The sequence below is a fragment of the Hibiscus syriacus genome, unplaced genomic scaffold, assembly GCF_006381635.1.
Source record: "Hibiscus syriacus cultivar Baekdansim isolate YM2019G1 unplaced genomic scaffold, ASM638163v2 tig00003435_pilon, whole genome shotgun sequence".
Taxonomy (NCBI): domain Eukaryota; kingdom Viridiplantae; phylum Streptophyta; class Magnoliopsida; order Malvales; family Malvaceae; genus Hibiscus; species Hibiscus syriacus.
Window position 1 is genome coordinate 14,293 of NW_024061971.1, and position 72,089 is coordinate 86,381.

Consider the following 72,089-nt stretch of genomic DNA (forward strand, 5'->3'; position numbering starts at 1 on the left):
TTGATGACCGCAAAAGTTTGCGGGGCGATGGGTCGAAATACACTTTGTCAGGCTTTGTTTGGGCCTTTAAGGTAAGAATTTCTATATAATGTTTTCAAAATTATAATTAATTATTTAACAATTACTAATGTTTGTTATTATATTGTTTGTAGATTTGGATATTCGAGGCCTTTCCCGCCATGAAGACATATGCAATAAAAACTTCAAATGATATTCCCAGGGCTATTTTCTGGAAGAGGAAGCGTCTGTTGGATTGGGAAGACTTAATACCATATGCGACAATAAATAATGTAAGTTAACACAAATACTATCATATATAAACAAGTTATTAATAGTAGACGTTTAACTTTGTTTGAGTTTTTATATTTTTAGGAGGCCAACATTCCATTAATGAGACTGACACCCACGGAGGCTGAGCTTGCCACTGATTGGTGGCAAGCTAGTCAGCGTTTTCTTGATGGCACGAATGATGAACAGCCTCCACTTCCTCCACTTCGAGAGCCATCACCTCACCCAGAGCCATCACCTGATCGACCCGACTATACACCTCTACAACGAGAGCCATCACCTATCCCGTCACATCATCGAGCCTCTTCTCAACCATCACCTCATGATAGGCGACCGGCAAAGATGCCACGACTTCTATCTCCCTATTCTCCACCTCCACGGGATGAGTCAAGGGAGTTACGTGATGAGGTCAATGCCTTGCGTGAGGAGATCGGTACTATACTTGATAACGATGGTGCATGGCGTGTGGAGGTGTCTACTTTACGTGGTGAGGTTGCCGCTCTACGTGAGATGGTAGTATCGTTGCAGAATGAGGTTCATACTCTACGCAACGAGGTAAGTTTAAGATTTTCCATATTTAACTTGATGATAAATTTACTCGTAATTTCACTTAAATTAACCATTTCACTTAGATTGCTTAGTAAATTTATTCGGTTGCTGCCAAAAACTGCTAACTTTTTACTTTAACACTGTGAAGTTAGTATTTGTCTTTGTTTTGTCTTTTGGTTAAAAGTTTGAAATATATTTATCTTTGTTTTCACTGTTTAAATATCATGTCTGTTTATTTACTGATATTTGTATTTAATTATTTAGCGGACCGATAAGGTGGATGCTTTACGTCGGGTTTTTCTTGCACGACAGAGTTCACGCATCAGACGGCGTGCACGTGCTATTAAGTCTCCGTATACCCCAATAGTGCGAAGATACCGCAAGAAGAAGCCCGACTCGCCTGTCATCCCTCAAGAGTCAACTCCTATCGTTGAAGAGGCCCCTATCATTCCTCGAGAGTCCCCTCCCACCGTTCAAGAGGCCACTGTCATCGTTGAAGAGGTCCCTCCCACCATTCAAGAGCCCGATTCACATGGCGTCATATGTAGGATTCTTGAGAAACCCTCTGACGTGCCGGACATGATGGATTCAAGTTGGATCTCGTATGAGTTACCGGCCAGTACCATACCGGTATCTGAATAGGAGAGGAAACAACTACCGGACACAATTCTGGATAACACCCTTTGGGCTAAGACCGCAGTTGATTTTTATCTACATGAGCGAAGCCAGGGGTGTTTCACTGACATATGCAAGCTCAATGATGATATCTATTTGTTGCTTGATCGGTCTTGGTGGGGCGTATTATTAGGGGTCGAAGACAATGGCTATTTCGATGGAGGGGTAAGTCTTATATTTTTCTTATATTTTCATTTGATTATTTTTTTGTAAATTTATGTAAGTTACTAATATATGTCTTTTTTTGTAAAACATCATATCGATGCGTGGGTGTCACGTCTTCTAATAATTAGGAAACTTAAGGAAAATAAAAGAAATACACGATATACAATTATGCCGACGTCTTTTAACGCCGTTCACTTGAAGAATCAACGAGATGAATCATTTGCGTTGGGCAATGGACAAGCTAAACTTTATCCTGCATGGTGGGAGGTCGATAAGGTTAGTGTTTATTTTAGATTGAGTTTAAAGGTATTCATAAATAAGTGCGCAAATGAATGAATTATTACTTATGATTGCAGGTGTTTATCCCTGTTTTGGAACGTAACCATTGGCTTCTCGTCGAGCTTCAGATCTCATCCCTTAAGGCAATAGTATATGACAGCATGATAAATTACATATCATTGGCTGATTTAAGAGATATTATTAAGGGATGGAGCTCTTATTTGGCTAAATTCTTGGATGCGATAAATTATTGGACTCGTTATGGAAACAAGAAGCCAAAGAAGCTCAATATTACAGTTAGCAGAGACGAGACCGCACCACAACAAACGAAAGGACCCAGAGGGGATTGTGGTCCTCTCGTATGCTTGGCGTTGGACCGTTTGATCACAGGAAGTATAAAGTATCTACCTCCCACCGATATAGATAGAGCTGTAGTAGGCTTGTGGTTTAGACATTATATGGCTAGATCGATATATACGAGACGCTGCCTACCTGCATCCGCGTTATAAAAATATCCATAAACAATTGGTATGTTTATAGGCTTGTGGTTTGAAAATGTTTGGTTAAGTACCTAGAATTCAATAATTTGATGTTTGCAGGTTTTAGATGTGTAGAAAGTGTTGTTTGAGCAAATGTTTGGTTTATGCAGGTTAATCTCAGAAGTGAGCTGCGTGAAAATAATGTATGGCTGCAAAAGTTGATTCAATAGTAGAAGTGTTATTTTCTCTAATAATTATTGCTTATTTTTTGATTGTTTAATTGATTTGTAAAATGTGATTTGTAAAAGTTGATTTGTTTAATTGATGTTAACATAATTCTTATTTGTGCTTGTTTAATTGATTGAAATGTAATGGTTGATTTTGTTGATTTCAATCTTCATTATGTTGAAGGCAAAAAGTACTATCGCAATGTGAAATGAAAATCACAACGCGAAAATTAAAATCGCAACGCGAAATTAAATTCGCGTTGCGATTTTCATTTCGCATTGCGATTCCCTCGTTGCGATTTTCATTTCGCATTGCGAAATTAGCGTTGCGATTTTCAATTCGCATTGCGAAATTAGCGTTGCGATTTTCATTTCGCATTGCGATTCTCTCGTTGCGATTTTCATTTCGCATTGCGATAGTAATTTCCGCATTCCGATAGACATTAAGATGATTGCCTATTAAGTGATAACAACTGAACAGATCATAGCAATTTTCAAACTCAAGTTACTAATACATGCCTAACTGAAAATGTTAAAAGTTCACACATAAAATCTACATAATACAACGTTTGCATTTAAAAATCACCTAAGTTAACAGTCCCAAAAGGTGAAGCCAGTTGTGATTGGGATTTTAAAGATGATTGTGATTTTGATTGCCTTTTTCTTGACACCATATGAGCTTTGGATTTTGATGATGATCTATATTTTGGTAGAGGAAAAGATGATTGTGATGGCACTGGTGATCCACATGTCAACCTTGTATGACCACTTTCCTTGCACCGACTACATGTCGATCTCTTCTTCTCTTCACCCTTAGACGATATACGATCGTGACTTTTTGGTCGGCCAGGTAGCCTTCTGTCCATGGCTGGTGGCAAAACTGTTTGTAAGTCATCTGGTATGTCCCACTCAGAAGGATGTGAAATAGGGTAGACAATCTCGACATAAGTCTGTCGATATACTTCTGTAGTGTAGCAATCCATAGCGTATGTGCTTGAATCATCTTGGTTTAGATGAAGAGCAACTTTTATAACATGGTCACACGGATAACCAGATGTTTGCCATTTCATACAACTACACGTCCTTGCATTTAGATCGACAAGCCCATTTAAGTTATTATCCAGTACTTCAAACAAAGTGTTTGAACATGGTTCAACTCTCCATGACGTTGACTTCACAACACGTTTCGTTATCTTTTTTTTTCAGTCCATGGTGTAACACGATGTTCCAATGTTCATGTAAATTTAAATAAATAATACTTAGTAAAATATATGATAAGTTACGAATTCAAAGAAATAATACCTGCATGGTTTCTTTTCTTGTAGTACCACTGTTGAATAGAGGCTCAAAAAATCTCCATTAACATAGTAATGGGTAATTTCCGGGAATGACGAGTTAGAGCGTTAATTGATTCTGCACTATTAGACGTCATGAAACCATATCTTGCTCCAAGTTGATGTACTCTTGACCATCTTTCAAACCCGACATCTTCTAGTGTTTGAGAACACTGAGGCAAAACACGTCTTAAACAGTTTATATGCTTATTGAAATCCACTTCCCGATAAGCCTTTACAGCCTTCCAGTATGTCCATTTGTGCTTTTTTATACCAGCATACCTTGATTTTAGATTTCTATACAAATGAACACCACAAAGTCCATGAAAAGCATCTGGGAAACACCTTCTAACAGCGTTGTCAATTGAGTTTGCCCTATCAGATATGATTGTCAGATTGCTAATAGGACCTATGCAATCCCTAAGATGCCCCATAAACCATGTCCATAAATCAGAGGTTTCAGATTTTCCAACCCCGTAAGCTATTGGCAATATCCCATTGTTAGCATCCATGGCTACTGCTAATAAGTTTACTCCAAGGTATCGACCTTTCAAATGTGCTCCGTCAACTATAATAACTGGGCGCATGCAAGTAATAAACGAACGAATCTACAAAATAATATACACAAGATATAATCATTTAAATGTGAAATGCATGTAACTAACAGAAATGAGTCAACAGAATTATATTGATTTACTAACCGCAGCACCAATGGCGATAAACAGCAACTCAAAGCATCCATCTCTATCTGTTTTGATATGAGTTACCGACCCAGGATTTTTCAGCTTTAAATTGTGACAATAAGCCGGCAGTTGGGCAAACGATGCTTCTGGCGACCCCCTCAACAATTCCAAGGCATAACATTTGGCTCTCCAAGCTTGAGAATATGATATACTAATCTTGAACCGAGCATTCATGTCAGTCATAATTTCATGTCCCCGATATACCCTGCCATTCAAAACATTAACTCAGCCAGAAAACCACCCAACACCTTTTTGTTTGCCTGTCTATGGTGAGGAAAAACTTGGGTTCTTGAACATGTATGTTATCAATAAAAGTCCTAACTTGAAACATTGCGCAATCTTTTATACTCTTTGCAATCATACGCCACGTACAGTTTTTGTCAATCGTACACCTTGTTTCGAAACGATCTTTGCTTGATTTGTTAACTTTTAGTTGATAGCCATCTTCCACACATTTCGTATACAAGCTATCTTCAAGTCTTCCTTTGTATCAAAACAATCATCTTTCTTGATACGAATAACTTTTGTGTAACAATCAACTGCTTTCTTTGCCAACTCTTCTTCCGGTAGCTGAAGTAATTCTGGCATATTCCAGTTATACTCCCGTGGCATTTTCTTTTCTTCGGGGACTTTTCTTCTTCTTTTTCTTCTTCAGGATTATATGAATTACAGAATGGATGTTCAACATGTTCATTCACAGTCGTAACTTCCTCCTTATATCATCAACAACATCTTCCTCGGCAACGGGTGTTTCATCATCAAAATTCGGGTATTGACCAATATCAAAATCATTACACGCAGGGTCTGTTTCTTCTTCTGAAACATCATCAAAATCCGTGTATTGACCAATATCAAAGTCCGGGTATTGACCAAGACCAAATTTCGAATACTGACTAGTACTCACAATTTTTCTCTTGGCTCATCATCGTCTAATTGGTCAATACGAAAACCGGAATTTGGTGCTGAAAGTTGATTTGGATTTGGATTAGAGAAAGGCTGTGGGTTTTGAGACCCACTTAGTTGATTACTACCCGCTACTGACCCAACAATACTACTTCTAGGTTCAACATATACAATGTAACATCATCACTTGAAACATTAATGTAAGCAATGAATCGTTCAACATCTTCATTGTCGGTTAACAAATAAACTTTACCATTTCTCTGATAAGATAGCCTAAATCCACTTAGGGGCTCTAAATTCAATTTCTTTGAAACACGTAACATTAGGGTTTCATAAGTTAACTTCTTTAATGATAGTTTTAGTTGAAGATTCATGGGTAAAGGCATATATTGTAAAACACCATGAACATTCTCCCATGACCCTCCAAAATACAAATCTATCCAAACATGATCAACATTAGATGATTTCATGGTTGTAACTAAACAAACGAGATGCAAAACTAAGACCTGTTGCCGGATGGGGAAGGATGTCGTTGGATATAGGAACGGATGTCGCCGGAGAGAGTGATAGATGGAGATGGAATGAGTTGCGATTTAGGGATTTAGGTTATGAGTTGTTGCTGCTGCGTAGATATATACACAAAAAATTTGGCTTGCGAAACTAAAACCTGTTGCGAACTTTGAAACTCGCATTGCGATTCTGTATTATCTCGTTGCGAAAGTCAGAATCGTGTTGCGAAAGGCAATCATTTGACCATCGCAATGCGAAATGCAAATCGCAACGATAGAATCGCAATGCGAAATGAAAAAGGCAACGAGGATTAACATGCATAAACTTTTAACAATTATTTAATTCTAGGTACTTAACCAAACATTTTCAAACCAAAAGGAGTATATATGTTAACAAAACTTGCATTATGTGTATTTTATGTGTGCACTTTTAACATTTTCAGTTAGGCATGTATTAGTAACTTGAGTTTGAACATTGCTATGATCTGTTCAGTTGTTATCACTTATTAGACATTCATTTGACTATCGCAACGCGAAAATGGCTATCGCAACGCGAAAATGGCTATCGCAACGCGAAAATGGCAATGCGAAATGAAAATCGCATTGCGATTTTCTCGTTGCGATTTTCATTTCGCATTGCGATTTTCATTTCGCATTGCGATTTTCTCGTTGCGATAGCCATTTCGCGTTGCGATAGTCTGTTTTGCCTTCAACATAAAGCAGATTGAAAATCAACAAATCAACTATTACATTTCAACACAAATTATGTACACATCAATTAAACAAATCAACATTTACAAATCATCTTTTACAAATCAATTAAACAATCAAAAAATAATAATTCTTATTTCTTCATCAATTATTGAATCAATGAAACCACAACTTTATGACCCCGTACATCCATTTCACGCATCTCACTTAAGGATTAACCTGCAGAAACCAAACATTTGCTCAAACAAGACTTCCTACACATCTAAAACCTACAAACAGCAAATTATTGAATTCTAGGTACTTAACCAAACATTTTCAAACCAAAAGAAGTATATATGTTAACAAAACTTGCATTTGACTTACCAATTAACAATGGACACTTTCATAACGCGGATGCAGGTAGGCAGCGTCTCGAATATTGCTCTAGCCATATAATGCCGAAACCACAAGCCTACTGCAGCTCTATCTCTATCGGTGGGAGGTAAAAACTCTGTGCTTCCCGTCGTCAAACGCGCCAAGCAAAGGCATACGAGAGGACCACAATCCCCTCTGGCTCCCGGCGATTGCTGTGGCGCGGTCTCGTCTCTGACAACTGTGACATTGAACTTCTTTGGCTTCTTGTGTCCAGAATGACTCCAATACTTAATCCCATCCAAGAATTTAGCCAAATGAGAGCTCCATCCCTTGAAAATATCTCTCAAATCAGACAGTGATATGTAATTGATCATGCTGTTATACATTATTATCTTCAGGGATGGGAGCTGAAGTTGGACGAGAAGCCAGTGACGACGTTCCAAAACAGGGATAAACACCTGCGATCATAAGTAATAATTCATTTATTTGCGCACTTATTTATGAACACCTTTAAAAAATTTAAAAAATAAACACTAACCTTATCGACCTCCCACCATGCAGGATAAAGTTTAGCTTGTCCATTGCCCAACAAAAATGATTCATCTCATTGATTCTTCAAGTGAACTGCGTGAAAAGCCGTCGGCATTATTGTATATAGCGATTTTTTTTTATTTTTCCTAAGCTTCCTTATTATTAGTAGACGTGACACCCACGCATCGATATGATGTTTTACAAAAAATACATATATTAGTGAATTACATTAATTTTTAAACAAATTAATCAAAATCATATATAAGACAAATATAAGACTTACCTCCCCATCCAAATAGCCACTGTCTTCAACCCCTAATAGCACACCCCACCAAGACCGATCAAGCAACAAAAACATTTCATCGTTGAGTTTGCTGATGTCAGTGTAACACCCTTGGCTCCGCTCATGTAGATAAAAATCAACTGCGGTCTTAGCCCAAAGGGTATTATCCACAATTGTTTCCGATAGTTGTCTCCTCTCCACTTCAGATACCGGAAGGGTACTAGCCGGTAACTCATACGAGAGCCAACTCTCATCCATCATGTCCGGAACCGGTGGGGGTTTCTCAATACTTCGATATATTACCCCATGTGAATCGGGCTCTGGAATGGTGGGAGGGACCTCTTCAACGATGACAGTGGCCTCTTGAACGGTGGGGGGGAATCTTGAGGGAGAATAGATGCCTCTTGAACGATTGGAGGGGACTCTTGAGGGATGACCGGTGAGTCGGGTTTCTTCTTGCGGAGTCTTCGCACCATTGGGGTGAACGGAGACGTAATAGCACGTCCACGCCGTCTGATGCGTGAACTCCGTCGTGCAAGGAAAACCCGATGTAAAGCATCCACCTTATCGGGCCGCTAAAAAAAATTAATACATAAATCAGTAAATAAATAGACATGATATTAAACAAAGACAAATATGTTTCAAACTAGCATTGTATTCACCCAAGTCATTATTCTATCATAGTTCACAAAATGCTCAGATAACATTCCAGAAGTAAGCACTTATATAACATTTAAAAGGACAACATATATAAACATTCCAGAAGAAGAATAGTTTACTTTCGCAACACGAAACTTAAAATCACAACGCGAAAATGACTATCGCAACGTGGAAATGGCTATCGCAATACGAAATGAAAATCGCAACGACAAAATCGCAACGCGAAATGAAATCGCAACGACAAAATCGCAACGCGAAACACAAATCGCATTGTGATTTTCATTTCGCGTTGCGATTTTGTCGTTACGATTTCATTTCGCATTGCGATTTTGTCGTTGCGATTTTCATTTCGCATTGCGATAGCCATTTCCGCGTTGCGATAGTCATTTTCGTGTTGCGAAAGTAAACTATTCCTCTTCTGCAAATTGAAACTTGAATGGATTGCATTACTTCAACCAAAAGACAAAAACAAAACCAAAAACAAATACTAACAAAAACAGTTTAGCAGTATTGGCAGCAACCGAATGAATTACGAGTATGAAAAATCTTAAACTTACCTCGTTGTGTAGATTATGAACCTCATTCTGCAACGATGCTACCATCTCACGTAGAGCGGCTACCTCACCGCGTAATGTAGACACCTCAACACGCCATGCACCATCGTCTTTGCGTAAAGTATCGACCTCCTCACGCAAGGCATTGACCTCATCACGTAACTCCCCTAACTCATCCCGTTGAGGTGGAGAACAGGGAGATAAACGTCGTGGCATCTTTGCCGGTCGCCTATCTTGCGGTGATGGTGGAGAAGAGGCTCGATGATATGACAGAATAGGTGATGGCTGTCGTTGTGGAGGTGTATAGCCGGGTCGATCAGATGATGGCTCTGGGTGAGGTGATAGCTCTGGGCGAGGTGATGGCTCCCGAAGTGGAGGTTGCTCATCAACCGTTCCATAAAAAAAACGCTTACTAGCTTGCCACCAATCAGTGGCAAGCTCAGCTTCCGTGGGTGTCAGCCTCTGTAGAGGAGTGTTGGCCTCCTAACAATATAAAAGCTCAAACAAAGTTAAACGTGTACTAGTAATAACTTGTTTATAAACATATGATAGTATTTATGTTAACTTACATTATTTATTGTCGTATACCGTAGTAAATCTTCCCATTGCAAGGTTCGTTTCCTCTTCCAGGAAATAGCCCTGGGAATATTATTTGAAGTTTTTATTGCATATGTCTTCATGGCGGGAAAGGCCTCAAATATCCAAATCTACAAACAATATAATACAAACATTAGTAATTGTTAAATAATTACTTATAATTTTGGAAACATTATATACAAATTCTTACCTTAAAGGCCCAAATAAAGCCTGTCAAAGTGTATTTGGAGCCATCGCCATGCAAACTTTTTCGATCATACAAGGCAGACGATAACTTATTCCATGTAGCTTTCCATAATACGAGCCCCACGGAAACAGGTTCCACGCATTTAGGTCTTCTACCAATTTGATTAGATCATTTGGAATAGGTTGTCTGGCCTCTCTGCCTAAAAAGCCGGCATGCAAAAGAATTAGAAGGCATACTCGGACAACGTCGACGTCATCCATCCGAGTAAAACCATCTTTCTTATTCAAATATCGTCAGGTCTTCCACCTGTAGATTCGGCCTCTCAGCTCAGGAAAAACCCGGTATAACCATGATGGGGTAATGTGTCTAGTGTACCGACCTACATCATCGTGTCCGAAGCGTAGACCGATGATTAAGCAAAACTCCTCCCGCCCAAAAACGTATACGCCGGTGGAAAATCAAACCATATCTCTTCATCACGACGTTGTATAGTATCTGGTAGATCCTAGTCATGGTTTGAAGAAATAGGTGTGTCAACATCGCATCTCCACCGGGATGTTGTACTTTCAGCCATGGCCTGAAGCAGTATCCTCAAACATTTTTCTTTGTGCAGGTGAAAGCTTCGACGCAATTGTTTTGGCCAGGCTGACTTTATTTCTTAAGGTTAATTGAGCCGAATAAAAGTTCTACAAAAACAATAACATACTAAGTTAGATATACCAAAAACTACACTGTGAAGATATACCAAAAATAATAAACATAAAGAGTAGTAGTTTATTCTTCAAACTTAAATTGCAACACTGTGAATTTCTTATTTGTCTTTGTTTTTGGTTGAAGTAATGCAATTCATTCAAGTTTCAATTTGCAGAAGAAGAATAGTTTCTGAAAATGAAAATCGCAACATGAAAATGACTATCGCAACGAGAGAATCGCAACGCGAAACTAAAATCGCGTTGAGATTCTCGGTTGATTTAATAAGCAATCTAAGTGAATGGTTAATCTATTATTGAAATTACCAGTAAACTTATCATCAATTTCAATATGAAAAACCTAATAATAATGCAAAAATTTCAAAAAAAAATAATTAAAAAACTAACTCTCGTTGGTTGATTTGGTTGATTTTCCATTTCTGATTGTGAGGGTGGCTCTGAGAGATGGAGATAGACGGATTTCGCCGGAGATGGGGATGAATTTCATCGGAGATGGGTGAGAGAGTGAGAGATGGAGATGGGACTGAGTTGTGATTTTAGGTTTTAGGTTATGAGTTGCGATTACGGGATATACTGTAGACGGTTCAGTGTTCCAATATATTAATATTCGTGTTTGGAATTTAAAAATAAAATACTTGGCCAGGATACTAATGGCGCTTTGAAAATCGCATTGCGATTATGTATTATCGCGTTGCGAAAGTCAGAATCGCGTTGTGAAAGTCAGTATCGCGTTGCGAAAGTAAGTATCTCGTTGCGATTTTGTATTATCGCAACGACACTGTAGACCATCGCAACGCGATTTCCAACTATCGCATTGCGAAAATGCAATGCGAATTTGCGATAATGGAGATCGCGTTGCGAATTAGCGATCGCATTGCGATTTTGTTGGTCATTTTGGCAAATCCGGAAAAAGTTGGTTAAAATCATATATTATATGGGATTTTTGGTCACTGAGGTTATTTTCTCTTTTTTTTATCTTCTAATAAAAATATCGTTATGGCACAAAGGATGTAAATGGAAGGCCTTGAATAACTTTCATGTGTATGGCTTCAAATTTTAAGACCTTGTGACGTATCACAGGTCACACATGTAAATGGACAGTCGTGTTTATAAGTAACAATTAAATAAGGGTAGACAACATTTGTAGTCTTTTTTATTTTCAGAGTATTTGATTCTGATCATTGATTTCAAAAAAATAAAATATTTTGATCATTTTCCTTTTTATCTGTCTTTTTTTAGTCACTGATTCCTGTTAGTTTCTTGACATGACATGTTAGTAAATTTGTAAAACTTTAATATAACCCTCATATTTTAGACAAAATGTTAATTTTATTTTAAATTTTAGATAAAACACTAATTTAACAGCTGTATTTTAGATAAAAAAACAATTGACTCATGAATCTAATCAAAGTTTTGTCGCCACTCATCATCATCGATTGTTGTCACCGGTCAACTCTAACAACTATTTAACACCATAATTTTCAATCCAGACCTTTTTAATATCCTAAATACAAATCTAGTGTTTATTTCACTGAAAAATATCTTGAACTCCACAAACATAATCTATAACCTTTCGAATTAATTTAAAAATAAATCATAATAATAAACTACTTATCATTATATTCCTTTTAAAAACAACAACAAAAACAAAAACAAAAAATCTAAATCTATATCATAATACACTCATATTACAATGGTAATAATTTAATAAATTATATATTACGTGTAATTTTTGTCTTTATTTTTTGGTATGTCATGTACCATATAAAATACTTTCAGATATTGTATTATTAAATGAACTTTTTAAATATGGTAAAATAATTTAAAATAAAATTTAGTTCATTATTTTGTAAATAGTTAAATAAATTTTACCTTTTGAAAGTAGAAATATTGAAGCAAAAATATAACAAACGACAGATGGCTCATTGTTTGGTTAAGTAAATTTTAAATTAAAATCTTCCTTATCATTCCATCATGGATGTAATTGGATATATTAATAAAATATTTTGTGGATTGACATTGCATTTTTATCCAATTAAATTTCATTTAGTTGGAACCCTATACAGCCTCTAGTAATATCCCACTAAGGAAAGACAAAAAGAGAGGACAATAAGTCCACTTTCTTTTACTTAAAACCCAACTTCATAAGATTATCTCCGATTCTCATCTCTATTTTATTGCATCTCTATCTCTACTCTAGAGATGAAACAATAATTCATCTCCAGTGTTATCCCTACATTATCATTAATTCTATTTTATTCACAATATTTAACTATTATAATATTAATTTTATAAATATAAAAAAATTACAAAAAATTACAAAAAATCAAAAAAATTACAAAAAAATTAGTATGATATTTATCTAATTTTAATATATTTTTATCTGTATTATGATTTAATATATTTTAATTTAAAAAAAATCTAAATCTAATGCGAGCTACAATACCGTTCTAGATGTGGCGCGGTACTATAACAATACTCTACTGTAGCGATGAAAGTGGCGCAGGGCTGGAGAGCTTTCTCATCTCTACTTCGGAGAAAATCTCCAATGCAGCGCACGAGGAAAATTACTTATTTTATAATATATATTTGGTTTAACTACTAATTATTCTGGATCAAATTTTACCGAGCCCTATTGTGGGATAATCCTCCCAACCTAACTTGCTTCGTTCGTAAATATCATGATTTAAAATTCTAACTTTACTTAAGGGATTCAATATCTTACCTCACTAGACCAACTTGTTATTATATTATATTTAATATATGGAGTTTCTTGACATGCATATTGGTAATTTTAATACAAGTTGTGGATGACTAGGGCCAAATTAAAATTATATATAATTTATTATATTTCAATTATTATTTGTTTAATATTGTTATTTTTTTTTATAAATCTGAGATAAGTATAAGATATTATATGTTCAAAGATAACTCTCAACCTTTTGACATTGAACACTCGTACCCTTGCATTCCTGGTGTTCGAAACTGAGAGCTCAAGTAATAACAATAATTTCTTTACCACCGAAGTCAATGGAGTTTGTGCATCATTTTTTTATTTTAATGATTATATTTGATCTTATAAGAATAAAATATATTTTATAATCAATCGCTTACCTTCTTAAAAAGCATCTAAGGAGTAGTAATCTAGGCATGCACGCAACATTGACTTTGGTGGTTGTCTTGGTTATTGATTTTCAAAAGAGAATCTGCAATCAAAAACATCATTCTCTTTTGATTAATATACAGAATTGAACTGGATTAGACTTAAACCAGTAAGATTGATGATGAAATTATAAAGAGATATATAAGAAGAAAACTCACCAATATCCCTCTATAGTGATATTATAATTCTAATTTTTATCAAATTTATCTCAAAGTTATATATGACAGGAAAAAAAATGGAGATTAGATGCAAGGGTATTCCTCATTGCTCCACTTGATCCACCAGTCAGGAATCAAACCCAGACTTATACCGTGACGGGATATTATTCTACCACTACACCACTGGTGCTTCGTTGATTATGAAATTTAACAAATTTTATTGGTCCGTTTGAGCTAAAATTTAACAAATAATTCCAGAAGAAGAAGAAAAGTAGTAAAACTTTAAGTCAGATGATATCCAGGAAGCAAAATTGATTCAATATCCAGAACCAAAACCTGCCAATTCCTCATCAGACATAACGCGGCCGCAGGCGGATACTTTCTTCGTGTTTATCGGTTTTCTGGCCTCCTCGGCGGCGATAGACAACAACAGGAGGTTCTCATTTTGTAGTGATAAGTTTATAGTATTTCGTAGTACTTGCTTCATCATTATTAAAAAATCTGTTGTTTTTGGACTCTTAAGAAAATTGAAATAAGAGAGAATGGTTTTTGCTTTATTTTCCAATTTCCTTTTGGTTTTCCCCTTCGACTTTTTTTGGTTTTTTTCTTTCCCGGAAAATCGATTATGGCTTGGCCTATGCCCAGGGCTCACCAACTTAAAACACTTCAAATTCAATAGTGCAAAAATGACAAAAGAAAAAAATGCACCAGCCGGGAATCGAACCCGGGTCTGTACCGTGGCAGGGTACTATTCTACCACTAGACCACTGGTGCTTCGTTGAAAGGTCGGCTTCAAAAACAAATAAGTTACTTAGCTCATTCAATAGTTCAATCTTCTTTTAATCATTGAAGTAAGTTGTAACCTAATAGACTTGCTCAATGCATACAATATAATTGTTAAAAGAAATCAATTAAATTCTTAAAAGGAAAATCAATCGATAAACTAAAATAAATGTAAGTTGGTTTTAGGAAGAAAAAAAATATTATGTTTGAAAAATTAGTTTGAACAAAAAATTAAACTCGTTTTAAATGAATTAGATTTAAATTTTAATATTTGAGGTTAAAGTTTGTTTCAACATGTTTTTAAGTTTATATAATAAATTATATTATAAAGATGTTTTTGAGTTTGTTTCAAGATGTTAAGTTATTATGGTATAAATAGTTAAAAATAAATTTGTTTAAAAAATATATTAAATTATTTAATATTATTTTAAAAAAGTAAAAAATTAATATGGATGGATAAAAATAGATTTGGATTAATTATTTATGAAAATAAATAAATTTAAATTAAACATAAGACATATTTCAAACTGAATCAAACATAAACTAGTAGCTGAATTTAGTAATAGAGTTTGGGGGGCCAACTTAAAACTTAAAACTTTTTAGAGGTTTGAATAAAAAATTTTAAAATTTTTGAAGAGTTCATTTTACATTTTTTTTAAATGGGGTCTGACTAAATTTTTTAAAAATTCAAGAGGCTTAATGAAAATTTTTGAAAATTACGGGAGGGGCTTAATTAAGAACATTCAAAAAATTTTAAGTTTAATATGAATTTTTAAAAATTATGTGGGGGTCAAATTATTTTTTTATTTAAAGGTCTGAAACTAAAGTTTTAAAATTTTTGGGAGTCATGGCCCCCATATATCCCTACTTAGTTCCGCGCCGAACATAAACAAATATAATATTTGATTATTTAGGTGAGATTAAGGGTTTGAATTTTTTCGATTGTAAATGAAATAAATTGGATTAGAATGATTGTTCTCGTAATAGATCTTTGCAAAACTCGATCTGAATTAGTCAATCGATTGATTAGATAGCAGTAGTTAATTCAAATAAAAAGGGCAACACACGTCTGTTACCTTTGAACTTTACTAAGGTTTTCAAAATGACCCTAAGCTTCTAAAAATTACAATATTCATCCAAGATTTCTACAAAATTCTAATTTTGACCATTAAAATTTTCAAGAACTACCAAAATGACCCCAAACTTTTAAAATTTATATTTTCATCTTGAATTTCTAAAAACTTATGATTTAGTCCAAATTCGAATTAAATTTTCGTATATAAAGTCTTGTTTCTATCCAAGATTTTATTACCGTTGATGTAATTAGGAATATAAATTTTACATGTTTCTAATCTTATTGCACTGAATTTTATTATAAACGTTATAAGTACAATATTTTTTATACCATTTAAGTATTTAAATTTTAGTCCATATCAAATATTACATATAAATCGATTTATATATAATATTTTATCTTTAATAAAACTATAGAATTGCTCAACACATTCAATATACTTGTTGCTTATTACAAGGAATCAATGATTAAATTTAAGATGGTTTAGGTCAAAATATTAGGTGAGATTCTTACAGTAAAACACAACTTTTAACCAAAGTATCACTATAGTTTAGAAATTGTACGATACCAACACTGCTTTGTGCTTCCTATAATGCTTCAGTTCCATCCATGGCAGCCTTTTTTAATCCTTCTGTTTTCCTTTATCTGCCTTGTGGATGGACAAGTTGAGAGAATTTGTCATCCTGATTGTTAAGCTCTTCATTCAATTCAATGTCATTGCCTTGTCTGCTGTTTCCTTGTCTTTGGCTTGTTACATCGGAATCTCTCGAAGCGGGAGTGTCTCGGTCGATCGAACTGCCGGGGGTATCCGAGCTTTCTTGCAGCTGAAGAGCAAACTCGAGGTTCCACAGGACGTCTCCCATGTTAGGCCGCTCGATTCCTTGATCGGATAAGCATTTCACTGCTGTGTGTGTAAACTTCTGTAGACATTCTGTATCTATTTTCCCTTTCAAATGAGGGTCGATAATCTCTTCTAGTGTTCCGTTCTTGTGACAAAGAAGTGCCCAATCTGCAAGACTAACTTGTTCCTTTGGAAGGCTGGGATTCAGGACTGGTCGAGCGCATAACGCCTCGAATAGGGCGACACCAAAGGAGTACACGTCGGATTTTTCGGTAAGTTGTTGTCTTCGGAAGTATTCGGGGTCTAGGTAACCGAAGCTACCTTTCACCACTGTACTTACATGGCCTTTATTCATATCGGGACCGGTTTTCGACAGCCCGAAATCCGAAACTTTAGCAACCCATTTTTCATCCAAGAGAATGTTTGTTGTTTTGACATCTCTGTGAATGATGGTGTACTTTGCTCCTGTGTGAAGATAGTGAAGTCCCCTGGCTGCTCCAATGCAGATTTTCAATCTTTGTTTCCAAGAAAGAAAAGGTTTCTTGTTGTTGTAAAGGTGTTCCCTAAATGTCCCAAGAGCCATGTAGTCATAAACCAAGCACATTTCACCACCATCCTCACAGAAACCAATCAATGAGACCAAATGCTTGTGTCTCAATTTCGAGAGCATCTCGACTTCGGTTTCGAACTCGTTAATCCCTTGTTCGGATGACGGATTGGATCGCTTGACAGCCACTTTGGTGCCCCCGTCGATAACTCCTTTGTACACCTTACCGAAGCCTCCGACTCCTATGACATAAGAGTCATCGAAATTCTTTGTGGCTTGTCTGATTTCTGATATAGAGAAATGGCGAGAAAGGCCTTGAGCCAACGCTGAAGCTTGGTTACTACTGCTCTTGCCTTTGCTTCCGGTTGTATTGGATTTCCCGAGCGGAAGCCAGCTCGACGTATGCGAGTCAAACCCGGCTCGTTTCCTCTTTCTGTAGGCGAGAAACGCCAGTGTAGCTACGACAAAAGCTGCTGCAGCACCTCCTGCAGCCCCTGCAATAACAAAACTATGGTTGGACTTGGATTCGAAAGACTTCTTGGGCTCATTCCCCGATTGAAGAAGCATGGACGATGGTTGCGGATTGCTGCCAGCCAAATTCTTGTTCACATCATTCAACTTAAATCTTTCAACTCCGTTGAGCAGAGAATCGTAGTACTGCGGTTTCGATTTGGTGGCCGGACTCATTTGTATCCGAATCATTTCATCATTTGGACCATCATTAACACTGATTGCATAATCTTTGCAAGTTGGAACACCTTTTCCTCCTGTCATTGCAATTACATCTGTCGGATCAGCTTGTGCAGATTGATTGTTGATGTAAACATTGAAAACTCTCTGGTTCACCATGTCATATTTGAATTCACAAAAATGTAATCTCACAATGTATGTGAAATTGGCATCAACCTGAAACAACCATGTCAGGTTGAACTTCATGTTCAAATCATAATCTAGTCCCATTTCTCTAGCTGTCCTATAAACATCTTCGGGAGCCGAAGAACGAGACAAGTCTTTGTAATTGATCCGAACATGTTTGTTTGCCTGAGTATCGATACCATTTGCAGAACCAAAAATGTAAGGATCATCATTATAGCAACTCCTCAAAAGGCCTCCGGAATCGTTGCTAGGAGGAATAAACTGTCCACCAACATTCAACCGGAACATGTCTGAAAATTCTCGGACGAAACATCGAGGTCTGATGAATCATATCCCACCACAGTTGTCTCGCCGAATAGATTCGGCATGGCGATCAATTCGATCCCATTTACGAAAGCGAAGGATTTGGTGTACTTAGTACTAGGTGTGAAGGTGATGTTTAAAAACTCGGAATCCGAATGTGCCAATGAATACTCTCGTACGAGATAAGCCTGCGTGAGGGCTTTACATGTGATTTCAGCACTGAAATTGTTCATCAGAGTGACTCCCCCAGCAGTCACCGAGAAAAATGAATTGCTGATGTTGAAGTTGGGGTAAGCTGAAGGATAAAAATGAAACCTGACCAGGTACCGTTCCTTTGGTCTTATCGGAAGCCGATACATAGCTGGCGACGTGAAGATCCGAGCATTCATGTATGTGATTACCGAAAGAAGTGAAGGGTCTTGATCCGCAGCTTGAAGCTGAGTTGAACTACCGGATGTTTTAAGGAACTTCGCATCTGGTTCCCAGTTCCTTCAATCTTCATCTTTACCACCATTGGAACCACAGGCAACAGACAAAGGCTTGCTCGAAACAAGAACAAAGACATGGAGATTGAGAGAAAAACAGACAATAGAAAGCAATAAATGTTGTCTGTTGTTAGAAAATGGAAACAAAACACCAAGGAGCATATTCAATGGCGTACAGGAAAAACAAAGCAATAAAACAAAAACAATTCTTTGTTTGGCTTTTGAAGTTTATGATTAGTCTAAATAATCATCCTCTATTCTTCCATGGTTTGCACCAACTTCCCTTTATTAAAGGGATCAAACCAGAAAGATCAACAAAGAGGATAATGTTGAGGAAAAAAAAGGTCGTTGGAAACTGAGAGAGAAAATTTGCTAAATTTAGCATTGTTCATGTTGAGACTGTTACTTTCTCAATTCTCACAAAAACAAGAACTCTCAGAGAAGTTGTTTCCAACTCTTTAACAGACAAAAAAAAAAACTCCTTGTTTTGCTTACTGATTACCAGAATGTATTAAGTTAGTAAGTTTTCTTAATACCGTTCTTGATATTAACGGACAAAAGCTTGTACCACAATACAATGCAACTTGCAACTAACAGTTACAAAGGGATGGTTGAATAACAACCAGAATCTTCCTTAATGAATTCCATTCCTTTTCTTTCTCCATTAAAGACTTATTAAATCTTCTCTGGGGTTAAACTGGTAGGGCTTGTCTTGTTTCATATACCTTGTATTGAAAATTTTAAAAGAAACAGATACATAGAACTTGCAATATATAGCTTATTTCCATCATAGCCCTCCTCCCTCACCACTTCACTTCTTTGTTTACCGCTGCTCAGCCGCCGGCAGCATTAGCTCGCGTTCTGTTGATTACGAACAAGGAAATGGTGAGGGACAGAAAGCCAAGAAGAGAGGCCATCGCACCTTCATCGTCTTCATTGTCGACGTCATTGTGCGACTCGGAAATGGAAGATTTGGAACGAATGTCCTTGGTGCCGTTGCCATTGATGAAGAACAACAAGAGATATTTATCGAAGCAATTATCGATGGTCGAGACTAACCGGGACATGGCTTGGGAAAGAAGGCGTCGCCAGATTCTTCGTCAAGGGAGAGGAAAGAATGGGATTAGTGGGAATGGATTGACTGATGAGGACCTGCATGAACTTAAAGGGTGCATAGAGCTCGGATTCGGATTCAACGAAGAAGAAGGCCAAAAACTAACAAGCACATTGCCTGCATTAGACCTTTATTTCGCCGTAAACCGCCAGCTTTCTCCGAGTCCGGTCTCGACCCCTCAAAGCCAATCCTCATCGTCGACATTATCGATCAGTGATCGGTCATCTTCTTTAGGAAGTCCTACAAGTGAGTCAGATTGGAAGATTTGTATCGCAGGTAAGTTTCAATGCCAAAGATGCATAATCACAAAATTAGCCCCTAACATTTGCACAAGTGGTCAAGTTGCCCATTATTATTTTTGAGTTTTTAACCCTGAACTTTTCAATTTTGATCAAAATAGTTAATATTGGATGAGAACGGTTAGTTGATTAATGATTAACATATGTTGGTGACATGGTATTATCACATGTATTTAAATAATGATGTGTCATTTGTCATATCATCACATAATTACTTTGGGTAACATGGCACATAATTACTTTGGGCGACGTGACAAATTTCACGATATCACTTTGAGGACATAGTACATGTCACGTCAACTACATATGTTGACCATTAGTTTTCTAACTATTTTTATTTATCAGAGATTATTTTAATCAAAAATTAAAATGTTAGAAGCTAAAATGCTTAAAAAAGAATAAAAGATAAGTCGACAATTTATACAAACATTAGGTACTAATTTCATCATTATATCGTGACAAAACACAAGCATAAACTAACTATACATACATACATACATACATACATACATTAATGTGGTGCCATTTGGCGATTTGTGTTTAGCAGGGGAAGATCCAGAGCTAGTGAAGACAAGGCTAAGGCATTGGGCGCAGGCTGTGGCATGTTATGTGATGCAATCATTTTAAGGTGTTGGGGCAGAAGAATAAAGAAAATATGTACCAGAAAGGAAGATTGTGAAACATTTCGAGGTGTTGCTGTCGTTTAAAAAGAAAAAGAACAGTTGCCTTTGTGTTGGGAAATAAACGAGCAATAGTAATTTTCCTATAACCAGATTAGCGAGAATGCAAAAATAAAAGCGGAAAAATAATGCCCGGAATTGATAACGGAGTTCAGCCAATTATGCCTACGTCTCCGGACTGCTGTAGATCTTTTACTAAGAGAGAAAATTTACAGGTGTTTTCAAAACACTCACTACTCACAAGAACGTTCTCTAGTATTGGGAGAAAGAAATTATTTGAGATGATTTTGAAGCTAAATGAGCTAGGGTATTTATAGTTGAAGCTTAAGGACTAATCTTATAAATACCCTAAAGTTCAATGACTCAATTTTATAATTTATCCCTTCATAATTTCAACAATTTGGTGCTGCCTTTGAATTCTTCAGCCGCCCCATTTGCAGCTTTTATTTGTGACAAATCACCCGCCTATTATTGCTTCCATTAGCCGCCCATTATGTTGAAGAAAATCATCCATTTTCTTTGACTTTCAACAATCTCCCACTTGAAGACTGGTTTTAATCTGTCTTCACACCTCGATCAATGCAACAGCTTTTCTAGTATTGTTATTCTAGCATCCCAACTGAAGTTGAACACAACTTCAGTTTGTCTGTAGTCACCGTCTTTGTTAACATGTATGCCGGATTTTGAGCTCCACTAATCTTTTCAAGTTTTAAAATCCCATCTTCCAGAAGAGACCGAATAAAATGATATCGTGATTGTATGTGCTTCGTTCTGGAATGAAAAGACGGATTCTTTGCTAAATGGATAGCACTTTGACTGTCGCAATACAAGACATTGTTTTCTTGTTTCTTGTCTAACTCTTTCAAGAAACTTTGGAGCCAAACCATCTCTTTGCTGGCTTTTGTAACAACGACATATTTTGCTTCAGTTGTGAAGAGAGCAACTATCTTTTGTAGTTGAGAAACCCAACTCACTGCAGTACCTCATAGAGTATAAACATACCCTGTAGTGCTTCTTCTGATGTCAATATTTCCGGCTAAGTCAATATCTACATAGCCTGTCAGTATCGTATCTCCACCTTTGAAACAAAATGCTTTGTTTGCCGTACCCCGCAGATATCTGAGGATCCATTTGACTGCTTCCCAGTGTACCTTGCCCAGATTATTCATGTACCTGCTAACAGCTCCCACTGCTTGAGCAATATCTGGTCTGGTACAAATTATGACATACATCAGACTTCCAATTGTTGAGGCATACGGCACCTTCACCATGTGTGCGCGTTCTTCCTCCATCTTTGGTGATTGTTCTTTGAAGAGTCTAAAATGAACACCTAAAGGTGTACTTACCGGTTTAACATCTTGCATGTTGAACCTGGAGAGTACTTTATTGATATACTCAGCCTGTGATAACATCAAAGTCCCTGACTTTGTATCTCTCTTAACCCTCATCCCAAGAATCTACTTTGCAGCGACCAAATCTTTCATTACAAACTGCTTCGACAATTTTTTCTTCAAGTTTATAATCTCTTGCATGTCTGAATCTACAACAAGCATGTCATCAGCGTATAACAATAAAATAATGAAGTTATTTTCGAACCTCTTAATGTAGCAACAATGATCTGCTTGGCATCTGGTAAAACCACTGCTACTCATGAAGCTATCGAACTTCTTGTACCACTGTATAGGAGATTGTTTTAAAACATACAAGCTCTTCTTCAACCTACATACCAGGTTTTTCTTGCCTGCCTCTATGAAGCCTTCTGGCTACCTCATATAGATTTCTTCCTCTAAATCACCATGAAGGAAATCTGTCTTTACATCTAACTGCTCAAGATGTAGATTTTCTGCAGCTACAATTTTCAACACCAGTCTGATTGTAGACAATTTTACGACTGGAGAGAAAATTTCATTATAGTCAATACCTTATTTTTGATGAAAACCTTTGACAACCAATATTTCTTTGTAGCATTTGCTCCCATCGTGCTCTTATTTGATCCTGTAAATCCACTTGTTATGGAGTGCTTTCTTGCCTGGTAGTAATTCAACTAATTCCCACGTCTGATTTGACATAAGCGAGTCCATCTCATCTTTCATGGAATACTCCCACTTGACTGAATCCTCCACCTACATTGCTTCATCATAGCACTTTGGTTCACCATTGTCAGTCAGCAACAAGTAGTGCAAAGAAGGCGAATAACGCTGTGTTGGTTTAGGAATTCTGGAGGAGCGTCTCAATTCTGGTGTGCTTGGTTCTTCTTGAACTGCTTCAGGATTGATCTGAACATCATTTCCAAAAATCTCCTCGAACTCAACAAATTCCTTTGTTTCAGCTTCGGTATTGGAGCTACTTGATTCTATGGTTGATCTCACTTTGTACATCACATTCTTATTGAAAATGACATCTCTGCTTCTGATGATTTTTCGATTTTCATAATCCCAAATCCGGTAACCGAAATCATCACCACCATAACCAACAAAGACACATTTGTTGGACTTGGCATCAAGTTTACTTCTTTTAGCAGAATTTATGTGTACATAAGAAATACAACCAAATACTCTTAAGTGTGAAATGTTTATTTATTTCTTGCTCCAAAATTCCTCTGGTATTCCACCATCCAAGGGAACTGAGGGCCACGGTTGATCAAGTAAGCTGCAGTGTTGATAGCTTCAGCCAATAGAAATTTAGGCAATCCGGCATGTATCCTCATGCTTCTGGCACGTTCATTTAGAGTTCTATTCATGCGCTCTGCTACGCCATTCTGCTGCGGTGTCATGATAATTGTTGTCTCCATCTTGATCCCATTATTTGCGCAGAAATCTCTAAATCTATTATTTCTGTACTCTCCTCCATTGTCAGGCCTCAACCGCTTAACTTTCAAACCAGTCTCATTTTCCACCACAACCTTCCATTTTCTGAAGGTATCAAAGACGTCTGATTTCTTCTTCAGAAAATAAACCCACACCTTCCTTGTTAAATCATCGATGAAGGTGACATAATATAGCGAGCCTGCAAGAGATGAAACTGGAGATGGTCATCATATATCAGTATGAACCAACTCTTACTTTTCTGCCTTGGGTGTCTTGCCAATCTTTGCAAAACTGACTTTATTTTGTTTTCCAAAAATGCAATCATTGCATAGTCCGACATCTACATTCTTTATATCAGGCAGCTTACCTTTTGACAAAAGTGTCTTCATCCCTTTCTCGCTCATATGGCCAAGCTTTTGGTGCCATAGGTTTGATTTTCCATCAGCATCTGCTACTGCAATGATATTCTCTAAATTTGAGGTTACATAGAGAGTACCAGTCTTCTTACCACGAGCAATGACGAGTTCTCCTTTGGTAATCTTCCATTCACGGCCTGAAAAGGTTGTACTATAACCTTCTCCATCAAGCTGTTCTACAGAAATCAAATTTCTTTTGAGGCCAGAAATATGTCTCACTCTTTTCAGCGTCCAAGTGGTCTGGTTTGGCAACTTTAGTCGGATGTCTCCTTTTCCGACGATCTTCAAGGTTTCATCATCAGCTAGATGAACCTTCACAAAATCACCACTGACATAGATCTCCATGATTTCTTGGCATGGGGTGGAGTGGAAAGATGCCCCTGAATCTAAGATCCATGATTCAATCGGACTGTTGACGCTTAGAATCATGGCATCACCTGTCTCCTCTGTCGTGTTGGCAGATTCTTGTGTGCCAGTATCTTTCTTTAGTTCTCGGTAATCTCTTTTAAAGTGACCCTTCTTGCCACAATTATAACAGATAAAATCTTTTTTTCCTGTTCTTGATTTTCCCATTCTGGATTTCGATCTTCCACGATTTGAATTTCTTTCTGAAGTTCTCCCTCTAGACTCTGTGTGCAAGGCTGAGGAGGTTGATGCTTCACCCGATTCTCTCCGTTGAATTTCTTCACTCTATACCAGATCCCGAACGTCGTCGAATTTCAATTTGTTATTTCCCGACGAGCTGTTGACTGCTATAACAGTAGCATTCGAACTGTCTAGTAGAGATGATAAGAGAATTAAAGCTCAAACTTCATCATCGAATTCAATTTCCACGGAACTCAATTGAGTTATAATTGTGTTGAGTTCATTTAGGTGTTGAGCCACTGATGCCTCTTCCGCCATCCGCAAATTGAATAATCGCCTCATCAAATAAACTTTGTTTGATGCCGATGGCTTCTTATATATACTGGAGAGAGCCGCCATAAGACATGCCGTGGTATTTTCCTTTGCTATGTTGAAAGCAACATTTCGGGACAACGTCAGTCGGATGACTCCGAGGGATTGTCTGTCGAGAAGAGCCCAGGTTTCATTCTTCATGCCCTCTGGTTGCTTTCCTGAGAGAGGTTGATATATATTTTTTTTTGTACAGAAAATCTTCAATCTGCATCTTCCAAAAGCCAAAGTTCGCACCATCGAACTTTTCAATTTTCACATTCCCTTTGTCTACAGCCATCGCTCCCACTCGAATCTGGATTCGTTTGGATCGTTTCTGACAATTCTTGCGAACCACCGTTTATTAGGAAGCCTCCGTCGAAAAATTCATATCGCCGACAAAATTTTTACTATTCACGAAATTCACTATTCACGTTAATAGTAATAAATAGTAACCTCGCAAAAAATTGACAAAATTCACAACCAAAAGCTCTGATACCAGTTGTTGGGAAATAAACGAGTAATAATAATTTCTCTATAACCAGATTAGTGAGAATGTGAAATAAAAGCGGAAAAATAATACCCGGAATTGATAACGGAGTTCAGCCAATTATGCCTACGTCTCCGGATTACTGCAGATCTTTTACTAAGAGAGAAAATTTACAGGTATTTTTAAAACACTCACTACTTACAAGAAAGTTCTCTAGAATTGGGAGAAAGAAATTATTTGAGATGATTTTGAAGCTAAATGAGCTAGGATATTTATAGTTGAAGCTTAAGGACTAATCTTGTAAATACCTTAAAGTTCAATGACTCAATTTTATAATTTATCCCTTGATAATTTCAACAATTTGGTGCTGCCTTTGAATTCTTCAGCCGCCCCATTTGCAGCTTCTATTTTTGACAAATCACCCGCCTATTATTGCTTCCATTAACCACCCATTATGTTGAAGAAAATCAACCATTTTCTTTGACTTTCAACACTTTGAAAGTTTTAATGAATTTTAGAGATGTTTTACTTTTCAGACATGGAAATCATTCCATTTCTTTTGAGCAAAACATCAAGATTTTCGTCAAAATTTGATGTTACAATCTAAAACATCTGGTCAAATCTTTCTCGACGTGGTATGAATAATATCAATATTACAATCTAAGAAACTCAAAAATTAAGTTTAAGCTTATTTAAACTCTCTTTAAAAGATTTTTTTATTATATTTCCAGTTCTAAAGTTTAGTCTTGATTAAGTTTATAAAATACATAAAATAATTTTAGCATAAAATAGCAAAAAGGTAACTCAAAAGGTAACTCTTTTACTTAGTTTCCTCGATTTTTCTCATTCAACCTTGCATTAAAGATTCATTAATTTCTTTCATTAGTCATTCAAACATAAAATGAATTACTAACGTAAATAAAAACCCAAAGAGAATGAAAAACGAATTATATCAGATATGATATACAACAAACTTAAATAAATTTCATAAATTGAATGTTCATGATTGTTTTTGTTACACATTCATGATTAATCAGATATAATATACTAATAAAATTGTATTTCATCTTAAGAAATAAATTTAAATAAGGAATGATAGTTTGGTAATAAATAATTTGAAATTTAATTTGAATACTAACTATTTAAATAAATTATAAAATAGGCAAATTACATTCCATTTCTATAACTCTTGTAAATGTAAATCGTTTACCCTAAAAGACTCAGAAACCTCTTTTGAGTAAATAACAGCCCACTATTTCATGTCAAGTTCGCATCTTTTTCTACTTTAAGAGCAAACCCTCCAAAAAGCAATAAAAAAGATAAAGAATTCTGATTAGGGTTTTACTTGGGAAACAGTAACCATGGCTCCCGATGCTTCAGTTGCCCTTGCAGGTTCCCACTTTCTTCAGATATCTGTGTTTTATGCTTATAGTTTTGCATTGTTGTTTACTGGGTTCTTTGTTTTTGAAGTTTGAATTCATTCAGGATAGAACTTTGATTCCTTTGGAGCAAGAAAAGTTGAATATTTTAGTGGGAATTCTTTACATCTTATTGTGTGTATTTTAGCTGAAGATATTTTTTTTCTTTTTTGCTGTTCTCTGAATGCAAATATTCGATGGTGTTGAATTTGGGAACTTGTTTGTATTTTTATTGCAGTGAGGCAGAAAGTTCAAAATTTTTTGAATGCTGCTTGTAACGGGAATCTTGATCTTCTCAAGAGTATGGCAACTCATGTTTCATCTTTAATTTAGTATTCCTATGGTTAAATGGTAATCTGAAATGCTTTTTTTCATTTTTATCTTTGGATAATTGTTTTGAGTAGAGATTGCGGCTCAACTTGACGACGGGGAGGGACTGGCAAAAACAGTAGCCGATATTAAGGATGCAAACAAACGAGGTGCAATTCATTTTGCATCAAGAGAAGGCAAGACTGAAGTGTGCAAATTCTTGTTGGAAGAATTGAAGCTTGATGTTGACACAAGAGATGAAGATGGTATGCATTTGATTTTTACGTCATACACGGCCAAAGTATTCTTAGTCCTCTGTTCTTTGTGTACTAAAGATGCTTTGACTTACATTCTTAAATTACTTAAAAATGCAGGTGAGACTCCTCTTCTTCATGCTGCCCGACAAGGTCATACTCTCACTGCAAAATACCTTCTAGAATGCGGTGCCAATCCTACTATACCCAGTCACTTAGGTGCCACAGCATTGCATCATTCAGCTGGAATAGGTGTGTTTCTTTTAGCTTGTGTTACTTTTCTGAGCATGGGAGTGCCAAATCAGAATTGAAGAAAAATAAAAACAATCCCCATGAAGGGCACAAGGCTCTTATTCTTGGGGTCGTGGGATCGAGTCCTACGAAGGGCATTTCATAATTCGGAGGTCTCCTACAGAAGCTGCTCTCAACCTGGCGTTGGGAGCAACCTACTATCCTACTTCCCCTTAGCCCATTACATATGGGAATAAGGGTCAGCTAATAATTTTTTTCTGATTTGGTAGTGCCAAATTCACTACTTTGCTTGCAGGGAATATTGAGTTGCTGAAGCATATACTGGCCAAGGGTGTTGAGGTTGATGGAATATTGAGTTTTTGAAGCATATACTGGCCAAGGGTGTTGAGGTTGATTCGCAAAGTGATGCTGGCACCCCTTTAGTTTGGGCTGCTGGTCATGGTCAACACGATGCTGTAAAAGTTTTGTTAGAGCATAATGCTAATGTATGTTCCCTTTTCATGTTGTAATACTTTAATGCAAAAATTCTGAGTAGAGAATTTCTGTGTTTTATTTAGACGCTTCTGTTTTTAATATTTTCTTTGATGCGATTTAATCTTTTACTGCCTTTTATGATTGCTTCTGCAGCCTAATGCTGAGACTGAGGATAATGTCACTCCATTATTGTCGGCTGTAGCAGCAGGATCACTTGCATGCTTGGACTTGCTGGTTCAGGTTTTGTATTTTCTTGGTACTCTAGTATGCTGGATACATTTTTCGGTTCTAATATAATGCTTTCAAGATGGAAGTTTTTTATTTGACTTATGCCATCTCACAAACATTTTCATCGTTGTCACTGAGTTTTGCATTTTCTTGCATGCAGGCTGGTGCTGAAGTTAATGTTACAGCTGGGGGAGCAACTCCATTGCATATTGCGGCAGACCATGGTAACCCAGAATTAATAAACAGCTTACTGAAAGCTGGAGCTGATCCTAATGTCATTGATGAGGTGAGATCACTAATGCATTCATTTATCAGACAATAATCATCATCATCTTGCTTGAAGGATACTTTTTTGATCTGTATGAATTTATTAATTATTAGTAAGGAAGTGGGAAGTTTCTTACATTTACGTGTTAGATGGTGCAGTATCAAGCTGTTATTTAAAGCACTCTCATCTCTGTTTGAACTTGAACCCTGAGCATACATTTGGTAAGAATAAGTTAGTCAAACTCACTTCTCTATTTTTGAGAAAATTTTGAGTCAAAAATTGTTTCCCCTGGGATTTTTAGTTTCTCTCTCTCGTTATCGAGGAAATTAAAGTATAATTACCATCGAAGTACAAAGTGTTGGTTTTATAGATTTATTAGTTGACTTTATTCTCCATTTTTTATTTTTTCATCTCATCACAGGATGGCCAGAAGTCCATACAGGTTGCAGCAGCCAGAGGCCAACGCAAGGCTGTTGAGATTCTTTCTCCTTAACATCGAGAATCGATGCCATTCCAGAGTGGACAGTAGATGGTATTCTTGAATACATGCAATCCGAAACTAGCAAGCAACTGGTACAATTGTTTATTTCTTACTCCTATTTTTCATTTGGCATTGTGATTTTTTTATTATAAATGTGATGAAGTGGTTGTACTCTTTTCTTCTCTTGTCCCTTTCAAGTCTCACATGGATGTCATAAAAAATTTCAACTAATTACATCTTTTTATGGTGAACTTGAGCTTGCTTTTTAGCTAATATGTACATGTGCTAAGAAATTGATTACACAACTTACGAGGTAGAAGAGGAAATCCGTTACTAAAGAAAATATCTTGACTAGCATTGCTAGAGTTATCAATCGGATTTAAGTGGATTGCCGCGGATTTCTCTACTTTGTGCAACTTTCTTGTTGTTCTTGGAATGGAAATGTCTATATACACCGGTTATCCACATTTATTTCTGAGGTGAATTTGGCAGGAGGAAATGAAAAATGTGAAGGAAGCCAAGGGAACAAGGGACACCGCGTTGCCAACTAGTGATCTCCCTGAGGTCTCCTCTTTTTTCTATTCAGTGATTTATCTTGTTGATTTTTTCATTCTAGATAGGTTATTTCTCTTCCCTTTTACTTTGAGTGGGTCATCTTTAAATGATTTGATTCCCACGGATTTTTGTTTTTGGTTAGCCGTTGCTTTGTAATTTCCATGGTTGGAGTCTATATTTGATATATTACCCGGGAGTTTGAAGTAATGAAAGAACATATATATTATTCTCCTCGTATAACCTTAAACAATTTATCTAGGTGGCACCCGAAGCAAAGAAGAAAGCTGCAGAAGCCAAGTCAAGAGGAGATGAGGCTTTCAAAAGAAAAGATTTTCTTACAGCTGTAGACGCATATACACAAGTAAGATGCTAATCTCATCCCGTGCTAAAGCATTAACAATGTTTCCGCTATTCTATTGTGAGATTGGACTTGGATCCTATTGTTCCCAGACTTGAAATTCTGTCTAAAATTTGAACCTCCACGTTGCATTTTGGCTCGTTTTTCTGCCTCTTTTCCTTTGAAGCGATCCAAAACCAAGCCTGGTACGTTACATGAAGGAAAATGAGTTTTCTGACATTTGGTTGATTGAGTGTTTATGTGCCTTAATCACGTGGTTTAATGCATTTACAGGCAATTGATTTTGATCCAACTGATGCTACGTTGCTTTCAAATAGAAGCCTTTGTTGGATCCGTATTGGACAACCTGAGCAGGCTTTAGCTGATGCAAAGGCTTGCAGAGCATTAAGACCTGACTGGCCAAAAGCTTGCTATCGGGAAGGTGCCGCTCTGCGATTGTTGCAGGCATGTTACTATCTATTACCCTATTTGTCGAAGTTTCTAGTATTGTCATTCTTGTTACCTGACCAATGTTCGGTCTATCCTTCTACTGCAGAAATATGATGAAGCAGCCAATGCCTTCTATGAGGGTGTGCAGCTCGACCCCGAAAATAAGGAACTCGTAAATGCTTTCAGGTTTGTAATCTCACCTCCTTGTCCTCTCTACTTAGGTTATCCACGTTTTTTGCTGCCTGTGAATTGATTTTTCCTATTGCTGGAGGTAAAATGTATGTCTTGACACATATTCCGACAGAGTATAGAGATACGACCTTTTCAAATACATGGAATAATTTAGGAAAATTTCAAACATATTCATGTTTGACGAATCCAAGTAATATACATGATTCTAGCTTTGTTTTCGGGTTCGCTAAATTTACAGGGAAGCTGTGGAAGCAGGGAGGAAGTTCCATAGTGAAGAAAAGGATAAATCTAAAGTTTCTGCTTAGCTGCTGATAACACCACAAGCAATTGAGAAGATGAAGAAGATTTATGAACATGAGAATGTACATTAGAAGCATGTTTTGAAAGCAAATCTATGTATCACAATTGCATGCTTTTTTTCCCCCCAATACATTTGTTCATCAATGATTACACACTTTCTTATTACCATTACACATATTATTGTCACAATTGAAAGAAGTTTACATGCTTTAGGGTTTATGAGCAAATTGTTTTTAGTCCTTTAAAAGTGGCTTAATCATTTCAAAGTCCTTTGACTTGTTCGATTGGTGATATTAGAAGAGTGGTTCATGTGTCTAGATATGCTAGATATATAGACCAATGGCAAAGTGGAAATAAAAGTATAAAAAGCATATTGAACATTTTAAAACTACGAGTATCATATTGAAAGATCTGTTAAAATATAGTGGATACTGACGCCATTATCCATTTAAAAAAAAAACTTATATTGATATTTATATATATTTTAAATAAATACTTAAATTTAATTGTTATACACATTTTAATGCCAAAATCTAGCTTTTTATCAGACATATTAACACATTTGGTTGACGACGGAGAAGTTAAATTCATGTTAGGTTTCAAAATACACGTAAAAAGTTAAATTTAAGAATTAATTTAGATAACATAAAATATATTCAACAATTTGATTCATATAAAAAATGTAAATATAAAATAATATATTAGTTTAAATTTAAAATCTTACGATTATTAAATACCTTTTCTTAGGTTATTATCCATGAATATATTCTCTCTTTTAAACATAGATGTAATTTTTTTTTCACTCTTGTTGTAAGCTTTATAATAAGAAATAATGATAATATTAATAAAAAAATGACTTCGGTCGCAATCTTGCCATCCTAGCTCAGCTGGTGGAGCGCGTGGTTTTTATCCACGTGGGTTCGATTCCTGCATAGGGTGAATCCTCAATTATTTATATACAATTTTTTTTAGGAATTTTAATAAATTAGAAATCTTGGAACTTTTCTTTTGGGATTTCCTTCACAACGAAGAATCCCTTTAATCCCACAAGATCCAAACTTTAGTGCTTAATCTCCCTTCCACTCTCTCCATTCTTTTCCCAAATCATTCAAAGATCCAATCTTTCTCCGAAAATGACGTCAACCACCACAACTTACGGCACCATCACGTCCGCCCCAACCCTCATTTCCTCACACGCCAAACACACGCGCCGCCCATGGTCGGAACTCTTCTCCCTCTCCTCTTTCGCCCTCCCTAACTCCGCCGCCGATGCCAAAGACCGTATAAAGCTTAATGTCTCCTACTTCCGGGTGAATTACGTTATTACAGCGCTAACGATCCTCTTCTTGACTCTCCTTTGGCACCCCACTTCGATGATAGTTTTTCTGATAACTTTCATTTTCTGGTGGTTTTTGTACCTCTTTAATGACAACCCAGTAGTTATTTTCAACAGAACAGTGGATGATACTGTTGTATTGGGGGCTTTGAGTTTCGCTACTCTGCTTTTATTGGTTGTCACGCATGTGGGTGTTAATGTGCTAGTTGGGTTGATTATTGCTGTGGTTGTTATTAGTGTTCATGCTGCCTTTAGAGGAACTGAAGATTTGGGTTCCCCTGGTGAAGAGGAGGAAAATGGGTTGCTTTCTGTTGTTGGAAGTCAGCCTTTGAGGCCAACTTCTGGATATAATAGGATCTGATTCCATCTTTTTGGTGTCGAATTGTTTCGAAAGTTGTTTTATAGGTGTTGATTCAAGTGGGGTTTAGCTTTAAGGTTGTGGAAATTGGAGTGGAGGATTTGGTTGTTTCATTTTTGTTAAATGATCCTTTTAGTGGTTGGGCTTTTGGTTGATGTCTGCCTTGTGGTTTAGGTGCTATTAGTTTAATCTTCGAGGTCGATAGTGTTCGAGTTCTTACTTGTTCCATGCATGAATTCATCCTTGTGGTTTAGGTGTTTTTAGGTTTGGCATTGGTGTGGAAGTTGGTGGTTTCTTGGGGTTTTGCTTTGAATTGTGTCATGGGGATTGAAGGCTGTCTTTTGGTCCTGGTGTTTCTCATTTCTCCTTTTAGTGGTTAGTATTTGTGGCATGAGTTGTTTCATTCATGAAATGATCCCTTTGATCATTCTTCATTCGGAGTTTTCAGTTGACACTCGGGTTAGAAGTGGATATAACAACTTCTGTACTTTTGATTGAAGCTTGAAAGAGGTGAGATCTTGCGGCTTAATAGTTTGTATATCCTGGAAATATAGGTGAAGGTGTGGCTGCCTGCTTGTTTGATGGTAATGTTGGTTGTGTCTTCTGGCCAATTAACATGACTGTTAAATGAAATCTCGTCGGTCGGTGTGGATAGGGATGATGATGATGATGAAGCTGTTGCAATTGCTGACTAGTATGACACCATGGGAGCTTTGAGGTGATTAGTTTGTTATCGTATTGTTCCGATTCCGAAGTTACTGTTTTAGTCACTCAAGTGTAATCACTGATTTTCTTCAACAACAAAAAAAAAAGTGTAATCACTGGTTTCGTTGCTTTTTGGTGTAGCACAATCTGGATGAATCTAAAGATCAAAACTCTTTGCTTGCAAACTCGGTGTCTTAGAACATGTCTCGTAATGGTTGTTTGATAACCTTGAAGCATTGACAGGTTTGTTTCAGCTTATAAGCTTTGGCTGTTTTACAATTTGCCAAAGAGGGTTGTAAATGAGATGAGATGTATCACAAATTATTCGAGTAAACGATATGATAGATTTATAATTTTTTTTATATTGAAAGATAATAAATATATTACAATCATATATATTATATAAAGTAAGGTGCAAAAGCCTATATTATCCAATAAATAAATAAATAAAATTATAAAATTTCAATTGTCAAATTTGAAATTGGTGATATTGTGTTTCTAAATTAATTAAACAAACAATTATATTTTTATATTAACAAGAAGCTGATACGACAATTAAAAAGTTATCAATGTGCCAAAATCATATGATTGTATTCATTTGCTATGCCATTCTAAATTAATTTTGTTTTAAAATTCTCATATATGTTCTTATAATTAATTTAAATTTTAATACTTACCAAATCTTATATATTTAGGAAATTAATTTAAACGATTCATTTCTTACAATTTACCCTAAATATGTTTCAATCCAAATTTTCTAAAAGGTAATAAAATATTAAACGATATTACTTTTTAGTTATAAATATTCAAGAATGAAATAAAAAAAATTCAGTAACTTAATGTGTATTACATGCATGTCCTGTGAAACCAGTTAAAACTATGATGATCCTACCTAAGATAACATATATGTTTAGATGATTGGAGTTGCGAATAATTCGGACAGAACATGAAAAAAAGATTAAACGGGCGTCTCAGGGAGCTTGGACTTTTCGACAATACGATAGAACCATAACGAAGTCCTTCGCTGATGAACCGACTGTTGCTGGGATCTTCGCTGTAGATGCAGTACGAAACCAATAGTCTACCAAGCTATGAAGTTGTAATGACGGTACGACCGGTTGACCTTGGCACATGATCTCCACCTGCAAAAATGCATTCACTTAAACCATAATGAAGAAAAATCATTGATAGGTTAAGAGTTTCATCAATGCCATCAAAACATGCTTATACCATGAACAGTTTAGATTTTTCCAACTTCCATGTGCTTTACAAAAGTAGATAAATCCAGTTCGAAACTTACGGAAAGAGGTAATAAGTTGTGAAGAGAAGTACAAGAAATGAGAACAAACATGGATATACTGAACCAAGAAAAGGGTCAAAGAATCTTCTGGAACCAGAGCTGAAACATTCTATCCGACAAGATGCAAACCGATATGAAACCAAGGAATTAAAACTGAAGTGCTACCGTTGTTTTTGCCTTTAGTTTCATTTCAGCATTCAGCTCCAGAAAACAAGAAAAGGAGAACAGCAAGCATCGTGATAACGAAAAATTATGGCAAAATAGCATCACTATTTTTGAATGATGTAAAATGTAGGCACTCTAAACTTTCTGGGAAAAACAGAAAACCTGGTAAAGGTCATCTCACCTCGGCTTCACTTGTAAGATCAAGTTTCTTTACAAGGTACTTTTGGATGAATGAGACTGGCATTTGACCATCCCTGTTACCATAAGAAAAGAAGTAAAATCATACGGACACTATAGCAATTTTTATGATATCACAAACTCAGCAGAAGCAAATGAGGGGCAAAAGCAGATTCCGAGTGGCTAGTACGGACAGACTACTCACTTTATCCTCAAGTAGCATGCAGAAAGCTGTGGAAGGGAAATATGTCCTATCCTGAAACCATTTCATAAAATCGATAGTAAATCAGAGATACTCAAGTTGAAAGTCTATCAGAAAATGAAGCATGCCATTGAGAATTCGCTCATCAAGAAAAGAACATACTGTAAGAGGCAAATCATTACTAAGTGTGTATAAAGTGTGAAATCAGTATCGTACAGGTCTTCACAAGCAACTAATGAGAACCAAATTGGATTGTTTTTTGTATTCCACTTAGACCCCAAAGTGTCTAGCATGATCCTATTGGAGCCAGCTGCCTTCTTTTGTGCTTCTGTATGCAACCTTCTACGTTTCACAGGTTTTGTAATCAAATTTGCCCCATTCTTTTCATCCAGGACTTTTGAATTCAGCCGATGCTCCTTACTTTTATATTTATGAATACTCAATTTTCCATCAGGAACAGTGGGGGATTCAAGGCCAGCTTTTATTTCAGGCGCATATAAATGACGATCAGGGCCATTATGTGGCTCAGATACAGAAGCTGGTGATGCCTGTGAATTTAACTTGGATGACTTTCTGTTAGCTGCTTCGACAAGACAGTTTAAGGATGTCCACAAATCTGCTTTCCCTTCCATAATTTCAACATCATCTGTATCTTCATTAGACCTGTGTTCACTAGAAGGTTTTGCCCCGGAACAATCCTGCATCGATTTAAGGAAGATGGACAAGTTTTCAAAAACTAAGTTTGAAGTTTACATAACATAATCGTAAACAATATTTCTTCAGCCTCCTTTACCTGCCTTTTACGTTGACTAATTTTGTTTGAGGAATCGGGTGAGGTTGAGCCTGAGGGATGATCTTCTGCGGAATCTTCTTTCTTAGGGGACCCCTCAACAGAGAAACTACACCCTCGAAAAATCAGCAATCCTTTTTCGTGCAGTAGCTTTCGTTCTCCTTCCAGTCAAACCACGCTGCATTGGCACTTTGGGAGTACTGACCACCAATGATGACAGTGATTTTTCTTTTCTTTTTGCTGGTGGTGAAGCTGAAGGCATAACCTCGGGAGCACTTATCTTTCTTCTTTTGTAAGGGAAAATTTTTGCCCTTACTTCTTGTAAACTGTGGTCTGGTCTGCATATATTTATAGGAAAAATAATTCTGTGCGAGCTTATAACAACACAAAACTTCATAATAAACACACCGACTGTAAGTTTTCATATATATACAGATTCTTCGGAAACTTGCATAGTATCACAAAAATGGAGTGCATCTAGCTAGCAGATATTTTAAAAGCAATATGCTAAAAGCAACATCTGCTGACACAGACTTGTAAAAAGTCCTTAAGAAGCCAAGGTGCAGCACGGGACGTGCGTCAGAGCATGCTGACGAGCGACTCAATGCATAAAAACTTTCATTTACGACGTTGAAATTGATATAACAGCACAGTTATACAATTTCTGTCCAGCGACAGTGGTTACAGAGATAAAAACATACAATACCAGACACAATCTTTCCAGCTATAATTCAGGAAAAAAAACCAATTTTGACATTAGTGGGACTTGATCAGAGCTTTTGAATTCTACTGCTAACAATTTGCACTGTTTACAGGGTAACAGTTATAGTTCTTATATTTGAAAAAGGATAATGACACAAGATTCATATATTTCTGAATACCCAGAATCAACAACCTGAGTTTGTCAACTGGCAGACATCCCAGCTCAATGTCGCATATGGGACAACAATCCATCCCTTCATCCGAGAGCTTCTCGTATATGCACTTCCTACAGACTGAATTGATTTCAAGATTCAGTGCATCGGAAGTGAGCCACAACAGCATAAATCAAACATTCCAAGGAAAAACAGCAGCAACCTTGACTTCGCAGTTCAACACATTATATGAATCAAAAGCACAACACAAAGCAGTACAATGTTCAAGTAGAAGTTGTACAATGTAGAAGCATTTAGTAGATGATCTCTCTTTGAAGATGACAACATTGATATTCAACTTAAAAGTGGGTTAATTAAAGCAACCTATATACCAACTTGTTCAAAAGGCAGTCCTTAATACATGAGACAGAAAAGTTGGCGTTCTTGCTGTCTTGCATACCAGAATCATTCATGGGGGCCAATTATGGCATACTCTAAATCTCCTACATAAGTCTGCCATATCCTTTGGCTATTATACAATCATATAATTCAAACCACCACTATGTACATACAACATACGTATATGCATGAGACCAACAAAGGTAAAGAAGTGAAAACAGAACATGGAGTATTGACCAGAACAACCAGGTTGCAAGAAAAATGAAATCACATTTAAAATAATTATAAATCGGATGACAAAAAAAATCTGAAATTTGGCATTCAATAGAAATCAAATACAAAACATCTGTAACGTATAGTTTAATGAATGTAAGACATCGAGAAAGACATATCTCGACACAACAGAACTAATCAAATAAATTGCAAAATAGTGAACCTCAGATGAAAAAACCCAGAAAGGAAAAACAACCCAGAATAAAATAATCATCAAAATACAACAAGAAAAAGAAGAAAACCCAGATCAGCAATTATCAAGGAAAGAAAAAGCACATGAAAAATAACATAAAAGAAAAGAGAAACTAACACGTATGGAGACACAGGGAAATAGTTGTAGCTTCCTTTAAAAGCTTATTACAAAGAGGGCATGTCATGCATGACTCTAAAGTTTCTCTCTTTACTTTGACAACACGATGATGACTACCACCAACCATCTTTTTCTCCCTTCACATTCAAAGGCTGAAACTGGTTCGATGAAGAAGAAAATTCATCAGCAAACAATGGGTAAGTCCAATAAACTAAGAAAAAAAAATTAGAAGAAGATTGAGGTTTTCGTTGGGTTCTGACAAGTGTGTGATTGGTGTCAAAAAGGATGGGAAGCTTCTTTATTATTACATGAAGGATATCGTGAAAGCCTGATCTAAACTGGAACAGATATGAATGGAAGGGGCGGGTTTTGGAGGTGGAATTTTTAGAACTTAACTACGTGAGTTTGGTTGGATTTTCGGACACAAAATAGAAAAGAAAACAAAAACAGCGGCTTGTAAAAGTCTTTTGGCTTTGGCTCTTGGTGGTTAACTGGTTTGAGTTTTATTTTTGGGGTAAACTAAGTATTTAGTCCCTCTATTTTGTTATCTAGTTATTTTTTAATATCATACTAAAAATTACGTTTTTATTTTATTTTGATCATCTTTCATTTTAAAAATAAAGGTTTAGTGGTATGTAAGGCCCTCAAACTTCTTTTAAAAAAATTAAATAATCAGCGAACTATTTTTACACTTAATATGACCTTCAAACTCAGAAAAATTCAATGTGACCATTTGACTAATAATTTTCGTCATTAATCATTACGATGTTGATGTGACAGTTTACAATGCTGACGTGATGGTATACTGTATTGATATGACAGTCTATGATAGCTTATGATGTGGATGATGATGCGATAGACTAAATTAATTTTTTCTAGTCATCATCACATCATCAATCACCGTGGACCATTACGTCAGCATCATATACTGCCATGAAGTATCATGAACTTCCACATCAACATCGTATCGATCAATGACGAAAATCATTGGTCAAATAGTTACATTAAATTTCTTTTGACTTTGAGGACCATATTGAGTGAAAAAATAATTCGAGGGTCATTTTTTTAGAAATGTTTAAAGGACTCACATACCATTAACCCCAAAATAAACAAAACTATTGACCTTTCATTTTTTTATTTTTTTAGTAATGAGATGACATTAGTTTATGACATGTCAATATCGTAATTAACTTTTAACAATGAGTGACCAAATAAAACAAAAACGTAAGATTACGTAAAATTTTGAAAAACGATATTTTAGTGATCAAAAAATTATGAAAATAATTGAGTGACTAAATATGTAGTTTACCCTTTATTTATTTTTCTTGGGTTTTCGAGTTCTCCGTGTAAAAACGATTACAAAAATACTTTTTCCTTCTTTAGCCTCTTTGAAAGATTAAGAACATGGTGTATATGTTGTTTAAGGAATATATCTATTTTAGGGGCCTAGATATGAAATTGTCCTTTTTATTTTAGGCTTAAAGGTTCCTAAAGTATATCTATGTTATATGTTTAATTAATTTAATCTATATAGAAAGTTAAATATCCAAATAGGAAATAAAATAAATTAATAATTTAATTAATTACATATAAATGTTGAATTCTACAATTGTGATTTTTTATTTTAAAAGTAAATCATAAAAAAAATTAACATAAAAAGACTTAATACTTACTTTAGCCCATCTACTTCTATAACATTTTCACTTTGCCCTTCTACTGTATTGTGTCAGTTTGGACCTTCAACTTTTATTCCGGCGGTACGTTTAGCCCTTAGATTTTATTTTAATTAAAAATGGTATTGTGATTCAATCAGATTTTACTACATAGACTTTTAAGAAAATAAAAAACATTAAAAAAAGAATAATATTAAACTAAAAGATTATCATAAAAATGAAAAAAAAAATATTTTTCAAAAAACTTAGAATTTAATTAAAAGTACTCAATTTTTTATTTATAGGATTTTTTATACATATTTTTTAAAAAATAAATTAAGTATAATTACAAAATTTGAAAGTATATATACATTTTGACGTTTTTTTTTGGTAATTTTAGCTATTTTAGAGTTTTTTTAAATACCACCTGCCAAAACCTGATTGGGCCACGGAATTTTTAGCAAATAAATCCAAGGTCTAAAAGTGTCGAGGGAATGGATGTTGGAGGACAAAACTAACTGAAAATAGTAAAAAGGACTAAAGTGACAATTTTAAAAAAATAGAGGGCTAAAGTAGGTAGGTATTAAGCCAATAAAAATATCAATTCGATTTATTCATTTGCATTTAATTAGTCCGAAAGAAAAGATTGGAGATGAGAAATACAAATAAAGGGGTAATACTTTCGAGTCCCATGGGGGCAAAGTGTATTGATAGATAAAATTGCTCGAAGTTGCCCACATTATAATTCAATAGATCAATTTTTTTACACATTTAATGAGATTTTCTTTCATGATTTTGATTTAATTATGGGAGCAAAATACTTTTATGTATCAAGGTGAATAAGGATGGATTGAGGGGGCGGACGATGATAATTGTCCCTAAAAATTTAAAATTATCATATGTTTTAGTTTTTTGTATTTTTTATTAAAAATATATTTTCGCCCCTGAAATGTTATAAATCTGTCATCTCAAATTTTAGAAGTTCGTCCTCTTAACATAAAATTCAGTGTTTGCCCCTCGATGTGAAGTTGATTATGGATTGAAAAGAGTTGTGCTTAAGGACTTGGATAAAAAAAGTGATTTCTAAAGGAATCAAACATAAATTTTTTCATTATGTGGTATCTATCATGAAACCTTAAAAGTAGATTTCCGAGTTTTACCAACCCAAGAGGGTAAGTTTACAACAATACAAACATAGTTTATTAGTAGATTAATCATGAGTTGAATTCATTATTACAGACTCCTTCAGATTTTCAAACTTCAAGGAAATATGATACAAACATACACACACACACACTCATACAAACATACATTAACTACAGTACTTTATCCAACCCAACAGGCAACAATTCATTTGTTCCAGCGTTCTCAACTCAAATACTCATCTTTGTAGCTCTCCATCTCTCCAAAAGACTTGACCTGTGTTTGTTTGTAGTGATGGTGGTTTCAGTTACGGTGCAGGTGGATGGTCTGATGGGACTTTGAAGAATATTAAAATAGTTATTAAAGATAAATTAATACAAGTTTTGTTAGTTTCTTAAAGTCGATCAAAATAAAATAAATTTAAATAAATGAGTGAATTCAATTACTAATTTAAAATGGAATGTCACAGAAAAAGGATCAATAAACATCATAAAGTGAAATACATTCTTTGCAGTGATAAACATCATGCTCTGGATTTCTTTGTGTTTCTCATGTATCACAATAGTATTCTCCAGAATCGTCTTCAGTCACAGTTAAAAGTACAAGTGGATGCAAATGACGTTTGTGCTTGACGACCGATGGTAGTGGAATACATTCAAGATGAATGCAAAACGCACACTTGAGGCAGCACCATAAAGTGTTCTCACAAGTTTGGTCACATTCATCACATAGGGGAGATACATCACCGAAAAATCTTTTCCCCAAATGTAGAAGATAATGATCGGGATGGAAATCGTGTTTCAGCACACGAAATTGATACTTAGCACATAAATAGTGCATGGAAAATCTGCATTCCATACAAGCGAACAATAATTCGCCTTCAATCTTTAACTTACAGCCGAGACAATCAGCTTCTTCAGCTAATAGGTATGGTAATATGCGAAGAGGATGTTGTGGATGGAACAGACAATCAGCTTCCACCAACATGTCCTCGAGACAGGATACGTGCAGAAAGAATTCACAATAACTGCAAGCATATATTATATCACAAAGGCGTTGTTTGCATGCTCCGCAACACCCATCAAACTTTGGGCCCATTTGCAAAATATTGAAATTGCAGTGTAGGTTGATGCCAGTGACTAAAATGGTTGACTGTGGTTTTGATTTTTTCTAACTTGTTGTGTTTCATCCTTTAAAGTAGCACACTTGCTGTCAATGATGAACGAACAAAGTTGACAATTATATTATAAATCTTTGCACAGTTCTTCACAATTGTCACACACAAATTTTGTTTTTGGGTCATCATTTTGTGTTATCGGGTGAGGATGAATAACATCTCTTTGTATCTGACAAAAAAAGAAAATTAAAGTTAGTTTATAGCAAAATTTATAAAAAAACAAATATTTAAAAATACTGAAAGTTCGAGGCCAAGAGAGATGAAAAGAGTTTAAGGGATAAAATGTCATTAAACCCTATAAATATGAAGATATTATGACCTTAATTAGCTAATAAACGAGACAGCATTCAATTATGTTGAAGACAATTTGAGCTTGTAAAGTTTAAACTCAAAAAAGTTCCAGTTTACTGCTTGTACGACTGGTTCGCCATGTTTCTATATGAAAGATGGAGTGAGTTTTGGTTCTTTTTTCTTGTATTTGATTTTAATTATTAATACAATTAACGGGAGTTAGTTAATCATTACGCAGATACTAACCGTTTGATGGTGCACCCTCTCTTCTAATTCCAAACTTTCGTCCTCAAAATTCTCTTTCACTCTTTGAATCTAAGTAAAAAAGTTAAGTTTCAAACATATATCAAATATTCAAAAGAAAACAAAAAGAGAGTAGCTATTGGTGTTTTACCTCAGAAATGATACAATCAATATGTGCAATGTAATTGCATACTTTGCAAAAATAAATTCAGGATGCACAAGTGGATCCTGAATGTATTCATCTTCAACAATAGGTGTTACAAGCACAAGTGGATGCAAATGATATTTATGTTTAAAACTAGACGGCAGAGGAATACATTCAGGATGCACATTAAAATCACACTCTTTGCAACCGAAGCTGAAATCCTTGCAACGTTTGCCACATTTACTGCATGATACGTTATTGACAATACTTTTCCCCAATTGTAGGAGATTGTGAGGATGGCAACCATCCTTTATAGTACGAGTTTGATACTTTGCACATGAAAAATGCAAATTGGCATTGCATTTATTACAATAGAAGCCGAAACCTTCAACTATCTTCCTGCAGGCATAACATCGAACTTGTCTCGATGCATGCTCATAATCATAATGAAGGGATTCTAGACCCCTTTCAACTTGCCTAGGCATCTCATAATGAAGGAATGCTTGAGCGAGAAGAATATGGTGCGAGTGAAACAGACTCCTTTCAACTTACCTCGGCATCTCATTCATACATGATTCATGAATGATAAACGTACAAGGAAGGCATATATAAATTACAGTTCCATGGATCTCCCATTTGCATGCCACACACTTCAAATTTCCCGACTTCCATAAAGCTCGAAAAAATTCTTCCCCATATGGAGTCGTAGGAAAATAAAACTTACAGTGAGTGAGTTGGTGCTGGTGGCTAAAATGATGAACCGAGGTCCCTTGATGATCCTCCTCGACACTTTTAGCTATCTCAATCTCATTGAAAATAGCCACAGCGCATTTGAAATCAAGGTTGAGCTCACAGTACATGCACCTGTAACTTAAGAAGCATGCCGACAATTTTCTACATGCATTACACACAATCACGTCCACTAGATTGAATATGAGTGGATGAGGGTGAAAAGTATGTTTCTGTATTTCAGGCGGCAATTCAGCGCATGATTTGTGCATCTCAAATCCCCCACATTCTTTACAAATATAAGCCGGACCATAAATGGAGTCCAAGCACCCAAAGCACTGGATAGTGGCATTCTTCTCCGTATAGCTTAGCTTATGCGGGTGAAAAAAAATGTCGAAACTCTATTTTAGAAGACCAAACAAAACAATAATAGCAATAAGTGAGAGAGTGAGAGGATAAATTGAAAGTAGAAATTATTCAATGATGAAAATTGTATAGTTTATATATATATAATGAAAAAGATGCATTACTGATTGCTTTTCATTTACTTATGAGTAGATTGAATCGTCCTAAACAAAAGCCGAAATCTTGCTTCAGAGTGTTAACTTTAAAAATTCTTTAGTTTTTCTGGAGGATTCATTTGAAACTTATATAATGTACATGCAATTAAAATATGTAGAATCAAAATAGAGTAAAAACTCTAATTGATTGAGAAGAAGAAAAACTCTCTTTAGAATAATCTCACAAAATTGCAAAAGGGAAGAACTCTTAAGAAAGCTTTCAAATGCTTATAATTAAGCTTTGATTGTTGGATGATAAAACTCAAATACAAGTAGGGTATTTATAGGTTACAAGAAACAATCTAAACCACTCATTAAAATAATCACTAAATAATCTAAACCATTGAAATTAAAACATGAGAAAAATACTTAATTTTTCACCTAACTAAATTGATGTAAGCAATGACATCAAAACTAAATTGATGTAAGCAATGACATCAAATTAATTTAGGTGTGAACTTATTTAGGCTAATATTGAATTTTCAACACTCCCCCTCAATGTTAGCCTTCATTCTTTGAATCACGCCATGCTGACGACGGAAATGTTCAAACTTTCCAACACTCAAGCTTTTTGTAAACAAGTCAGCAATTTGCTCATCTATCTTGATTTGCCTCATCTCAATCCTTATTGCAAAACTTTTTCCCTAACAAAGTGGTAATGTACTTCCACATGTTTAGTTCTTGCATTAAAAACAGGATTCTCTGCCAGCCGAATTGCCGATTGGTTGTCACAATACAACGAAATTGCATAATCTACTGGTTGATCTAGATTATTCATCAACTGTATCAACCATGCACTCTCTTGCTACACCAAGAAATTGTTCCGGAGCCAAGCTTAAACACATACCCAGTTGTTGATATCCTGGTGTCATGATCTCCTACATAATCAACATCACAATAACCAACTAACTTGCAGTCTTCACCTTTCTTGTACAAAAGACCATAGTCAATTGTACTCTTCACATATCTCAATATTCGTCGAACTGCTTCCAAATGAGGCTTCTTTGGATTTTGCATATACCGACTCATCACACCAACTGCATAAGAAATGTCAGGTCGGGTCAAGGTTAATTAGATTAGACTACCTACCAATTGTCGATACATTGTTGCATCTTCCAAATCTTTTCCTTCATGTGGACACATTTTGACATTTGGTTCCATTGGTGTTGAAGTTGACTTGCATTCGAGCATTCCAAACCTCTTCAACAAATCTTTAGCATATTTCTGTTGACACAAAAATATTCCTTCGTGTGTACGATCAACCTCTTGACCAAGGAAGTGCTTAAATTGTCCAAGTTCCTTCATCTGGAAACGAACTGATAAATTCTCCTTCGTCTAAAGAATTTCTGCCTCATCATCACCGGTTATGATTAAGTGATCCACGTACACTATCACGATAGCTAGCTTACCTTCATTGACTTTGACGAACAAGCTAGAATCTGTAGGTGTTACTGAATAGCCACTTTTCGTTAGAAATTAAACAATCTTACTATACCATGCCTTAGGTGCTTATTTCAATCCGTAGAGTGCTTTTCGCAGCTTACACACATATTCAGGATGATCTTGACTCTGAAAACCCATTGGTTGGGTCATTTAGATCTCTCGATATAGCTCTCCATGAAGAAACACATTCTTCACATCCATTTGCCACAAATTCCAGTCTTTGTTGGCTGCAAGTGCAAGTAGGACTCGTACGGTTGTAAGTTTCACCACTGGACTAAATGTTTCATCATAGTCTAGTCCATATTGTTGAGAGAAACCACGAGCTACCAATCGTGCCTTGTACCTCTCGATTGACCCATCAGGATGACGCTTTATCTTGTAAACCCATTTGCAAGATATGGTTTTCACATCTTTTATCTTTGGCACAAGATCCCAAGTTTGATTGCTGAAGTGCATCGATCTCTTCTTTCATAGTTTTCATCCACTCAGAACTCTGCGATGCTTCTTCGAACGTCTCAGGCTCTGTTACTTATTCAATTATGGATGCATTGACATATTTGGGATTTTGCCTTCATATTCTTGTTGACCTTCGGAGTTGAGATTGTGGAATTGATTCTTCTGTTTCACTAGGACCACATTCTTCGTTTGGTTGTTGATACACGCCAGTTTGCCAAGGATTCCGAGTTACTATTTGTTCAACATCATCACCATTTGGATCTTCTGATTCATCTGAACTTGTTTGGAGTTAAACAACATGCTCCCCCATCTTTTGTTGTACCTTGTCTCCAAATTCTCTCGAATCTGGCAACACCTCCTTCTCTGAGGACCCCAAGAATATGCTTCATCAAATACCACATTTCGTGACGTGTAGCATCTTCCACTAATTGGATCACAACATTTCCACCCCTTTCTCTGGCTGTCGTATCCCACAAAGATACATATAACAACTTTCTTGTCAAATTTGCTCCGTAAATGATCAAGAACAAACACATAACATACACAGCTAAATACTCGAAAGTAGCTAACTGTAGGTTTTATGTTCCATAGTTTCTCAAAGGGTGAAACAAATACTAACCTTGGTTGAGGAAGTCTGTTGATCACAAAGGCTGCAGTCTTCATTGCTTCAGCCCAAAACCTTCCAGGTACGTTCTTTGCATGTATCATACTTTGACAAATTTCTGCAAGATGCTGGTTTTTTCTTTCCGCTACACCATTCTGTTGTGGCGTGTTAGCACAAGTGTACTGATGACGTATTCGACATTCCCTTAGGTATTGAGAGAACTCGTTTGATCTATATTCTCCTCCGTTGTCTGTGCGCAAGCAACATATCTTCTTTCCCACTTCTCCTTCAGCTGAGTCTTTGAACTCTTTAAACTTTGAGAATGTATCAGATTTTTCTTTCATAAAGAAAACCCACACATACCTGGAGAAGTCATCAATGAATGTTACCATGTACCGCATACCGCTAATTGACTGTTGCTTAACCGGTCCGAACACATCAGAGTGAACCAACTCCAACGATTCTTTTGCTTTAAACTCTGACTCGTCATATGGTAATTGGTATGCTTTACCATACTGACATCCTGCACAGACCGTGTCTGTTCTCACGTCTAGTTGAGGAAGCCCCTTAAGCATCGACTTCTTCACTATCACACTTAGCTTTGAATAGCTAACGTGACCTAACCACATGTGCGATAGATCTGATGTCTCATTTTTTCTTGTCCTGTCTACATATGCAGACTCTGCTGACATCACGTAGATTGAATCCAAACGTCGTCCCTCCATTATTGGTGTTTCTGAGATTTTAACATCATGATAAACCTTCACGTCTTGGGGACCAAATAAGACATAATGGCCTAATGATGTTAATTGAGCCACATATAGAAAATTTTTATTCATTCCTGGGACATGATAAACATCTTGATGTTGCACCTGGTTAGAATTATATCGAGGCGTAACTATCGTCTTACCGATGTGAGTTATCGGTAACCTTGAATTGTCAACTGTCACCACCACATGACCTCCATTGTACTCAGAAAGGTTTTGCAACTTCTATTTGTCACCCGTCATATGATTTGAACAGCCAGAATCTACGATCCAATCATTCTTGTAGTCAATTTGTTATGGTATTGGGCAACCGCCATGTCGCGTTGCGCCATTGATAGAAGTTCATTCTTGAAAAGTTGTAATTTTGTATCGTTCCTCTTCGAAAATAGTGTAACAAAAGTGTCCCATGCTTCCTTTAGTGTTTTAGCATCCCGGATGTGCTCCAATATTTTCTTCTTCAATTGTGGTCTTTAAAGCAAATATTGCTTTGCCTGCTTTTATTTTCCACTTTCGCAAGATGCCATTGGCATCTTCTGCCGCCGGTTGTGTAACTTCACCACCACATACAACCTCCCAAAGGTCTTGACCTTGTAAGTATGACTCCATACATGTTGCCCACGTGTTGTAGTTTTTGTTGTTGAGCTTCTTGATTCCTCCAACTACTTGAAGATCACCAATCTTAACGGTAAGGCTTTGACTATACCGAACAAGCTTGAGTAAAAAATGTGCAGAGTACTAAATTACTCTAAACACAAAGAAACTCCACAAGGTTTGTAATAACCCTGACAATAATCTCAAGAAATCTTTTCTGATGTGGAAGATTAGTTAAAAACTGCAGCCACATAACATACTTGGAATTTCAAGAGACCTTAAAAACGTGGCTCGGATACCAATTGTAGAATCAAAATAGAGTAAAAACTCTAATTGATCGAGAAGAAGAAAAACTCTCTTTAGAATAATCTCACAAAATTACAAAAGGGAAGAACTCTTAAGAAAGCTTTCAAATGCTTATAATTAAGCTTTGATTGTTGGATGATAAAACTCAAATACAAGTAGAGTATTTATAGGTTACAAGAAACAATCTAAACCACTCATTAAAATAATCACTAAATAATCTAAACCATTGAAATTAAAACATGAGAAAAATACTTAATTTTCACCTAACTAAATTAATGTAAGCAATGACATCAAAACTAAATTGATGTAAGCAATGACATCAAATTAATTTAGGTGTGAACTTATTTAGGCTAATATTGAATTTTCAACAAAATATACAATTACATGAAACAAAATTATAGCTATATAACATTAATTTGAAACTTAATCGTATTTATCAGTTTATCAGATCATTATCATTTTTTTTTATTTTGTATCGTTTACAATTCTCGATAGTGGATCTTGTATTATTTACATCGACAAGATTGAAAGATTATCTCTATAATATTAATGATTTTAATAATTAAAATTTGGCTTAATATAAAAATAAGTGTCCAAATTATACCTAAATTTAACTTTAGATGCCTAAAGAATGTTTTTGTTAAAAATAGATGTCTAACGTTTTTTTTGTTACACTTTTAGGTGCCTAATGTTTTCTTCGTTATATTTTTAGATGTCTGGTCCGTTAGGACCGTTAGATTCGATCATTCTGACACGTTTCAAGCTTATGGATTTTTTAATATTTTAAAAAAAGATCCTAATTTTTTCTAAAATATTAAAAATATCCATAAATTTTTTAAAATATCATAAAACCCCCTAAATTTTATGAACCCCAAAACTTGCCAACCGGCCCCATCATAACCATTTCCGTCAACCCAGTGGCCGTAGCGGTCATTGACAACCGTTTGGTGTTAGTGCAGTGGTGCAATGGTCATTTGGACTTTGGTCACCATCTAAATTATACTTTCAGAATTATAGTAGGGATTTTTCATTTACAAATTGCAGAGAAAATGGATAGAAATGAATAATAATTACAAAATTGCAGTGGGGTTTAAGTTGTTGTGGGAGGTTTTCTTTTTCATCAAATTACAGGTGATTTGAATTTTATAAAGGATAAAGTGACAGGGTAATGGGTGACGACAAGCATGGGGCGAAGAAAGTGTTTTAGGTTTAGCGATTTTGGAGTTGGGGTGACGAGAAGGGTGATGACCAGTCAATGAGTGAATTACAATGGGTGGATGATCGTTCGACGACGACGACGACAACAGATGATGGTCGGTGACATTGATGAGAGTTGAGATTAGGGTTAGGGATTTGAGATTAGGGTTAGGGATTTAAGTTTAGAGATTTATGGGGAGTAGGATGATGAAAAGAGGGATGATCGACAATGGAGGTCCGACAATGGGTGGGATGGTCGTTTGACGATGGTGAAGGCGGACGGTGATGGCCGACAACTGCTATGGGGATTGGAATTAGGGATTTTAAGGTTTTGGGGTTTATTTTTCAATTTAAAAAATTGGGTTTTTTTATAAAATTAATAATATTCTTAAATTTTTAATAAAATAAAAAAATTTCAAAAAAAATATGAGAGCGACACATGTCACTTAACGACTAAATTTAACGTCTGCTACAATCTAGGCACCTAAAAGTGTAACGTTGGAAACGTTAGCCACCTATTTTTAACAAAAAAAAATTAAACACCTAAAATTAACTTTAAGTATAGTTTGGGCACTTGTTCTTACATTCCTTAAAATTTTAACTCATAGACTATTATAAAAAGATTAGCAAGAATAATTAATTTTCATTTCAAATATAAGTTTTTAAGCCATAATGATTGAATAAGTTTATATTATTATTCATTTTTATTCCCCTTCTTAAAAAGGAATAAACCTTTCTTAGGGTAGTAGTGTTAAAACATTAACCCAAGAAATACTGGAAAATGCCTCATTCTCATACATGCATAAAGTTACATACTAATGTATTTATACAATAGCTAGATGTCTAACTAACTTACAAACTAACAAAAAACAAACAAACTAACTTTCTAACTGTACAAACAGAATAACTTCCTATAATTATTTTCTACACTCCCCCTCAAGTTGAGGGATTAAAACATTTTTCATCCCCAACTTACCCACCAAATCATTGTGCTGCTGTATCCCAAGTGCTTTGGTTAAAATATCAGCAAGTTGTTCTGCAGAAGATATATACTCAGCCTTGATTACTCCTTCTTGTATCTTTTCTCTAATAAAATGGCAATCTATATCAATGTGCTTAGTCCTTTCATGAAATACTAGATTTGCTGAAATTTGCAAAGCTACTTTACTATCACTGTACAACTTTGCTGGTCGCGAAATATCAGTTTGTAACTCCTTCAAAATACCATTTAACCATACTATTTCAGTTACAACAATTGCCATGCTTCGATATTCAACTTCGGTTGAGGATCTTGCTACTGTATTCTGTTTATTTGATTTCCAGGATATCAAAGAATCACCTAATTTTATGCAAAAACCAGTAACCGATTTTCGTGACATAGGACATGAAGCCCAGTCTGAATCACTATATGCTATCAACTGGCTCTTGCTTGCTTTCTTTAACAGTATCCTCTGTCATGGTTCCTTCTTCAAATACTTGACAATTCTTATTGCTCCCTCTAAATGTGTTCTCTTTGGTTGTTGCATAAACTGACTGAGATGATGAACTGCAAATGTAATGTATGGCCGAGTATGTATTAGGTATATTAATTTTCCAATTAACCTTTGAAATGTTGATTTCTCTTCAACCAATACTTCATCTTCCTTTTGCTGCAAATGTTCATCATATTCTGCGGAGGTAAGTTTCAGGTTCTGCTCTAAAGGAGTCAAAGCTAGTTTAACTCCTTCAAGACCAATTTCCTTTAACGATTCTAAGGCATATTTCCTCTGATTCAGCACAATTCCTTCTTCTGACCACAAAACCTCAAGCCTCAAGAAATATTTCAAGTCTCCTAGATCTTTCATCTTAAAATTGAGATTTATCATATCTTTCATCTCATTAATCAAAGCTAAATCATTACCAGTTAATAAGAGATCATCTACATAAATAAGCATCACCGCCAATCTTTCACCATTCTTTTTTGTAAACATTTAATAATCAAACTTACTCTACTGGTATCCTGCAGCTACCAATGCTTCAGTAAGATTCAAATTCCACTATCGTGAAGCTTGTTTCAAACCATACAGAGATTTTCGCAGCCGATATACCATATTCTACCCCTGGCTGCAAAAACCTTCAGGCAACTTCATGTATATCTCCTCAAAGAGATCACCTTGAAGAAAAACATTATGCACGTCCATTTGAAAAAGAGGCCAATTATTCATAGAGGTAAGAGCAAGAACAATCCTGACAATGACTAATTTTTCTACAGGGGAAAAAGTTTCAACAAAATCAACACCCTCATTTTGATTGTAACCTTTAGCAACAAGACATACTTTAAAATGTACAACTGTACCATCAGCTCTATATTTGACGCGAAATACCCATTTACAACCAATGTGAGTCACTCTTTGAGGAAAAAATACTACAGACCAAGTACCATTGTTTTCTAAGGCTTGAATTTCCTCTTGCATGGCTTTAATCCAAACCGGGTTTTAAATGACTTTAGAATAAGATTGTGGTTCAATAATGGATGAAGTGGTAGCAAGAAAATGTTGAGTATGAACAGGTACATGATCATAAGAAACGCTATGAATAAGAGGGTACTTACAAGTGGAAAAAGAAGAAAAAGACTGATTGGAACACACATAATCTTGTAGCCATGTTGGAGGTCTAGATGCTCGAGAAAACTTACACAAAGGAACAACTGAAGAACCTGATGATTCGGGTAAAGCTGGTGACAAAGAATTACCAGGAGATATAGGAGGTTGAGACAAAACCAAGAAATCAGAATCATCTTCATAAGACTGAGCAGAGAAAAAAGAGTCATATTGTTGAGGGAAACTAAAAGGAAAAACATATTCGTGAAAAACAACATCACGATTGAAAAAAAAACTTTTTTCAAGATCAAACAAAAGGTAGCCTTTTTGAGTGGATGAATAGCCAAGAAACACAGTAGGAATAGCTCTCGAAGCAAATTTATCAATTAAATGTGTCTGCGTTGCATAAGCAAGACACCCAAACACACGAATATGAGACAAGGAAGGGGATGTTTTATACAACAATTGAAAAGGAGTAAGCCAAGACAAAACAGAGGAAGCTAACCTATTTATCAAATAACAAGCAACAAGAACACATTCACCCCAAAATTTCAAAGGAACTTTAGAATGAAAACGTAGGGCATGAGCAACCTCACGTAAATGCCTATGCTTATGCTCAGCTACCCCATTTTGCTGAGGAATACGAACACAACTAGATTGGTGAATTATGCCAAGAGAGGAAAACAAAGGGGAACATACTGAATTGAAGAATTCTGACCCATTGTCACTGCGAATTATCTTAACAGAAGTAGAGAACTAATTTTGAATCATCAGAAAAAGCTTTTAAATGAATAACTACATCACTTTTGAGTCATAAAAAAACACCCAAGTTATACGACTGAAATCATCAACAACAGTGAGAAAGTAACGATGTCCACTATGAGTAGAAACTCCATAGGGACCCCAAATATCAATATGAATTAAATGAAAATGATTGTCTGTTCTAGAGGTACTTAAAGGAAATGTAAAACATGTTTGTCGATCCATAGGACAAATTGAACAATGTTGCAAATCACTAGGATTAAATTTAGCAGGCTGAAGAATAGACAATTTGTTTATTTTATTAATGGCAGCATGCCCAAGTCTAGCATGCCAAAGTCCAGTAACAGTAGGAGAATGATGATCAACAAGTTTACAAACAGAGGAATTTGAAAAAGAAGAAGCATCAATAGGAGATGAATTCAAAACTGAGGACGCAAAATAAGACTCGAGCAAGTAAAGACCTCCATGTTCCTTACCAATCCCCATGATCTTTCCACTAGAGATGTCTTGCAGGATACAAAATGCAGGATAAAACAAAACAACACAGTGAAACTCATTGGTCAATTTAGTGATAGATAAAAGTTATTTTTGAATTCAGGGACAAATAAAACATCATGAATTATGTTATCATTACTAAGAATGTAAGAACCAGTATAAGTGATGAGGGCTTTTTTACCATTAGGAAGATGAACAAACCGATTTTTTGAAGCACATGCATTAGGACTTGTCAAACAAGAGAATTCAAAGGTAATATGATCAGTAGCACCAATGTCCAAGATCAAATTTACAGAAGAAACAATACCAGAAGATTAACAGAGGACTCAGAGGAAGAATCTTGGTGCAACAAATTCAGAAATTGATTGTATAATTCTTGAGTAAAAATTGGGGCAGAAGATACATGAGATGAAATGGCAGTAACTGGAGCTGAAGTAGTAACTTGATCTTCAATTTGAACAGTAAGAGCAGATGGAGCATCATTCTTTCGATTGAATTTGAAGTTAGCAGGAAAACCATTCAATCTATAACATTGATCCTTTTTGTGACCTTTAACCTTACAATAGTCACAAGTTCCATTGAATCGAATCCGATCCATACTTCCAGGAGATACGTAAGAATTATAATAAAAAACAGTAGAATCATTGATTGAATGTATACCAGTGGAATGAGATCACTGAGACTCATCTTGAACCAACATCGAGTAAGCATGATTAACAGATGGTAATAGCTGCATCAGAAGAATTTGACTACGCACAGTAGAGTATGAATCATTTAAACCCATCAAGAACTGAAAAAGACGTCGTTGAAGAGCATTAGCAGTATTTTGATGAGCAATGGCACAATCACACGAAGTAAGAGGCACCAAAGCACCATATTCATCCCAAAGAAGCTTCAATTTGGTGAAATATGATGAAATTGAAGAATCCCCTTGAACAAGGGTTGCAATTTATTGGTGTACAAAATAAACCCGAGAACCATCAACTTTATCAAACCGTTATTTCAAATCAGACCACACAAGAGTAGCACTAGAAGAGAAAGAAATACCAACTGAAAGATCCTTGCTAATAGAATTAATCAGCCAAGAAAGCACAATTGCGTTGCACCGATCCCATTGCGGTTGAAGCTGCTCCACAAAATCAGACCGATGACAAACCCCATCAATAAACCCTAATTTGTTCTTCACAAGGAGAGAAATATGCATAGACCTACTCCAAACGCTGTAATCATGAACGTCGGTGAGCTGGTGAGAAACAAGAACAACACCCGGTGTATCAGACGAATGCAAATACAAGGGATGCGTGAAATCGATCTCCGAAACGTCTTGTGGAGGCATCACAAAGAGGAAATGAAGCAAGAAAAAAATCGCAGAGAAACAAAACTAGAATTGGGAAATTTTTTACGGTGGGAATAGCCAAAAACAAAAACGAGAATGAAGAAAATGGACTAGTGAAAAATAAGCCGAATAACCCAAGAGCCCAGAAATGTACCGTCTGATACCATGTTAAAATAGTAACCCAAGAAATACTGGAAAATGCCTCATTCTCATATATGCATAAAGTTACATACTAATGTATTTATACAATAACTAGATGTCTAACTAACTTACAAACTAACCAAAAACAAACTAACTACCTTTCTATTTGTACAAACAAAATAACTTCCTACAAGTATTTTCTACAAGTAGGATAGCTCTCTTGCTTTTCAATCAAAGCAAAGCATTATATGTTAAGCACGACCCAATTATTCCTTCAAGCCTCACTCAAAACAAGATGTATTAAGTACTAGAAAAGTTAATCTGACGTGTATTATTATTTTTATATTTATAAAAAATTAATATTTTTTTATTAATTTAATACCATAAACCAACTACGGCGCAAAACACATTAAGTGTATGCTAGAACATTATAAATGACCTCATAAGTGATTTTTAATAATGAGTATTTTTTTAGAGTGTAAACTACATCCGTTACCTCAGTAACAGAAGGCTGATGTGGCATGTTACGTACTTAGGTTGACTTGCTTGACACAGTCTGACCTCCCAGGTTTAATGGAAATTCTTCTTTCTTTATTTTTCTGCATTTGTTCCACCACCCCACGGTCCCCACCAGCACGCTCACTAATTATACCCTTGATAATGAAAGTCCGACCAAATGTAAGCAGCTGATCATCACTATAAAACAACCTTAACACGTTAGAATATACATTGTTACCCACAAATCCAATGTAAGAAGTAAAACTGGTTACATTTCAAGAAAACTCAACAAGAGCAAGATATGAGCATATCAACAACACTGGGATACACCACTCCAGTGACCTACAACTATTTGAGGATGACTTAGGCAACCTCCCCCACTCAATGCTCGGAATTCTTAGTCTCATTGCTAAAACTATCATTCGATGCATCATCATTCTAAGACGAATCAATCCCTTCTTTAATCTCACTTTATTGACCAACATCACATCCTATTTTAAATCGTCAACTTAGCCACTACAAGTAGCATAAAATTTTGGGATAGGTTAGAGTTATCATTGTTTACTTGATATTAAAAATTCAATATGAAGCTTGAATAGTTCATCCTCAAGATTAATGTCAATAACTCTTCAAATGAAATTTACACAACGGAAAAGCATGAAACATAAGAACAATGCATGTATTTTCATGGCTGTCAAACCCTCCAACTTTGAGGCACCTCTAATGGTATACCTATCGTAAATGGTGATGACACTGAGGAAACTTTGGTTTAAACTACATTAAAATCAATATTGTACGACGGGTTGTAATGTAGATTATCAAATCCCGCATGTATACTTGCAACTTTCTTAACTATAACCATATATTTATAGAACCCAAAATCTTAATGTTGCTTATATTTAATCATCACATAGCTTTACAGAATCTAGTTAGCCTGCAACTTGAGGTATGCAATTCAAGCAGCATCACTTTTTTGTCAAACATCCTCGTAGATCTTCAACGAGGCATCGGAGAATTTGTTTAGTCTATCAAGAACCCAAGTCAAACTTGCTTGTATTGAGCTCAAGGTGGAAGAAACATCATCAGTTGTATCACCATATGTTAATACAGAAAGGCCATCTTTGTTTCTTCTGTAGTTTGGATACTTGTTGCTCCGTCAAATGAAAAATATCAGATAAAAAGGCTTTAATCCCAACGCTAAGTTCCTCAGCTGACAAGGTTTTCAACCTAGCTGACCATTCAAAACATGGAAAAAATATTGATGGCTCGTATCCTAGGCATCAATGAGGTGAGAACGGATATCAGTTCTTCGATGAAAAAATGAGCATCAATAGCGAATGGATCTTCGTAATTAGAATTCGGTCTCAGAGGTTCAGAACATGGAGGAGGATATTTTGTTAATGAAAGGAAGCAGCTTGTAAGTCTGATATGCTGTAGATTTTGCATGGGGGATTGTTTTCGTGCCGACAAAAAGAAAGAAGAAAAGAAGACTGGTCAAACGATGCCAAGTAACTCAACTCAAGTGACTAACGTGCCACATCAGCCTTATATTACCGGAATAACGACAGTTAACAGTAAGTGACCAATTTATTATAAATTAATAACCTTAGTGATAAATTTGTTGCTTTTAAAACTTCAATGAAAAAAACGAAGACTTATTCAAACATCAGTGACTATTTGTATAGTTTACCATTTTTTATATGTTATAACTTAAAGAGAAAATTATAAAACACGAAATGAGGGAAGAGAATACATTTTCTATTGTTTGTCTTATAAGTTTGTACATAGCTTTTGTATATGGGACTTCAACCATTATAGGTCCATAAATATTGAACTCTAAAAGTCACAATATAATAGATACGTGAGTTTGTACATAATCAACTAATACTCTAATTGAGACATTGAACCAATAGAGTAAAATTACCTCATATCAATTGTTCTTTTGAGATTTCGAAATATATTAATAGTTTTGATAAAATAACTATCTTTACAATATTAATAATTTTAATAATTAAAATTTTAACTCCTCAACCAGTATAAAAGGATTAGCAATAATATCTAATTAAAATTTTAAATATAAGATTTTAAGTCATAATATTTGAATAAGTTTATATTATTGTTCATCTTTTGTCGGAACTGTCCTTAAGCTTTTTAGGACTATGACGGGGATCGATCCAACTTAATTTTAAAAAAATATCAGGTTTAACAAAAAATACAAAAATAAACAAATTTGGAGTCTCCATCGACCTTTGAGGTTAGGTAGGTCGAATACCTAAAAATACATTCTAAAATAATTTTAAGAAAATTAATTTTAAAAGATAAAAATGATATGCGTTTAACCAGAAATTCGTTTTGAAAAGGGTTCGGGAGTCGATTACGCGTGGGGAAGGATTAGCACCCCACAGCGCCCGAAATCGATACCTAAGCGATTATATGTTATCTGAATGTTGAAAGTGGCAAATTTGAATATACATTTAAATTATGATCCTCTTAAAAGTAAAATAAAAGAGATATTATTTTGTACAAACAATTCTCGAAAATGCCTTCCTTGTTAGTTAAAGGGACATTTCCATGGATTCTCTATACACCATAATATCGCCCTAATTTTAATAAGTCATATATACATAATAATATTTTTTTCAAAAAAAAAACTTGAATAATAAAAGAGGTGTTATTTTGTATGAACATTCATCGGGAACGTGATCCTCGTTAGTTAAGGCACGTTTCCATAGATTCTCCATACAAAATAATATTGCCTTAGCTTATAAATAAAATACATATATTAAAAAATCATTCGAATATAAAAGGTATTATTTTGTTTCAACAATTATTGGAAACACACTCCTTGTCAGTTAAGGCACATTTTTATAAATTATTCGCACAAAATAATATTTAATAGATATTTTCTGAAAAGGAAAATACTAATATGCATATGTTGATCGAACTCATACACGTTTAATAGCTTCCTAATAGCATGTAACCAATAAGAAAAGATTAAAACACTACATAACCCAAATCGATTAGACTGTACTAAAATATGACAAAAAGACAGAAACTTTAAAGACCAAACTGCAAAATCAACAAAGCCTACGGTCACCATTGCGAATATTGTACAAATTAGGCACCAAAATCGTAAATATACCAACATTATTATTCAAAACTAAAATAATAAAAAATATTAAAACTTGAGGACTAAACTATAAACCAAGCAAAAGTAATGGCCATAAACAGAACATCATGCAAGCTAGGTACTGGAATCGTAATTTAACCATCACCAATATCTAGGATTAAAATGAAAATTGTTAAAATATAAGTATTAAATTAGATATTTACCCAAAACACGCGAAAATAAGGTCAGTGACTAAAATAAAAACAAAGCAAAACTTGAAATCCAATTTAAAATACGTGAACCTTCATTTCATTGACCAAATTGAGATTTTACAAAATTAGGGGGACCCGAGGAAGGGTTTACCATGCGCTAAAACGCAGATACCCCCTCCCTAAAACGACGTTGCATCAAGGAGGGTATAAATACCCAAAATTTGGCCTAAATGGCCCAAACCTCCTCATGTTTCCCTTTGCTATCTCTCTCTAAAAAAAAGAGAAAAAATTCTCTCCAGCTTCTCTTTACTTTCCCTCGTCGGAGGAAAGCCGGTGGTCTCTGACCACTGCTCGCTGGAGCACTCTGTCGCTGCCAACGACGGTCGGAGTTCGGGAAATCACCCAAAATGCTCATCTTTCTCCTCTAAAGTCGAACCCGAGCCCCACTAAACCTAAAGACACCCCTACCACCCTAGATCTACATGAGACCAAAGGGATACCTTCGAAAAAACGGCGATCTCCGGCGACGTTTTAGCTCCGATGGTGTGGTAAGCTTCTTTTTTCTCTCTCGGTTGTTTTCTTTCTTGTTTTTTCTTTCCAAATGCTCCTGATTTTTTCTCTATTTTCGATTGTTGTTTTTTTTCTCTCATCTTTTTTTTCGGTTCTGTCCTGTTGATATAGGGTGCTTCCATATTTGATTTTGAGTTGGTTACATGTTTTGGGACTGATTTTTCTTTTGTTTCCATTTGATTTTTTTGCTTCTTTCGGCTTCGGATGGTCTGTCCAAGGAGAGAGACTCAGTGGTGATGGCAGCAACACAGGGGGTAAATATTTTTTACCCCGAGGCTATCTTCGTCTGTCCCGAGACAGCCAGCGACGAATCCGGTGGTGGCAGTCCTTGGGCAGAGGGGAATCACAGGCGCATGCAACTCTCGAGGGAGTGTTTGGCGGCGGCGGCTTGGCGCATGGTGGCTGCTGATTAGGTCAAAACCCTAGCTTTGGTTCATCTGGGCCGTTGGATCTGATCTGATCCAACGGTTGAGATGGGGTGGCGGATGGAAGCTTGGTACAACTAGGGTTTCTTAAACCCTTGGGTTGCATCCGAGTTTGGGCCTGCTTCAGCTGGGTCACTTCGGGTTTGGGCCATAGCTATTATTTGGGCCTGTAAAATGTTAAATTTTGTTTTGTTAATGTGTGTATATTCTTATAATAATAATAATAATAATAATAATATATTACTATTTAATCAAAATAATTCATAATATATAAACACGAGCGAGAATCGAATGCAATCCCCGAACAAAAACGAGCATCTACATCTTTCTTCTCCCTCTTAAAAAGGAAAAAGAACCATTTGCTTCTCCCTTGGGGTAGTAGGTTGCTTCTCTTGATTTTCAATCAAAGCAAAGTATTCTATGTTAAGCATGACTCAATTATTCCTTTAATCCTCAATCAAAACAAGTTATATCCTTTTGTTTTTATATTTATATCGAATATTAATTTTTTATTAACTTAATATCATAAACTAAATAATTTCAACTAAATTAGCGAATAAAAAAAATAAATACAATAAATTACAACACAAAGACACATTGATTGATTATGCTACAACACTATGAATGATAGCCTATGTGATTTATAGAACGCAAAATAAGAGGACAAAATATTCTTTATATTGTTTATCTTATAAGTTTGTACATCACCTTTATTGATAGGACTTCAATCATCATAGGTCCCACGAATCTCAACTCTAAAAATCACAATATGTTAATTTTTTCCCCTTGGGGTAGTAGGATACATATCTTGCTTTTCATTCAAAGCAAAGTATTATACGTTAAGCACAATCCAATTATTCTTCAAAACAAGATGCATTAAGTACTAGAAAAACAAATATAATGTGTATTCTTTTGTTTTTATATTTATATCATATGTTAATATTTTTTATTAACTTAATATCATAGCTAAATAACATCAACTGAATTAGTGAATTCAAAAAAAAAAATACAATAAACTGTAACATTGTGAAGGACACATTGAATGCTACAACATTATGAATGACAATATATGTAATTGATAATAATTAGTTATTTTTAGTATGTTAGACAATTATGGAACTTATAATAGTATTCTCCGGTATTTGACATTTATTAGTCCTTCAAACTTTCCTTTGCAGGCCTCGCATTCCGAGTGGGTTTCGAACCTCAATAGAAATATGGGAAGGGGATGATGGTGATCGAAAAATCTATACGTTTAATATTTCAATTATAAATTTTATTCTGTTTTGGTCATCTAACTATTTTTTGTTTCAAAATCATATCTAACGTTATATTTTGGTTTCATTTTTGTCACTCAGCATTAAAAAATTTACTATGATGCTGACGTGTTACCATAAGGTAATGTCACGTCATCATTGAAAAAAATTAAAAATACACTGTCAGCAGTTCTGTTAATTTTTTGACGGCAGGTGACAAAATGAAATCAAAACACAACACCAGATATGATTTAAAAAAAATAATTGTTGAGTGACAACTGTTGTTTTGATGTCAAATAAATTCCTTCTTCTCAATTAATATGTCGGAACCGTCTTTCGGTTGGGCCCCGAATTGGGCTTCGACTTAGATTGATTGGGTTAGGAGTCGCCACCGACCACTTTAAAACGAATTTAGGTGGGTCGGACACCATCTTACATGATCTGCGTTGTACCAGAAACGTGTCGGGTCCGGGAGTCGGTTACGGTCAAGGAAGGATTAGCACCCTTGAACCGTCCTTTCGGTACCAATTAATTTATCAGTTGTCTTTGATTGCGAAAAATTGGAATTTAAATTAAAGTCTAAGTTATTCGATCTGAATTACTTACCATTTGATCAGTTGGAATTACAGCTGAAACAAAATAGGTTAGATAAAAAAAATACGAAAATAAAATGTTAATATGATAATATAAAAATATAAAATAGATAAAAAAAGGATAATAAAAAAATGAAAAAATATTTTTAAAACATAGGATCAAATTGGAACAAGTTGGGCTTAATGAATTAGAAAATGAACTGCAAAAGAACAAATTAAAAAGTTAGGTGCCAATTCACAAAATAAAAAAAATAATCAGGGACCAAATTGAAAGAAAATGAAACTGGAGATTAAAATCATAATGAAATCGGGGCAATATGAATGATTACAAACGAAGAGGGACTAAAAATCGAATTCTCCCTCTCATGCTCAAAAACACGCGGATCCTCTGCTGTCCGGGTCGGGTCGCGGGTCGGTTCGACGGGTTATATAAAACCCAAAATAAACCAGTTTTATTCATTTCAACCCTATCCCAAAAAACTGATAACTCTCCCTTCCTCTTAACACTCTCATCCAGGCGATTCCCGGCCACCGTCAGATGCCTCCGCCGGCCACCACTGGCGGTGGTCGGAGAAAGAAAAAGGCCCCTCACGCGTCCCTTTCAACACCGTAAACCTAGATCTGAACCCCAATCACCCAACTTCGAGCCCCCTCGATGTAGATCTGAGAAAAAAGCTTCGGCTTTTACCCTCTTTTCCGGCGACTCTTAGTTTCCCGGCGAGCTTTCATGGCGCAAGGCTTATGGTTGACGTTTTGGTTTCTATTGTTTTTGCATGTGGGTTTTGCTCACTATTGTTGCTTTTTTTTTGGTTTTGACTGTGTTTTTTGGCCGACTGTTTTGTTCTCTATTGAGGCTTTTGTTATTTTGCTCGATGGTTTTCCCTCGGTTTACTGTGAGACTTGATTTTGGTTTGCTTGTGGTTTGGGTTCTCGGTGTGATACTGAGATGTTTCTGTGTCCTCGGTGTTTGTTATCACCGTGGTTTGGTACTGGTTCGATCCCTGATGGGTTCTGTGTTTGCTCGTTGACGACCCCCCGTTACGATGGCTCTCCCCTTGGTATTTATAGCCCCCAGTCGGGGCTGTTCTCCGTTTGTTTCGGGGGCCGTTTACCCCTGTTTCCCGACTAAATCGGGATGGCCGGTTGTTGTTGGCTGAGGATCCGGGATGGTGCAGTCCCGGGGATCTCGGCCGGAGACTGTTTGACATTTTGATTCGCCTGGCTGTTGGCTTCGTTCTTTCCATACGGTGCTGACTGAGACTGGGAAACCCTAATCCTTTACCGGGCTGGTTCAGGCCCATTAGCCTATGCTGGACCCGAACGTTCTTGGATCTGGAAAAAACAAAATAAACAAAATTAATAAAACAAATAATAAAATAAAACAAATAATAAAAACAAATATATATTATATATATTAAAAATGTTTTCAAATTTTCAGAAACCTTTTTCAAACTATATAATATATACTTTCAAAAATGCTTTGAAAAAATATGTATTATATGTTTCCAAAATATTTTAAAAATTATATAATATATATTTTCAAAAATGTTTTAAAAACTATATATTATATTTATTTTCAAAATGTTTTAAAAATTATATAATATATAAATATTTTCAAACATGTTTTCAAAACTATATATTATATATATATTTAAAAATGGTTTCAAAAATCATATAATATACTTATTTTCGAAAACTGATTTTTTAAAATTATATACTATATTTTTCTAAAACATTTTCAAAGATTATATTATATACGTGTATGTATATATATATATATATATATATATATATATAAGCAAACAAATTCGGGCGAAAATGGGTGTCTACAGCTGCCTCTTTTTGTCCTTTTTTGTAGAACGAAAAATAGGACAAAGATAAAAGGACACGAATTTTCGCTCGATGGAGCTAAAAATTGATTTGAATTAGGAATAACTCCCTGTCGAATTTGTATTGCGGATGGCCCCTCCGTCGCGAAGTCGAGTCCATCTTGAGGCCGTTAGTTCGGAATTTGAATCGAAATATGGCTCCTCGTTGTAGCCCGCTTCAGTCTTCTTATCGGTTTAAAGATCTTTGTTCCAAAAATTCGACTTGAAAGTAATTCTTTAACTCCAAGCTGTGGTTGACAGGCCCTTGAACTGAATGAAATCGAACTCGAAAGGTCTTCGTTGACAGATAGCTTTTCTCGACTTAAGCTATGCTGTCGGGAAACGTTTTTTTGTTACTGAGGCACGGTTAACCTGGGTCTTCTTCTCGTCTTGAAAAACCTCGATTGCAACTGGACAATAGTGAATGATGTGTCATCGAGCTGATCGTAGTCGAACTCGAAGATCTTTTGGTTGGCAGATAACCCTTCTCGACTTAAGTTATGCTGCAAATGTTGTGCCCTGGAGTTGAGCGTAGTCGAACTCGAATGTCTTTGTAACAAATAACCCTTCTCGCCTTGAGTTATGCTGTAAATGATGTGCCCTCGAAGCTGAGTGTAATCCAAACTCGAAGGTTTTGTGTTTCAAGAGAAACATTTTCAAATTTTTTTTTTCAAGAGAAACAATTTCAAAGGTTTTTTTCAAGAGAAATTGTCTCAAGTGAGACAAAATTTTGTTTCATGAAAAACATATTCAAAGATTGGTGTTTCAAGAGAAACTGTCTCAAGAGAGACAAAAATTTGTTTAAAGGGAAACTATCTCAAGAGAGACGAAATTTGTTTCAAGTGAACAGACAAAATGTATTTCAAGGGAAACTGTCTTAAGAGAGACAAAATTTGTTTTAAGGGAAACTGTCTCAAGGGAGACGACATTTGTTTCAAGGGAAACTGTCTTAAGGGAGACAAAATTGGTTTAAAGGGAAACTATCTCAAGGGAGACGAATTTTTTTTAAGGGAAACTGTCTCAAGAGAGACAAAATTTGTTTTAAGGGAAACTATCTCAAGAGAGACAAAATTTGTTTCAAGAGAAACTATCTCAAGAGAGACAAAATTTGTTTCAAGAGAAACAATCTCAAAAGTTTTTGTTGACAGATAACTCTTCTAGCCTTGAGTTATGCTGTAAATGATGTGCCCTCGGAGCTGAGTGTAATCGAACTCGGGGGTCTTTGGCAGATAGCCCTTCTCAACTTAAGCTATGCTGCAAATGATGTGCCTTAGAGCTGAGCATAGTCGAACTTGAAGGTCTTTTGTTGGCAGATAACCCTCATCGACTTAAGTTATGCTGCAAATGATATGCCTTGGAGCTGAGCGGAGTCAAACTCGAAGGTCTTTTGGTCACAGATAACCCTTCTAGCCTTGAGTTATGCTGTAAATGATGTGCCCACGAGGCTGAGTGTAATCAAACTCGAGGTTCTTTGGCAGATAGCCCTTCTCGACTTAAGCTATGCTGCAAATGATGTGCCTTAGAGCTGAGCGTAGTCGAACTCAAAGGTCTTTGGTTGACAGATAACCCTTCTCGACTTAAGTTATATTGCAAATGATATGCCCTCGAAGCTGAGTGTAATCGAACTCGAGGGTCTTTGCCAGATAGCCCTTCTCGACTTAAGCTATGCTGCAAATGATGTGCCTTGGAGCTGAGCGTAGTCGAACTCAAAGGTCTTTGGTTGGCAGATAACCCTTCTCGACTTAAGTTATGCTGCAAATGATATGCCCTTGAAGCTGAGTGTAATCGAACTCGAAGGTCTTTGGCAGATAGCCCTTCTCGACTTAAGCTATGCTGCAAATGATGTGCCTTGGAGCTGAGCGTAGTCGAACTCAAAGGTCTTTGGTAAGAGATAACCCTTCTAGCCTTGAGTTATGCTGTAAATGATATGCCTTGGAGCTGAGCGGAGTCGAACTCGAAGGTCTTTGGTTGGCAGATAACCCTTCTCGACTTAAGTTATGCTGCAAATGATATGCCCTCGAAGCTGAGTGTAATCGAACTCGAAGGTCTTTGGCAGATAGCCCTTCTCGACTTAAGCTATGCTGCAAATGATGGTTTAAAAAAAAATGGCTTCCCTTAACGGGTCGAAGCCGGTCATGATTCTCCAGGTGTTCTCCTGAGCGAGTCTAAACCAAGTGATATGATTTTTAGATGATTCCTCTTCAAAGGAAAGCCCACGGATAAATTCTGTCAGCAAGATATCTTCTGTTGTGGAATTGTAATCTGGCTTGAAAGTGTTAACTGGAAGCATGTTGTTCATGGTTGAGTTTGAACTGAACTGGATTTGATCTGAATGGGCTATGAGATCTGTAGATATGTCAAGTTGGTTGAGGTGTAGCTAAGCAACCACCATCGTTCTTTAAAGGCGCATGCGAATCAAGTATCCTTCATCCTGAAGTCGAAACTTGACTCTAAAATTTTATCTGCCAAACTGGTCCTTGGAATCAATCGTGCCCCATTCTCTTTTCATGGCTTTGGCTTTACAGACCTTTCATATCTGAGACTGTCCTGTTTGAAAATGTTTTTCTCCTTTTTTCTTGTTTTAGGAGGGAAAAGGATAAAAATTCTGCAAAATATTGTTTGCAATTGAATCAAATTGTAAACATGAGTTCAAAGTATATCAAAAGAATCAATAGCTCTTTTTAATGCTTTCAGAGTTATAGCTCTTTGACAAATGTTCAAAGGGATGAGTTGGCTTTAGGTTGGCCTCCTTTTTTCTAAGGTTCTGGCAAAAAGAAAAAAATGTCATTTTTCTTGGTCATTGGCATTTTGATTGGATGCGGACAAAATGACGCAACTAGCAAGATCGATTACTAGACCTTTTATTTCGGTTCTCTGAAACCATTCATTTGTTCAAGCTTTGTAAACTCCTCTAACAAAGGTAGTGCAAAAATATCGGTCTAAAAATGAAATTCTTGAGTGCTCGTGTGAATTTGACTATAACAGGTGTTCCTTAACTCTCTTAGTCCATTTTTACCGAAACTCCTTATTTAATATTGCCATTATCTGGCTAGCTAAATCCATAAAGCCGGAGCGTTTAACCAATTGCTCTAGAGGGATAACCCAATATGTAAAAATCTTTATCAGGTTAGCTGAAATCTTATCCATAAAGCCGAGGCGTTTAACCAATTGCCTTAGAGGGACAGCTCAAGCTTTATTGTATAGTACAATCACCTTTATCAGGCTAGCTGAATATTATCCATAAAGCCGAGGCGTTTAACCAATTGCTTTAGAGGGACAACTCAAGCTTTATTGTATATATAATAGTATAATCTGGGTATACGGATCTAATTTCTTAAGTTTGTTAAGAAGAACCTGTTACAGTCTATGTGTTTTTGAAAGTCAAGGAATCTCATATTTAGAGTTCAATTTCCAGGCAACTGACCTAAACTAGATTTGCTTACTCGACTATTCCATCTGTGAAGATCGTGATCATCATCGAACGTCTTAAACAAAAAGTATAGTAATTGTCATATGTAAAAGATGCCCCATGTTATCCGCACCTATGCACATCTAAATACCAAGCCCTGTTATTACCTCATGAGAGGAAAAGGCTGTACTGGTTATTTGCAAGAAAAGGGTATGGTGTTCGAGAGTATATTCTGGGTAAGGTCAAAGTCCTTTGTTTTAAATCATGTCACTTCGTCAAAGATCTGTAACTTTGAACCATTTACAGAGTTTCTTAATTCAGATGATATTCAAAGAACTTCAAGTTGTAAATTTGGTCCAACATTCAACATAAATTCCTTTAAATATCCAAAAACAAAGTTCAAAAATAAGTTCCAAATACGAGAAAATTCAAAAACAAATTCAAGCAGGATGTCACGAAATGGAATAAGGCCTCATTTGGATGCCCCACTAGTTGGATTAGGGCTTTTATCTGCACTGGCTCCCCATTCTTCAATTGCTTCACTTGCCGCGACTCCTTTTAATGCGCCTTCAGACGTACAAATTTCTGCTTCCTCCGGATCAGCTTCTTGGGAAAATCCCACTTCTTCCTGATTTATCAGCATTCTCTTTCCTGGTTGCTGAGAATTGGGCCCAAATTTAGATCCAAAATGATTTTCCTCGGTGGTGATAGTTTTGGTTGGATCCTGAACACATATTGCAGCTGTGATGGGCGTAATATTCGTCAAGCCTCCTGAGCTGCCCAGAAACCCTCTTGCCTTCAGGAAATCCGATATAGGTGTCTGAGGTGTCTTCGAAGCTGCGTCTGCCCCACTAATTCTTAAAGCCACGGGCCAGTCTCGGACTACATCCATGGAAGCTCTTTTATTCAGATTTCCTTTCCGATCCTCTTGCGCCTTAAGTTTCTCGCAGGAATCTTCTGTTGAAGCAATTTGAGATGTTTTCTTGGCTACATTTGCCCCGTCCACTCTCAAACCCACGGGCCAGTCTCGGATTACATTCACGGAGGCCCTCATGCTCGGATATCCTTTTTCACTCTTTTGCTTCTTATATTCTTCGCAGACATTCTCCGTTGAATTGACAACTTCCGAGTTTTAGACCTTTATCTTTACCTTGCACTTCTGGATTGCTTGTTCTAAAGGATCCTCGAGGTTGCCAGGAACCTTAGCTGAACAAACTGGGGTTCGATCCTGGTTCACCCAAGGAATCTCTTTGTAGGTCCATTTCTCATTCGGGAGCCACTGTGGCTGGATATATCATGGTGTAATCAATCCGGCTATGAGCATTTCTGAACGTAATTTTTCAAGTGAAAAGTGGAAGGGAGGGAACTGAAAACCCTACACTTTGTTTTTCTTCTCATTTAGTCCACATGACGAGAGACTACTGGGCAATGACTTCAGAGATAGAACTTGAGTGTCTTGTCTTGATGTTTGAAAAGGGGTAGAACCTCTAATCATGTGAGGTTGATCCTTCTTGGCTTTCTTGGTTAACATTTGGTCATATTCTATGACCCTCTTCTTTGAGTGAAGCTTATCTCTCACAAGGGAAAGCTCATCCTCCACGGTTTGCCTAGTGGAACCTTCTATAACCACATTTGGTTTTTGGGTCGGACCTGAAATATCTGGCTCTTTAACAGGTCCTCTGGTCATTATCGTTTCAGTTTCAGCACCAACATTCATGGGATCCACTAGTGGCTTTTCCCTATGGATCACAACATTTATCATATCCATTAACTTGGCCATATGTTCTCTGGATTCGTCCTGAAATCTTGTTTGATCAATCATCTCCCGTTGGGTTTTCAGGAGTTGCTCTTGAATTTTCTCGATCTTACTAACACGCGCTAGTATCTCATTCATCGCTGTGGATCTTCAGACACGCTTCAGGTAATCTTCAATTTGCCTTCAAAGCTTGTTTATTCCCTTTTATTGAGACGAATCTTGTTAGTTAATGTGGATGAAATGAAAAAATAAAAAAAAGTGGAAAAGAAAATAAAAGTAATGCAGAATATGCAAGAATGCATGATGCATGAAATGTTCGAGGTATTGATCCGAAAAATGTGCCTATTATTCTGAATAATCCTTATTGGGGACAAAAATGTTACGTCTAAAGAGACAAAAAACTTTTTGATGGTATAGATCCCGCACAGCTTATGGCAAGTTGATTCGTCTTCCGCTTTTTCACCGATTAAATATCATGTCGAACCATTCTGGCTCTTTTGGCTAAACTTGTGCGGGTGACGAGTTGCTTGCCCCAAAAAAGGTCTTGAATGACTGCATCTCCGGCCTTCACTCTATGTCGAGCTCATTCCAAACGAAAGTGCCATTGGAGCCCTTCATCCGAAGTTTGTCGACTTATTTTTGGAATTCGTCAATAATGGTCTCCAGCTTAGCTAGGGTTTCACCATCTTGTTCTCGTAGTTTTCGAAAGGACTCTCCGGGTCAGTAACCATTTCCTCGTCTTGCCCCTGCAACCTTTGCCTCCGAGTATTCTTTGATCACGCCTGGACTTCTGAGCTTTTTATCTCTTTGTATTATAACCCCTTTGTCCATTAATGTAGATTATTTACGTTTAACAAACACATTTTTTGTGGATCAACACCTTTTTTAAATGATGCGAATGACAAAAAATGCAAAAGAACAAAAATGAAAGGAGAAAAAAAAAGTTAGTGAGATAAGGATAATAATAAAAAAAGATGCAAATGAAAAGTCCTACCCCACATGATATATACCCCACATGCTTATTATTCCTACCCGGACATGATCTCTATCCCGCATGCTAATTTCAAATAAATCCTAACCGCATATTTGTCTAGTTCGCATGCTTTGAGCAGAAAATAAAGTAGGAAATAAAAACAGCCTAGGTTTTAGAATGAGGTTTTGGGGTGGGCTCTTATTCCCTGTACTCTCCCGGTTTAGGTTCTAAAAAGGTACTTGAGTTCTCCTTGCCGGTGCCCCCTTGGGCTTTCTAGACCCTTAGTCCTAAGCCCATTACAAGCTTATGTGGACTAAGTTAAACTCGAGAGGAAACATTCCCTTATGCCCATACGGAGAATAAATTCACACGAAGGCATAAGGTATATGAATCCCGAAGGTTACTTGCTAGGCCCATACGGTGAATAAATTCACACGAAGGCGTCGCTTTCACCCCCACTTAAATAGGGTTCGGAGCTCGGGTATAGAGCCTTAGATGAAAATTTTGAAAATCTGAAATCATCAAAAAAATGTCAGTACAACTATTTATTTGAAAAATAATCAAAGGTAAGTAATTGGAATCGAATGAATAAATTAAAATTTAAATTTACCATTTTCGCATAAAAGACAACCGAAAATTAATTTTCGGCCTGACTCACTTACCTGTCCCCAGCGGAGTCAGCAAGCTGTCGGAATCCTCTTTCGGTTGGGCCCCGAATTGGGCTTCGACTTAGATTGATTGGGTTAGGAGTCGCCACCGACCACTTTAAAACGAATTTAGGTGGGTCGGACACCATCTTACCTGATCTGCGTTGTACCAGAAACGTGTCGGGTCTGGGAGTCGGTTACGGTCAAGGAAGGATTAGCACCCTTGAACCGTCCTTTCGGTACCAATTAATTTATCAGTTGTCTTTGATTGCGAAAAATTGGAATTTAAATTAAAGTCTAAATTATTCGATCTGAATTACTTACCATTTGATCAGTTGGAATTACAGCTGAAACAAAATAGGTTAGATAAAAAAAAATACGAAAATAAAATGTTAATATGATAATAAAAAAAAATATAAAATAGATAAAAAAGGATAATAAAAAAATGAAAAAATATTTTTAAAACTTAGGATCAAATTGGAACAAGTTGGGCTTAATGAATTAGAAAATGAACTGCAAAAGAACAAATAAAAAAGTTAGGTGCCAATTCACAAAATAAAAAAAAATAATCAGGGACCAAATTGAAAGAAAATGAAACTGGAGATTAAAATCATAATGAAATCAGGGCAATATGAATGATTACAAACGAAGAGGGACTAAAAATCGAATTCTCCCTCTCATGCTAAAAAACACGCGGATCCTCTGCTGTCCGGGTCGGGTCGCGGGTCAGTTCGGCGGGTTATATAAAACCCAAAATAAACCAATTTTATTCATTTCAACCCTCTCCCAAAAAACTGATAACTCTCCCTTCCTCTTAACTCTCTCATCCAGGCGATTCCCGGCCACCGTCAGATGCCACCGCCGGCCACCACTGGCGGTGGTCGGAGAAAGAAAAAGGCCCCTCACGCGTCCCTTTCAACACCGTAAACCTAGATCTGAACCCCAATCACCCAACTTCGAGCCCCCTCGATGTAGATCTGAGAAAAAAGCTTCGGCTTTTACCCTCTTTTCCGGTGACTCTTCGTTTCCCGGCGAGCTTTCACGGCGCAAGGCTTCTGGTTGACGTTTTGGTTTCTATTGTTTTTGCATGTGGGTTTTGCTCACTATTGTTGCTTTTCTTTTGGTTTTGACTCTGTTCTTTGACCGACTGTTTTGTTCTCTATTGAGGCTTTTGTTATTTTGCTCGATGGTTTTCCCTCGGTTTACTGTGGGACTTGATTTTGGTTTGCTTGTGGTTTGGGTTCTCGGTGTGATACTGAGATGTTTCTGTGTCCTCGGTGTTTGTTATCACCGTGGTTTGGTACTGGTTCGATCCCTGACGGGTTCTGTGTTTGCTCGTTGACGACCCCCCGTTACGATGGCTCTCCCCTTGGTATTTATAACCCCCCAGTCGGGGTTGTTCTCCATTTGTTTCGGGGGCCGTTCACCCCTGTTTCCCGACTAAATCGGGATGGCCGATTGTTGTTGGCTGAGGATCTGGGATGGTGCAGTCCCGGGGATCTCGGCCGGAGACTGTTTGATGTTTTGATTCGCCTGGCTGTTGGTTTCGTTCTTTCCATGCGGCGCTGACTGAGACTGGGAAACCCTAATCCTTTACCAGGCTGGTTCAGGCCCATTAGCCTATGCTGGACCCGAACGTTCTTGGATCTGGAAAAAACAAAATAAACAAAATTAATAAAACGAATAATAAAAATAAAAATAAAACAAATAATAAAAACAAATATATATTATATATATTAAAAATGTTTTCAAATTTTCAGAAACCTTTTTCAAACTATATAATATATACTTTCAAAAATGCTTTGAAAAAATATGTATTATATGTTTCCAAAATATTTTAAAAATTATATAATATATATTTTCAAAAATGTTTTAAAAACTATATATTATATTTATTTTCAAAATGTTTTAAAAATTATATAATATATAAATATTTTCAAACATGTTTTCAAAACTATATATTATATATATATTTAAAAATGGTTTCAAAACTCATATAATATACTTATTTTCGAAACTGATTTCTGAAAATTATATACTATATTTTTCTAAAACATTTTC

The 72,089-nt window shown here is 36.0% G+C and overlaps 2 protein-coding genes, 1 non-coding gene and 3 pseudogenes across 3 annotated transcripts; 3 read left to right on the forward strand and 3 right to left on the reverse strand.

The window, feature by feature from the left end:
- Positions 1 to 14,762: 14,762 nt before the first annotated feature.
- TRNAG-GCC lies at positions 14,763 to 14,833 on the reverse strand. The gene has a single exon. It is a non-coding gene; the product is annotated as a tRNA-Gly (tRNA).
- A 1,725-nt stretch (positions 14,834 to 16,558) lies between these two features.
- On the reverse strand, positions 16,559 to 19,131 carry LOC120176933 (annotated as a pseudogene).
- A 720-nt stretch (positions 19,132 to 19,851) lies between these two features.
- On the forward strand, positions 19,852 to 21,009 carry LOC120176941. Its single transcript, XM_039183219.1, has 2 exons — positions 19,852 to 20,359; positions 20,930 to 21,009. The coding sequence occupies exons 1-2, from the start codon at positions 19,852 to 19,854 to the stop codon at positions 21,007 to 21,009; spliced, it is 588 nt and encodes a 195-aa protein (XP_039039150.1).
- A 6,045-nt stretch (positions 21,010 to 27,054) lies between these two features.
- LOC120177201 lies at positions 27,055 to 31,328 on the forward strand (annotated as a pseudogene).
- Positions 31,329 to 32,245: 917 nt separating this feature from the next.
- LOC120177219 (PRA1 family protein E-like) lies at positions 32,246 to 33,612 on the forward strand. Its single transcript, XM_039183445.1, has one exon. It carries the CDS (start codon positions 32,360 to 32,362, stop codon positions 32,921 to 32,923), a length of 564 nt encoding a protein of 187 aa, XP_039039376.1. The 5' UTR covers positions 32,246 to 32,359; the 3' UTR covers positions 32,924 to 33,612.
- Positions 33,613 to 34,477: 865 nt separating this feature from the next.
- Positions 34,478 to 38,485, reverse strand: LOC120177210 (annotated as a pseudogene).
- Between the last annotated feature and the right edge of the window lie 33,604 nt (positions 38,486 to 72,089).

Excerpts from the sequence above, each read along its gene's own strand:
- LOC120176941 (XM_039183219.1), top strand. The coding sequence starts at position 19,852 with ATGGTGAGGGACAGAAAGCCAAGAAGAGAGGCCATCGCACCTTCATCG. Across the intron at positions 20,360-20,929 it reads TTGGAAGATTTGTATCGCAG|GGGAAGATCCAGAGCTAGTG; the intron begins GTAAGTTTCAAT and ends TGTGTTTAGCAG.
- LOC120177219 (XM_039183445.1), top strand. The coding sequence starts at position 32,360 with ATGACGTCAACCACCACAACTTACGGCACCATCACGTCCGCCCCAACC.